Genomic DNA, 60,948 nt, shown 5'->3' with positions numbered 1-60,948 from the left:
CCAATCACTGCATCCTCTGCTTTCACTCAGCGACTGCTCTCAAGAAATCCTTCCACCAAAGTTGCTTTTGCCTCACTGAGTGACTTATTAAGTGCATCAGCAATCTCCTTGCAGCGCCTCGGGGAAAGCACAAGCAGCAATTCACTTCCTTGCACCTGGAAAGCCCTCCGGCGTCCAGCAGCCCCAGCGATTAGCAGGACTGGAGTGGCTGTTTTTTTGGGGGTGGGGGGGGGGGGGGGGCACTGCTGTGTGGTGGAAGCTTGTAGCTCTCTCTTTAATTGGAGGTGAATTTAATTTCAGTAATGAGCCTGGCGCATTCCTGCTCCTGATTAGATTTGCGCGGTGATTAACCCAGCAGATATTCATTCACTTGGCCAACCGCCCAGTTCTTTCCAGTTGCACTGGACCGAAACCATCCCTTACCTTATTCCCACACTGGGAAGCAAAGTCACCCAAGGGCATTGTGGCAGAGGGACTCCAGCACACGCTGCTTTGCTAATATTATGCTTGGATTTCCAGCTCCCCCCCCCCCCCCCATTCAGTCACCTTTCCCAACTGGACCCCATAGAATCAGGGCAGAGTGACAACGGCTGTGCTCACTAAGATTTTTTCCTCCCTTCGGGGACTGTCTGAAAGGGAAATAAGGCAGGATCAAGAGATTAACACGTGTGGATCACATCCACAATTTGACCCTGTTGGGATATTGTAATATGGCCCAGACGCTTGGGAAGGTGTTTAATGTAAGCCAGCGTGACTGACATCTCCCCATACGGGATCTGAAGGCTGTCAGATCTCAGGTTATTGAGTGTCCCACTTAGTGACAAATATATACACCAGCTAAGTAGGGCACAGAGCTCTGGTTCACCCTGTCTGAGCTCAGTCTGGAAGCACACAGCCATGGTTTTCCAGGTCCCTATGACCACCTGCATAGAGGCAGCAGTGATTTCCAAGAGCTGTTCCTACAGAAGGCCCCTGTTCCCTTGGAATCCAAGGGGATGACTGCTTCAGCAATTATTTCTAGGTTCAGTGTGATTTGCCTCATCTCCCATTCAAGAACCTTGTTCTGTATTTCACTACTAGGTTAACAGCTCACACTGCATACAGAACCTCAGCAGGAGTGCTTGTGGAGCCAGCCCCACCATCAGCACTGCACCGTGCTCCTGCATGGGGTGGGGGCTGCACCTCGAGGAGCTCTGGAATCAAAGCATGCTCTAAGTGGAAGGGAAGACTTAAGCAACATAGAACTGTAGAGTCATTAATGTTGGAAAAATCAATGGGACAGGTTGCCCAAGGAGGCTGTGGATGCCCCATCCCTGCAGGCATTCAAGGCTGGATGTGGCTCTGGGCAGCCTGGGCTGCTGGTTGGTGACCCTGCACATAGCAGGGGGTTGGAACAAGATGATCATTGAGGTCCTTTTCAACCCAGGCCATGCCATGATTCTATGAACTTTCTAGACCTCCTCCTCCAAAAAAGTACAATCAAAATGTAGACAGGAAAAGTGACCAAACTCAGCCATTAAGGTTGGAAAGGACCTCCAAGATCATGAAGTCCAGCCATTGACCCACCGTGCCCTCTCACAACATCACTGAATCCTTAAGGTTGGAGAAGACCTCAAAGATCTTCCATCCCCATCATGCCCACCGGGCTGTGACTTCACAACACTGGGCTTATGGGAAGCAGAGCAGCACCCCGTCCTTTGGATTCAGCTCAGGAAGAATTAACAGGGAACACTGTCTGGAGAATAAAGAACAGGTGTTAGTCCAGACTCAGGCTTTCATGCCAGGCAAGGATTATTTTATTATAATTAATATTCTTACTTCTTATAGTTAATTACTGGCTGAATCTCAGCGCTATAGGACTGCCTCCATCTGCGCTCCAGATGATCCTGCACACTTGGAAATGCATTGCCAGAGCCCAGCAGGTTCTGCAGATGACTGACTACGCAGCCACCAGAGGTGGGAGGGGATATTATGGCCTCACAGTGAAATCTCCTTGCAAGCTAATCCCCCGTCAACTGCTTTGGTTGTGTTTGCCACCTCTGTTGTTCGTTCCCTTGCAAATAAGCACCAGTGAAAAGCAAACAAGTCCTAATTACTCGTGCAAATATTCTCATCTGAATGTTTATGCAAATACACACAGCCACGTGTGTCAAACAGCCATGAATACGCATCTGCATGAGAAAACACATAAGGTGTAAAGGAAACCACATTCTGAGTGTCCCTCATTGGCTTGGTAAGGGAGCAGGAGGGTAAAGCAGAGCTCCTTGGGCTCATGGGGGTCAGGCTGACTACATTTAGTCAAATTACATACACTGTTCTGCATAAATATTAATTCATTGATAGGATTTGAGGGAAAGAAAAGTGATTGGTCCGCCTGGAGTAAAATCAGTGGGTCCATTTTTCTTGGGGAAGCAGGAAATGGTGATAGTTAATGAAAGCAAAAGCATCCAGAATCCATTCTTAGGACCTAAAATGATGCTCACAGAGAACCAATGGAGTGATTGTGACAACAGAGACATGATGTAAATGTAACTGTGTTTGTGATTCTGGTGGGTCAGACGGCACAAGATGCTCTCCCACAACATTCTATTTGCAAGCTGAGGATGGTCCATCCTTGTTTAGATCTTGGGAGCAGATGGAGGTCTCCATCCTTGGTGGCTTCTAAGACTTGGCTTAGCAAAGCCTTACAGCCATCCTGGTGTAATGCTGACGTTATCCTGCTCCAAAAGGCTGGTCGGACTGGAGACCTCCACACATCTTTGCTCAGCTCTGAGCTGGGGACCCAGGCAGGTCAGTGTCCCAACAGCTCCCACAAAACCCCATCCAACATACAGGATCTGTGCTGTAGTTCCAAGTGCAGTTGATCTTTCCCTGTGGTTTTAATGTGCTGAGGGTGCTTCTCTTTGGCTACAAGGTCACCCAGTGCATCCTGAACTGTCTATATGAACACAATTATTTGGCATGAACATTAAACAAAGCTACACTAAAAAGAGATCCAAAGGGACAATATCGCCCTGTTCTCCTGTGCTCAAGTCTCATTTGAAAACCCATTTGAGATCCTTTAATTTTTCATTTTGAGATTACAGATGTGTTTGTCTAAACATCTGTGATAGCTGGTTAACAGGATCAGGTCAGCATTAGACTAGGCCAGATAGAGATAATCTTTTCCAGCCCAATAATGTTAATGCATCAATTCTCTTCTCCAACTCCATTTATCACCCAGATACCCCCAAAACCAGGCAGCTGCACCGCCAGTCCTGCTGCTGCATAGAATGCCTTGGGTTGGAATGGATCCCCCTTGCACATGCAGGGCCACTGACCTCCAGATCTGGTACCAGACCAGGCTGCCCAGGGCTCCATCCAACCTGAACCAGAATACCTTCAAGAATGGGGCATCCACATCCCCCCCCAGTGATAATGCAGCCATGATCAGAGCTCCCAGCTGAAGGCACGTGGTGACTCTTTAATGACAAGCATCAATTTAATTTGATTGCTGGGAATAACTGAGTGTTGCGTTCCCTCCACTCATTTCAATGGATTTGGACACAATTAATTGGAAGGGATGTGTGTTTTTCCCTGAGTGCTGAGTTGCTGATTAATGCCCATCTGCAGTGCTGGAGCCAACTGCAGGGTGGATGGACACACAGACCTGTCTGGGTCTCCATATTCCTCTTGGGAGAGGCAGAAAATGCCTTGAGGTGGAGAGGATGCAGCATGGGGATGAAGGTGCTGACCATTGCAGACATGGAGATGTTCCCCAGCTCTTGAACCTCTCATGCATTGCACTGCTGTGTCTGCAGAGTGCTCACAGCCTTCCCTCCAGCCCTGCTTCATGTGGCCCTTTAAAGAGTGTGAAATTCATGTCTAAGAGAAACCTGCAGGATGTAGGGCATGTTCCACATGAACGATAGAGAAAGAAGCTCCCATCTGACGTTCAGCCGCTCAGAGAGGGATGATGGAGAAATATAGGGAAGAGAATCACCTTGTCTCTTAAATTCCACCACTCACAACACCATGCTATTCCTTAAGACTTCCTTGTGTACTTGTACTGAAATGGCTACAATTAGCCAGGATTGCATTGAGTGCATTGGCTGGAATCGCGTGTGGTTTCTACCACCTTGGGATGCGACCCACAACCCCAGAGTTAAAGAGGAGAATATGGAATAAACAGCAAGAAAGCTCCATCTGAAATAAAGGGGGGAGACGTGGATGTGAGTGCATGCAAACAGAGCAACAACTGCTTTTGGAGTAATGGGTAACGTGCAAAAAGGTCTAAGAAGGGCAGAGGCTGAGGGGGGACATCAAGCAAATGATTAAGATAGGAACAAAGGAGGAGCACCTCGTTCCTGCAGATCACTCTGCAGTAATTAGCTGCAGGATGGGGCCGTGGAGGGGAAGTGGAACAGGAGGAGAAGCTAACGAGGTCAGAAGACAGCAGGTGGCGTCCCTGCGAGGAGAGGGGAGAGGATTCACAACCTGCTGCAATCACAGCAGCACCTGCCTGGGATGGATCCCCCGGGCTGGGAGAGTGAAAGGAGGGAGAGGGTTTGTGCTGCACCATACGGCTGCGAGTCTTACTCCACTGTTTGTTTCAGACACTAATTAGGTCAGTGCTGCCCTTATAGGAAACCTGAGGCTGGCCCATTGCTCCGGCTTGCAGGATGGTGGCAGGCAGGGCAGTGATGGGGCTGGAAGCTTGTAGACGTGGTGCATTTCACCTCTGTGTTTGCCCTCAGTTCTGGAATGCTGAGCTGCTGCATAAAGCAGTGCTGAGAAATACAGCAAAACTGGGACAGGCCAGAACGGGGTCAGCACAGAGGAGAGATTGAAAAGATCCATCAGTGCTCAGCACCAGCAGCAGCACTCCCAGGGGATCTTCAGAAGGAAAAAAGACAAAATCAAGATACAGCTTATCCTGAACTTGACTCATAATTTTGTTTGACAGCATTATAAGAGCGTAAGTCTTAGTTCCTTGGGTACTGAGGTATGAAGCAGCTTGCAGAGGGAAGAAGAGAGGGCATTCCTTCCTGCAGGGTTTGTTACACCGCTCAGCACCATGAAACCCTTCCTGGCCTCTCTGGTTCACAGAACTGGTGAGCTGCTGGACACAGGTGTGACACAACCTCGTGGTTCCTATGCCCACAAGTGTGTTATTATTAAAGGACTGGGATGGCAGGGACTCCCAGATCCTACCATTGGATGGAGGAGCAATTCTAGTTCCTTGGTGGAAGAGCAGGGACAGGGCTGGCACCTCAGGGTGTTCTCCAGCAGCACCCAGCGAGTCCTCATGCAAGGAGCTGCCCTTCCCTTCTGCATCCCACTGCAAGAATCCCTCTGCACCTGAGGATGTGGATGACAGCATGTGGATCTGCAGCAGTTGCTCCTGCAGGGTCTGGCCTCGTGCTGCTTTCAGCTCACACCTCTGCAGATGCTGCTCCATTGTGCACTCTCCAACCCAGTCAAGGAGCACGGCTGAGCAATGGGTCTGCTGGGCACAGCCTCTCCCTTTCATGAGTCCTGGAAGCCCTGCAGGCACAGACTTGGGGCTCCAGTGCAGTTGCTTCAAACCTCATCCACTCACCCGTGCTGCTTTTCATCTGCCTCTGGTTTGTTCAGCCTGTCCCTAGCAAGTGACCCGTGAGGATTCCGGCAGTGTTTATGCTACTGCTGATTAGCAAACAGCCATGTGACCTGCTGAGAAAATCTAAGTCAAGTCCTTGTCTAGCTGCTGACCCATGTAAACAGCAGGAATTACTGCTCCAGCTGGAGCAATGCGGGTCTGAGGTCAGGGGATTAAGCTACAGGGATCGAGGGCTGCTTTGCTTCTCAGTGACAGCCTCTGCAAGGAGGCTGAGTGACTTCCATGCACAAGCACTAACTTCCTGGCTCTGGTAGATCAGCCGTCCTTAGAGACAAGCAGGGAGCATCCATCTGTTTGATCTGCTTGCTTTGTGGGTCTGGGAAACTGGCAAAGGGTGCAGGGTGAACAAAAGGAGCTTAGGGAAGAAGCAGAGTGAGAAACAATGGGAAGAGACATGGCAGGCAGCACTCATCCTGCTGCAGCAGGAGGCACCGGAGCAGCAATGAGTGCAGTGCAGTCACTGAGGGCAGCAGAGCATCATGAACACAGTGTGACAATGCTGCCTTTCCCATGCAGGCAAGGCCACAGGTACAGGGCTCAGTGTTCTGCTCAGGTCTCTTGTCCAAATCCAGAGCAAAACATAACAGTTTCTGCTTTGTCTCTCTCCCATCCGCTCTGTAAACTGATCTCCCACAGCAAGTGTCTCTTACATAGTAGAAACCCATCCTTCCCCTGCTCTGCTGCCATCTCTCATGCCTGCTGCCTTGTCTTGGTGTAGATCATTTCCTTGCTTCCACTCATCTGGGTCGCTCATCAATTTAAACATGAGTTAGAAGCTCTCGGCTGCGCTGCCTCGTCCCATCAGCACACACACACACACACACACACACAGGGTTTGCTTTCTGCTCCAGCTAAACAAGCAGTTTCTCCCCCTAAAAGTTCTTAGGGAAAGCCTTGCAACGCTCCCAGCTTCGACTGCTTTGTGCCTCAGTATCATATCCCTTCGTTAATTCACCTAAGCGCCCTGTAGTTAATTGCAGAGCTCACACTTTTCTCTCGGCTCTCTTGCTTCCTGCTGCTTCATGATTCATTACTTGCCAATGAGTCTGCACGGTTCCCCTGGCAAAGCTCATTCTGAGCTGTGCAGGAATCCTCCCCTCTGCCCTTTGGTTGGAGCTTTCACTGCTAAAGCTTGTGGCTGTAGTGCTAAATTGCTGCTGAGGTCCAAAAGGTTTCGTTGACCCAGCGAGGTCCTGCTGTCCAGCAAAGCAGCATGGAGAGCATCAGTAAAAAAGCCAAACTCACGGGCTGAGATGGTTCAATAGCAGAGGAAAGGAGTGGAAAATGATGCCCTTATCATCCACAACCAGGATGGTGTCAGCCAGGGGTTGAAGTAATGGCTGTACATATGGAGATCTGCACGCTCCAGGCTTGGTGCCTGTGGTTGTGCTGAACCTACCCCACATTAAGTGCTTTCTGATCCCTGATGGAGGTTCCCACCTGCACCAACAGGACGGCCATAACAGCAAGAAAGCACCCACTGCCATAGGGGGACAACAGAGCCTTGTGCGTGGGTGCCATGATGGGTGCCATGATAGCATCAGCAGTGACCATGTGCACCTCTAGGAGCTCCTGGCAAGAAAAGGAGGAGGAACGTGTGCTTCATCAGGCACTGCCACAAGGTGTGAGCAGCATCCATTGCCATTGCCCTTGGATTGCCTTGATCCATTCACTGCTATGGATCAGTGTGCAACCAGACTTGGGCAATCATATGGGGGAACACCATAGGAATCCATTGGTGAATAACATGGGAACAGACCGTTCACCAGCAGTGATGGTGGCTGAATCAATCCCTCCCTGCTCACAGCCGTGCCCCATCCCTTGCTGCACATGGACAAGCTGCTTTCCCTGGATGGGGGCTCAGGCTGCACGGTGAGAGCCTTCATCCTTCCCCTTTGTAGTTGGATAATGGCGATGATTTCGTTTTTGTTTCACTTTCTCCCTTGCCACCAGCATTTCTTTTGTCCCTTTCTTCCCTTCACAAACGTTAATTTCCGCCTTTGTCTCAGCTGTAGCTGTTTCAGTGCATTGTCTTCGCCGATTGAAATGAATTCCTCCTCGATTGGCAGATCTTAGATAAACAGCATCACACAGCAATCCGGAACAAGCACAGCTGAAGCAGCTGCCTGGCTGAAGAGAGAGACAGAGACAAGAACAAGTTGGTTTGAGAAGCACCTCCAACACAGAAGAGCTCTGCAAACTTCAAGCCATATATTCTTCATGCGTTCATCAGACAGGCATCACTTGGAAGTGGGAAGAAACAGACAGCTGGGCAGGGAAGGCAATGCAATTCAGGCTGGGCAGAGCTATACTGAGGTGCCTGAAAACTGGCCAGCACATTGAGCCCAGTGCTCACCAGCAGGGGACCCCTGGTGTTACCCCTGTGGGGTTTACATCATTCAACACATAGGAAAGTATCACCTTAGTAAGCCACGTTCATATTAAATATATTAGAAATAACAACAGCAGTTAGTGATAAATAGTAGTGATAAATAGTAGTGATAAATATTGAGGACCCAGCTCTTCTGTTCCATAGGTTGAGAGCTGCTCCTGCACCTTTAATACTCGTCCGGTCTGTAATGTGGTCTGACACCTGCAGCAGGCAGTGAGCATCGGGGCCAGCAATGCCTTTGGCAGCTCCATCCAACAGCCGTTCCCCGTCACTTGGCTTTAAGACCCTCCCGTCCTCTGCAGCTCTTGCAGACATTCCTGCCCTCCAGAGGCAGAATGCAGGCAGCGCCTCCCAGCTCAGCACGGAGCTCCTCTTGGGAAAGCATCATCCTGGTCTGGGTGATGTAAAGTTGGAAAGGATGTTTCTTTAATGCTATTAAAGCTCTCCTGGTGTCAGCTGATAGAAACCTTCATCTCAGACAGCTGGATTACCATGGCAGGGACCTGGTGAGTTCCAAGTGTTGGCTCCCACTTTCAGCTTCCTAGGAGTAGGAAGATAAGGCTCACTGATAGGAGACAGACCAGAAGGAGCCCCTTTGGCTCTCAGATAACCCCTTCAAGTTCTCACTTTCACATGTTATACCTTGGAAAGCCAAAATGAATCAAAGAGTCCTTAGCTTACAGCTGCATTATGTATTACAGCTGCATTATGTATTACAGCTGCATTATATTACAGCTGCAATTGGTGCAACGAAGCCAGAACAAAAGCTGAACATCTCCCTGTGATGCTACGACAAAGGCCAGAACGAGACCTAACAATGAGCACAATCAGCAGCAGCTGCACATGGAGAGAAAAAAAGGACTTTTTCCAGCAAATTCTGCTTCCAAAGTTAACGTTGTCCCTTTTTGGGCTGTGGGCAGCACAAAGCAGCCAAGCAAGGGGAGCACACAGAGCCCGGCCAGCACTGCAGCTTCCAGCAGCAGGATTGCAATGGAAGCTGATGGCATCTTGTTATTGAGCTTACAGGACTGTGCCCAAACACGCTGGGAAGCTCCAGCTCTGGGAAGCTGACCGATAACCTGATGGTAACCTGCAGAATGCCTTCATTAATTCCTCCATTAGATCCTCAATTAGCTTATCAGATGTAGGACAGACTGAGCTGGACGAGGCTGTTGATGCCTCAGCAGAATCCTTTGCTGTGCTGGAAGGAATTTGGGAATCACTGAGGATTAAAATTCCTCCGGCCCATCCGGTTTGTCCCGTTGCAAACACAGCAGGAGAGCGGCAGCCCCGAGTGCTGGCAGGGACAAAAGCTTCCCCTCTCATATGCTTTGGCAGCACATCTGCCTCTCACTATCGGACACTTAAGGCCACGCTCAGCCTTATGCTGGAGAGAACAGCCCGTGCTCCCCAGGCCGTGTTGCTTTCCCTGCTGGTAGGAAGCAGCGCTCCCTGAGCTCAGCTCTGCCCCTTCCTCCATCAGCTCCTTTTCCTGTTCAATGGCGCCACCTAGCGGCCACCCCTGGGTATGACACGGCACCCTCACGCTGCGCATCCCCTTACAAACAGCTCTTATACGTTCACTTCGTCCTTCCTGCCCTCTTTCCCGTGTTAATTAGGACAATCGACATTAACTCGGCGTTGCAGTATGTTCTACTCGCCGATGGCCGCGTCCCCTCTGCTGGCCTTATTGCCCACGGCATCCCCGCAGCGACTGAAAGCCCCGCCCCCTTATGCCCCACAAGCCCCGCCCCTTAAGCACCACAAGCCCCGCCCCCTTCTTCACCGCGCATGCACCCGAGGGGCGCCGCGCATGCGCACTGCTGCGCGCCGGCCTCATGCGCTTGTGCGCCCAGCCGGCACGGCGTGCGTGTGCGCTCCTCCCCGCAGGAACCCGCGCGCGGGAACAGGTGAGCGCCGGCCGAGCAGCGCGGGGGGCGACCGCGGGCGCGCCGGCGGGAAGGCGGGGCGCGCCGGCGGGAAGGCGTGGCGGGAGTTGCGTGGCCCATCCTGAAGCTCGCTGTCAGACCGGCAGGCAGATGAAGTACATCCTGGTGACGGGCGGGGTGATCTCGGGTATCGGCAAAGGGATCATCGCCAGCAGCATCGGCACCATCCTCAAATCCAGCGGGTTGCGAGTCACCTCCATCAAGATCGACCCCTACATCAACATCGACGCCGGAACCTTCTCACCATACGAGCACGGTGAGCGCTGGGCCGGGGGGAGCCAGAGAGCTGCAGAGGAACATCCAGTCCCACCCCACCCTGACCGCATCCCTCGGTGCCGCATCGCTGTGGTTCGGAAACAGCCGCTGGGCAGCAGCATTCCTGTTTCAGGATCTGCTGTTGCTGATAGCCAGGAGCAGAGGCTGATTCTTTCGGTGTCTGGTGCTAGATCAGACTCTTCAGCAGGGTCTGTTGTGATTGGATGGGGGGAAATGGTTCCAAACTGAAAGGGGAGATCTAGATTGGATATAAGGAAGAAGTTCTTTACAATGAAGGTGGTGAGGCACTGGGATGGGCTGCTCATTGGGGTGGTGATGCTCATCCCTGCAGACACCCAAGGTGAGGCTGGAGGGACTGTGAGCACTGATGGAGCTGTGGGTGTCTGTGCTCAATGCTGGGAGTTGGACCAGATGGCCTTTAAGGGTCCCATCCAACTCAAACAGGGAGCTGAAGGGAGCACTGCTGAGCCTCCTCCAGACCAAACCACCCCATTCCCCCCTCTGCTCCCCATAACACTTTTGCTGCAGACCCTCTGCCACACACAGCCTTCAACCAGCAGCCACATTGCTCTGAGCTGCGTGTGTGTGTTCCTCTGTGCTGCAGGAGAGGTGTTTGTGCTGGATGATGGTGGGGAGGTGGACCTGGACCTCGGTAACTACGAACGCTTCCTCGACATCCGCCTCACCAAAGACAACAATCTGACAACTGGGAAGATCTACCAGTATGTCATCAACAAGGAGAGGAAGGGAGACTACCTGGGCAAAACTGTCCAAGGTGATGTGAAGCTTTGTATCTGATGCTGAGGAACGTGTTCTGTATTCCTTGTCCTGCTTTTGGATTCCATCTCGGTTTGAGGCCTGTCCTGTCCCTGTGATGTGTATGAGCCCTGCTCAGAAGCACTTCAGGGCCTTGTTAGATGGGAAATGTAACACAAGGCAGCAGCGTGTGCTTGCAGCTTGGAAGGCCAGTGGTATCCTGGGCTCCATCAGCAGTGGGTTGGGGGGATTGTCCCCTCCTTTATGTCCTCATGAGGCCCCATCTGCAGTGCTGTGTCCAGGTTTGGGGCCCCCGGCACAGGAAAGATGTGGAGCTGTTGGAGAGGGTCCAGGGGAGACCATGAAGGTGATTAGAGGGCTGCAGCAGCTCCCCTAGAAAGACAAGGAGCTGGGCTTGTTCAGCTGTGGGGTGACCTCATTGCAGCCTTCCAGTGTTTAAAAGGGGATTATAAACAGGAAGGTGATCAACTTTTTACATGTATAGATACTGATTGGGCAGTGAGGTGCTGGCACTGCTGCCCAGAGCTGTGGATGCTCCATCCCTGGAGGTGTTTAAGGCTGGGTATGGTGGAACCGCCTCAAGACTTCCTCCACGAGGAAGGATAGAAGGGTAGTTGTCATAGGTGACTCCCTTCTGCGAGGAACAGAAGGCCCTATATGCCGGCCCGACCCTACACACAGAGAAGTGTGCTGCCTCCCTGGGGCGCGAGTCAGGGACATTGCTGGGAGACTTCCCAATCTGATCCGGCCTACTGACTACTATCCCCTGCTGATAATTCAGGCTGGCAGTGAGGAAGTCAGTAGGAAAAGCCTGAAGGTCATAAAAGATGACTTCAGGAGACTGGGGAGGGTAGTTGACAGTACAGGTGTACAAGTGGTTATTACATCTGTACCTTCAGTGACAGGGAGGGATACTGAGTTGGGCCTAAAAACCCACCTCTTAAACAAATGGATAAAGAGTTGGTGCCGACATAGGAGTTTTGGGTTTTTTGATCATGGGAGAATTTACTCGGCTCCTGGCATGATGGCTGCAGACAGAAGCGGCCTGTCTCCAAGGGGTAGGAGGGTTCTAGCCGAGGAACTGTCAGGACTAATTGACAGGTGTTTAAACTAGGTACGAAGGGGGAAGGGGACAAAATGAGGGCCGCTGGGTCTGAGGTGGCAGTTCAAGGCTTAAAGCAGAGCGTGTTGGGTGCTGACAAAGGGGTTCAAAGGCATGGAGAGAGGTGGGGAGATGCTCCTTCTCTCAAGTGCCTGTATACTAATGCGCGAAGCATGGGGAATAAACAGGAAGAATTGGAGTTTTGTGTGCGATCGCATGGCTATGATCTCATTGCGATCACAGAGACGTGGTGGGACAGCTCGCATGACTGGAATGTTGTCATGGAGGGCTATGTCCTTTTTAGGAAAGATCGGCTAGCAAGGCGGGGTGGTGGAGTTGCTCTTTATGTGAGAGAGCAGCTAGAATGTATTGAACTCCACCTGGGGGAGAGTGATGTAGCAGTGGAGAGCTTGTGGGTGAGAATCAAGGGCCAGGCTGGTAAGGGTGACACTGTAGTGGGTGTGTACTACAGGCCTCCTGATCAGGAAGAGGAGGTTGATGAGGCCTTCCGTAGCCAACTGGAAGTAGCATCACGCTCCCGGGCGTTGGTACTTTTGGGGGATTTCAATTATCCTGATATTTGCTGGACGACCAATATGGCCAAGCATGCGCGGTCCAGACAATTCTTGCAGTGTATTGAAGATAACTTTCTAATGCAGATGGTCGAGGTACCGACGCGGGGCGGGGTGCTGCTGGACCTTATTCTCACCAACAAGGAAGGACTCATTAAGGAAGTAAAAGTCGGGGGTAACTTGGGTTGTAGCGACCATGAGATGGTGGAGTTCGAGATCCTGAGCGGAGGAAGCAAAACAAAAAGTAGGATTGCTACCCTGGACTTCAGGAGAGCCAACTTTGATCTCCTCCGGGACTTACTTGGGGCCATCCCGTGGGCCAGGGTGCTAGAAGGCAAGGGGGCCTGTGAGAGCTGGCTAGCATTCAAACGGCTCCTCTTCCAGGCTCAGGATCGGTGCGTCCCTGTAACTAAGAAGTCAGGAAAAGGTGCCAGGAGACCTGCGTGGATGAGTAAGGAACTCATGTGCAAGCTCCGCAGAAAGAAGAAAGTACACGATATGTGGAAAAAGGGTCTGGCCACTTGGGAACAATATAAGAATGTAGTCAGGGACTGCCGAGATGCGACCAGGAAGGCTAAAGCCCACCTGGAGCTGAATCTAGCTAAGGAGATAAAGGATAATAAAAAAGGGTTTTTTAAGTACATTAACAGCAAAAGGAAGGCTAGGGAGAATGTGGGCCCCATACTAAGTGAGGGGGGTGTTCTGGTAACGGGGGATGCTGAGAAGGCGGAAATACTGAACGCCTTCTTTGCCTCTGTCTTTAGTGAAAGGGCTCTCCCCCAGGAATCCCAGTCCCCGGTGGTTGATGAGAGAATCTGGGGAATGGGAGATTTCCCTTTAGTCAGGGAAGAGGTGGTCCGTGAGTGCTTAGGAAACATTAATGTCCATAAATCCATGGGACCTGATGGGGTGCACCCGCGGGTGCTGAGAGAGCTGGCAGAGGTTATTGCTAAGCCGCTCTCTGTAATTTTTCAAAGGTCTTGGAGAACTGGGGAGGTGCCTGAAGACTGGAGGATGGCCAATGTCACCCCAGTCTTCAAAAAGGGCAAGAAGGATGACCCGGGTAATTATAGGCCAGTCAGCCTCACCTCTGTCCCAGGGAAGGTGATGGAACAGCTTGTGCTGGATGCCATCTCCAGACAACTGGGAGAAAAGGAGGTTATCAGGAGTACTCAGCATGGGTTCACCAAGGGGAGGTCGTGCTCGACCAACCTGGTGGCCTTTTATGAAGATGTCACTAGCTGGGTGGACGGGGGGAGAGCGGTAGATGTAGTCTACCTTGATTTCAGTAAGGCTTTTGATACGGTCCCCCATGACATCCTTATAACAAAGCTGAGGAAGTATGGGATAGATGAGTGGACGGTGAAGTGGATCGAGAATTGGCTGACTGGCAGAGTGCAGAGGGTTGTCGTTGGCGGTGCGGTGTCTGGCTGGAGGCCTGTGACTAGCGGCGTCCCCCAGGGGTCTGTGCTGGGTCCAGTCTTGTTCAACATCTTCATCAACGACCTTGATGAGGGGATAGTGGCCACCCTCAGCAAGTTTGCTGATGACACGAAGCTGGGAGGATTGGCTGACACGCCTGAAGGCTGTGCGGCCATTCAGAGAGACCTGGACAGGCTGGAGAGCTGGGCAGTAAGAAACCGGATGAGGTTTAACATAAGCAAGTGTAGAGTCTTGCATCTCGGTAGAAATAATTGCATGCACCAGTACAGGTTGGGGGAAGACCTGCTGGAGAGGAGCTCTGCTGAGAGGGACCTGGGCGTCCTGGTGGACGACAGGTTGGCCATGAGCCAGCAGTGTGCCCTTGTAGCCAAAAAGGCCAATGGCATTCTGGGGTGCATTAAAAAGAGCGTAGCCAGCAGGTCAAGGGAGGTGATCCTCCCCCTCTTCTCTGCCCTGGTGAGGCCTCATCTGGAATACTGTGTCCAGTTCTGGGCTCCCCAGTACAAAAAAGACAGGGATCTCTTGGAAAGAGTCCAGCGGAGGGCCACAAAGATGGTGAAGGGCCTGGACCATCTCCCCTACGAGGAGAGACTTAGGGAACTGGGTCTGTTTAGCCTTGAGAAAAGAAGGCTGAGAGGGGACTTGATCCAGGTTTATAAATACCTGAGGTGTGGGAGCTATAGTGGCGAGGCTGGTCTCTTTTCAGTAGTGCGTGGGGACAGGACTAGGGGCAATGGGCTGAAACTCCAGCATAGGAAGTTCCGCACGAATGTGCGCAAGAACTTCTTTACGGTGAGGGTGACGGAGCACTGGAACAGGCTGCCCAGGGAGGTGGTGGAGTCTCCTTCTCTGGAGATATTCAAGACCCGCCTGGACGCCTACCTGTGCGACGTGGTGTAGGGAGCCTGCTTTGGCAGGGGGGTTGGACTCGATGATCTCTAGAGGTCCCTTCCAACCCCTATAATTCTGTGATTCTGTGATTCTGTGAACCTTGGGTACCTAATGTAGCACTTGACCCAGAGGCTGGCAGCCCTGCCTGCAGCAGAGGGTTAGAACCCGATGATCCTTGGGGTCCCTTCCAACCCCAGCCCTTTTGTGACCCTATGGATGTGCTGCCTGACCTGTATCTGGGACTGACATGGATAATTTGCTAGCTGGTTAAGACAGTTAGTGCTGCTTAACTCATTTAAAGAACACTGTGGTGTCATTAGAGGACCAGAAGGATCTCTGAGGATCAGATCAGCCTCTATCCTTCTCAAGAACCCCCTCACAGCTGGTTTGGATAAAGATTTCTGTAAGGCAGTTTAAAACAAGCTGACTGAGCTCAGTGTGTGGAACTGTTTGTACTGGAAGCTTCCAGCTTCAAAGAAACATCGCTCACATCTGTTTAAATGGAAGCCGGGGCTGCATGTCCTGCCAAGGCACCTCTTGAAAATGGCAGCCAAAAAGAACCATTTCAAACATATCCAGCCTTGAGAAATGCACACGGGTGCTTTGGGAAGTGATCTGGGAAGCAGCAGCTGTTAGTTATTGAGCATTACATCTGCAACGAGTGAAGTTGGGGTCTAACTTCTTCTCCTGGCTTCTTTCTCAGTGGTCCCCCACATCACGGATGCCATACAGGAGTGGGTGATGAGGCAGGCACGCATCCCTGTGGATGAAGATGGCGTGGAACCCCAAGTCTGTGTGATTGAGGTGTGTGATTCAACTCAATTGTACGCATGTGTTGGTTGGGCCTTTGATGGATGCCATGATGCTAACTTGAATTCTAAACACCTTTGTCTTTCCCAGCTGGGTGGCACAGTGGGTGATATTGAGAGCATGCCCTTCATTGAGGCCTTTCGCCAGTTCCAGTTCAAAGCCAAGAGGGAGAACTTCTGTAACATTCATGTCAGCCTTGTTCCACAGGTATGGAGCTCCTCCATGTGGATGCTTCCCCTGAACCACCTGTTTAACTGCACTCTGAAACCCTTTCCCTGCATGTACTGCTGTATTTGGGATTCTGTATGTAGAAACTTGTAGAAGAAATCACCCCGAGGATGGTGATGCATTGGATCAAGTTGCCCAAGGAGGCTGTGGATGCCCCATCCCTGCAGGCATTCAAGGCCAGGCTGGATGTGGCTCTGGGCAGCCTGGGCTGCTGGTTGGTGACCCTGCACACAGCAGGGCTTGGTTCAGAAATGCAACCAAAAAGCTCTTAATGGAGCTCCTTTATGGTATGCAATGCCTGGCACAACCTCATCTTTGTTATCTGACCTGGCTTTGAAGGCAGTTTTTAATCTTACCCAGCCAAAAAGTCTGTTATTTTGAATGTAGGGTTCCTTCTGGTTGCTCTCAGCCATTGGGATTAACATACAGGGGAGTAATTGAAGCTGATGTGAATTGTCTAAAAGCCAGGTCAAACTTTAAGGAGGCGAATAAGGGTGGAGGGTGCCCAGTCATGCTGTGTAGCATCAGAACCTAATGCAGCCAATTCTGCTCTTTGACCAGCCGAGCTCCACAGGAGAACAGAAGACAAAACCCACCCAAAACAGCGTCCGGGAGCTCAGAGGTCTCGGTCTGTCCCCAGATCTGGTAAGCTCTGTTGTTTGGCTTTGGGTTTGGAAATGAATGGAGCAACTTGGGGTTGGAACTATGTGATCCATCAGGTCCCATCCAACCCAAAGCTGTTCTGTGGCTGTGTGACCTTATGCTGCAGGGGCAGCCTGGCCTCTTTAATGCTGAGGTTGGGAGCTCTTGCACTGATCCTACACCATGAAGCTGTTTTCTCTCCCAACTCAGAGTCTATGGAAGGATGGCTTTGTTCAGCTTTGTTAGTGGGTGCCTGAGTGCTTCTGTTTTGCTTCACAAGGGTGATGTTGCTGTTGTGTCAGATCGTTTGCAGGTGCTCCACTCCCCTGGATACCTCCGTGAAAGAAAAGATTTCCATGTTCTGTCACGTTGAACCAGAGCAGGTAAGGATTGCTGTCTGCAGGTACATGCAGTAAATGTTCTGCCTGTTTGTTGGGTGCTGCATCTGAGCACAGAGCTGATGTGTTCCAGCTTTGCCTTTCTGGGAGCTGCATAATTCATTTGCTTCTTTGTCTTACCTGTGTTCTTTACATCAGCAAACATTACAACAATGGTCCCTTTTATGTTGGCATTTTGTTATAAGTAAATACACTTAGGCTTGGAATTCAGTGCATCCAAGGTATTTTCTGTATAGCTTTTGACCTCTAATGATGTTATTCTTCCACTCAAGCCTATGTGAAGGGAATTACACAGGAGTTTAAGTGGGGCTCCCAGCTCTGGCTGCCTTACCTGCTGCTGGCCAGGAGCTGTGAGTAAGCTGGATCTTACCATGTACTTCCCAGCCCTAATGCTGTTGGTATTTGCTGCACAGGTCATCTGCGTTCACGATGTCTCTTCTATCTACCGAGTTCCTCTGTTGCTGGAGGAGCAGGGGGTTGTGGACTACTTCAGGCACAGGCTGGACCTCCCCATTGGCAGGCAGCCCCGCAGGATGCTCATGAAGTGGAAGGAGATGGCTGACAGGTGAGCTGTGGGGTTGGGAGCCTGGTGGAGTTCCTCTGCTTGTAGCTCATGGGTTTATGAGTGTAACCCTGTTTCCATTCAGTGTCATCTCCTGCCTTATTTTCTTCCTGGGGGTGAGGATGGAGGTGAAACAGCTGTTATTGCATAGCACTGCAGTCAGTGTGTGGGCATGTGTGGCAGTCATTGGCCATGTGGATGAAGAGCAATGCCTTTTGGGTGCTCATTCAAGGCAGTGAGGCAGCTGTTCTCTGTAACTCTGAGATGCTGAGACTCCACAGGGCTCTGTCCCCATGGAACACCAGGCTGAGGGTTTTCAGTCTGCACCTGAGCCCTGATGCATCTCTGCCCTGGGAAGGAGCAGAGCCGAGTGGTGCTTCCCTCCCATTGTAACACAGGGCACCGCTGCAAAGAGCATCTCATTTGGGCAGGTACAGCTCTCATTAAGCAGCGTGATGGAAGGTACCTAGCAACTCTGGCATAAATCTCCATCAGAATCCCTTAGCTGGGAGCTGGGAGTTCACCATGTCAAGTGCTGGGGGCACAAAGGAGGCAGCACAGCATAAGCCTTTTGTATCCTTGTATTCCTGGCTGTTGCATTGAGCTCTGTCAGCAGCGTGGGGATGCTGTACAGGAGAAACAGGCAGAGCTGTGCTTTGATCTCTCCTCATAAATTACTGCTGGCTTTTTGGATCCTCCCGGAAAGGCACTTTGGATCAATTCCTTACAGCTTTTCCTCTCACTTTGCTTTTTGTTTCTTATGTTCTTGCTTTGACATTTTTAGGTCACAGTTGCCATGGGAGGCCTGCTCTTCCACAGGAGGTTTCTCTTCCCATTGGCAGACATGCAGAAGCTGAGCTGTTCCTGTCACTCGAAAAGGACTGTCAGTGCTTTATACCCGCATTTTCTCTTAGTAACCCTCACGTTTTGCTTTACCTCCAGGTATGACCGTCTCCTCGAGACGTGCTCCATTGCACTTGTTGGCAAGTACACCAAGTTTTCAGACTCCTACGCCTCCGTCATTAAAGCACTGGAACATTCTGCACTGGCTATCAACCATAAGCTTGACATCAAGGTGTGTTATTTCCCCCTCCCAAATCTACCTGCAGTATCACCCCTCTTCACGTGGTTTCTCATAAACCGTGTGTGAGAGTAGATTATGCCACTGAGCTTTGAAGCTGTGTTGGGTTACAGCATCCAGACATCTGCAGTCAGGTATAGAACAGCAACATCTGCTGTATTTGATGGTTGGGAAGGGGTTCAAGGGGTTCTGGTGCCCATGCATGGAGGCCTTGCATCGCCTTATGGAACTGTATAGCTTGTGTTCCAGGCTTCAGAAAGAGAGGGGATGGTTGTTGCAACTGGAAAACCTCATTGTCTTTTCCTGGATGTTTTTTGCTCAGTACATCGACTCTGCTGACTTGGAGCCTGCCACCCTGCAGGAGGAACCTGTCCGATACCACGAGGCCTGGCAGAAACTGTGTGGTGCCCAGTAAGATCCTTATGTTTCTTTGGGCCGTGGTTGATAAGTTTGCTGCTGTTGATGCTCTGGGAATGAAGAGCTGCACTGTAAGCCTGTGTCTTAGGCACCGTGCACAGCTGTGCTGTCCCCAAAGTCCTGTTGATGGAATTTAGGAGAGAGGCAGAAGAGGTGATAAATGGGATGGAGGGGAACTATTAATAAAGGGGGGGGGGCATCCTCTGAAGGGCAGCAGGAGGGGAAATTGATGTGCACAGCAGAAAGGGAGTGGGGGAAGTGGTGGGCACTGCTCAGACCAAAGGGGGAGGGAGGGGAGGTGGAAGTGTGCCATGCAGTTCTGTAGGGAGAAGATGTGAGGAGGGGAAAAGTTGTTTTGCAGTGCATGGAAATGCTGGGAGTTAGCCCAGGAAATGAGCAGAAGGGCAGGTCCAAAATGTCGTGGAGGAGAAGCTGTGTGTGGTGAATGAAGCTGGTGAGCACTGTGTGAATGGAGTCTTTCATCCTGGTGCAGTGGCGTTTTGGTTCCTGGTGGATTTGGTGTTCGGGGCACAGAAGGCAAAATCCAAGCTATTTCCTGGGCAAGAAAACAGAAGAAACCCTTCTTAGGTGAGAAATGTTTTTCATCCATATGAAGAAGTAAAGCAAAGAAGACTGAGTAACAGTGTAATGGACTTCAGTATGAGCTTTGCTGACTTCCATCACTATCCAGACTTCAGAATGTCAAAGATAAGTGCTGAGGGCAGCAGTGCTCTGTGCTCAGCTGTGCCGCCACCTGGAGCAGAACATCATGTAGTTGGGGTTAGCTGGGATGGTGTTGACTGGAACAGGTTGCCCAAGGAGGCTGTGGATGCCCCATCCCTGCAGGCAGTCAAGGCCAGGCTGGATGTGGCTCTGGGCAGCCTGGTCTGCTGGTTGGTGACCTGCACACAGCAGGGGGTTGGAACTGGGTGAGCACTGTTGTCCTTTTCAACCCAGGCCATTCATTGATTCTGTGGGGTGTGATGGCAGATCCCTGTGCTGAGGTCTGAGTTGCAGGGCAGGCTGTGATGATCTCACTGTGTTTTCAGTGTTGGTGCGCGTGCTTCACTGCGTGGGCTCAGAGATGCCTCATCCCCACCTTATCTGTGTTCTGCCTCTTCTTCTGCAGGAGTCTGCTTGGGAATGCAGTTAGCAGTTGTGGAGTTTGCACGCAGCGTTCTTGGTTGGTCAGGTAATTGCACAGCACCATCCCCGGGTGATGGATGTCTCCTTTTGGCTGCTTGGGTAACGCCTGTAATGCTTTCAATTTTCCATCAGCACGTAGATTGCATTTCATTTTTCCTAGGCTTGTAGAAAATTCCCTTCCCCCCCCTTTGCCAGCTCAAAGGAAAAAGAATAACCTCATTCACATAGAAGGCAGTGGGGGTGTTCACTCAGCATTCAGTGTGACACGAGCAGAGCTGTGTTGCAGGACAGCCCGTGTGCCATCACTGCACAATTCAGAGCAGCAATTCATCTGGGCAGGCAGCAGTGCCTGCATTGCTGCCTTCAAGTGCTTTCTTTGCTCAAACAGAGCAGGTCCCTGCTGTCACAGCTTCCTCCAGAGCACCAAACTGAACTCAGTGCCTCAGGTTGATTGTGAACCTTCACGGGTAGTGAAGGTGAGAGGGAGGACTGTGTGTTTCTGAGCCTTCCTCCCTCCTCCATCCTCCACCTTATGCAGAATATCCCAAGCTGTGTCTGTGTTCTTCTATGAGAGGGACCTAAAGGTGTTTCTAACCCCTGGATGTAACATTGCAGATGCGAACTCAACAGAATTTGACCCCAACACCACTCATCCAGTGGTGAGTAATGCCAAGACTTGCTTGCTGTATCTTCACTGTGCTTGCGTTGGTTTCCATCACTTCCTAATCTGTATGGAAAGTGTTGTTTCCTGCTTGGCTGTATGGCAGCTGCTGCTTCTTGAGGGCTCTGTGGAAACCAAAGTGTTTTCTCAGAGGGGGAAAGACAAAGCTGCCCCTCTTAAATGGCACTTGGAAGGCTGTCTGATTTCATGGGGGGATGGACCATGTGTGGTGATAACCAGGTCCAGTGCTGTCAGTATCAGTTTAATGGTGACATCAGTAATTAACAGAAGCAATTGCTTGGAAGGTTTGTGGGTGGGTTTGTGAGCTGTGTTCACTGCTGTTTGTGGGGCTGTTTGTGTCCATCAGCCTCATCCTGCTCTGAATATTACCCCAGGTGATTGACATGCCGGAACACAACCCTGGGCAGATGGGTGGAACGATGAGGCTTGGCAAGAGAAGAACGCTCTTCCAAACGAAGAACTCGGTCATGAGTAAGGCATTTCCTACCTGCGTTGTTCTGAGGGCTCGTGGCATCGTGTGGAACCGGTTGGTGTTTGCTCACAGATGCTCACCTTGCTTTTGGTGCAGGGAAGCTGTACGGTGATCATGATTTCTTGGAGGAGAGGCACAGACACAGATTTGAGGTACGATCGCTGCTGTGGCTGCTGGGCTCCCCTGTACAACCCAAGGATAAAAAGGGGGATGGCTTCTCTTGCTTCTCGTCCTCCAGGTCAATCCAGAGCTGAAGAAATCCTTTGAAGAGCAAGGCTTGAAGTTTGTCGGCCAGGATGAGGAAGGAGAGCGGATGGAAATCATTGAGTTAGAAGGTGAGTGTGTCAGAGGGTGAGCTGCAGGTGTCAGCATCTGTAGGGAACCTGCTGAGGGACACTGTGCTCTCACATGGGGCCGCGCTCCCTCACAACCATTGCATGCATGGTGAACTGCACCAACATGAGTGCCACGGGCCTGCCCTTGTAGGACGTTCAGCCACAGGCCTGCAGACTTGTTGCTGATGCATCTTGCTTTTCTTTTCCTTGCAGAGCATCCATTCTTTGTGGGTGTTCAGTACCACCCTGAATTCCTCTCCAGACCCATCAAGCCATCCCCGCCGTACTTCGGGCTGCTGCTGGCATCTGCAGGAAGGCTCGCACATTACCTGCAGAAGGGCTGCAGGCTCTCACCCAGGTGGGTTGGAGAACAACCGCAGGCCTCTCGTGGGGCAGAACAGCTTCCCATGGGGTGAACTGGAGTGTCATGGAGCTGTGCTGGTGTGAGTAGATAACAAAATACACGTGGCCACGTCAGTGCAGCCTCTGTTCCTCACTGCTGTGCTGGCACAGCTCTTATCAGCAAGGCTCCTCTCTGCACACTGGTGTAGGGTGCAGCAGAGGGCACTTCAAAGGGATGTGAGTGCAGGGTTGGGCAGGGAGCACTGTAAGGAATCCAGAAGGGACAATGCAAAGAGCTGGGGGACCGTCCCAAAGCATCCCTGCAAGGTTTAGGACTGTGCATGCATCATGTGGAGGAGTTGACCCTGAAGGTCTTGGTGCTGGATATCCAGCAGCTGGAAGGAGGCTTTGCTCCAGAGAAATTCTTTTCCTCAATGGGGATTTTAGAGGGGCCTGACAGCATCCCAGCAGCGCTCAGGAACAGGTTTGTACACAACTGTGTGGGACGGGAGGATGAGGCAGAACGGACAGAGATATAAGTGAGGTCCGACCGCTGGCCCTGCTGTTTCCAGAGCGCTTCCCATGGGAGCCATTGATTCTGAAAGCTGTTTGATGGCTTAAAGGCTGTTGGCTGTCACCAGGAGGCTGAAAGGGAACGCGTGGTGCAGGTGGCTGACCAGTCTGTTTGCTGTTAGCTTTGTTGGTGTGGTCTTAAAATACCTATTCCAGAATTAACCTCAGGGTTTGCCAATTGAAACTCACGTGGCCCAGCCCAAGCTGGATGGCTCCAGGGAGCTCTGCATGCCTCACTTCTCATCCTCGGGCAGAAGGAGGCACTGCTCCCAATGCAGAGCTCTCATCCTACAGCATTGCTTCTGTCCTCTGCAGGGACACATACAGCGACAGGAGCGGCAGCAGCTCACCTGACTCGGAGATAACAGAGCTCAAGTTTCCATCCTTCAATCACGACTGATGCTCGGTAACTCCTGGTGCTCCCAACCCCTTCCCTTATGGAAGCTCCTCAGCTGCACTGCTCTGTGTGTGGATGTGCATCCGCTGCCATTCAGCATCACTGATTCCTTCTTTTCTTTGCCTCCAGCTGCATCGTGGCTGAAGAAGAGCCCCCGTTTTGGTTTTCTGGGCCCTCTCACAGCAATACGTGACAGCTCTCTGCTTCTGCCTTCCCTAAGTTATGGTTTATACACTTTTGTTACAGCATCCTGTCTGTTTCCTCAGCTCTTCTTTTGCTTTTCGCCGCTGATACTGAATTGTAATGGGAGGAGCCTCAGCGAGCTCCATCCTGGTGGTACAAGAGTGAGCTTTGGGTACGGGGGAGGGATGCCATTAGCACAGAGCATGCAAAGCACGGCTGCCAGGAGAGTGCACTGTGGCCAAGGGCTGGATGGGCAGCAGTGCATGGTGCCCTCAGCTCTGCTCTGCACTCCTGGGGCAGCAGCTGTGCTCTCTTTTCCTGCCTCTTGCTGCAGTGTGAGCACTGCACCCTATGCTCTGTGGCCACGGAAGAGAAAGGAAGTTCCCCACAGCAGCATCTCCTCTTCCCCTCACCTCCCCCTCCTCCCCAGCTCCCCTCCTGCCTGCACACACAGCAGCAGCGCTGCAAGCTCTGCGTTATTCTTTTATTTATAAACAAATAGAAGTAAAATAAGTGCAGAAGGAAAACACGGGCTGAGCCCATGTGGGGGCCTGGCTGCAGCGGGAGCGGCGCAGGTACGGGTGGGGGGTGCGGGACCCCCATCTGTGGGTCTCCCATCTGTGGGACCCCCATCTATGGGACCCCCCCCTGTGAGCAGGGAGCGCAGTGCTGGCAGTGCTGTATGACGAAAGCCTTTCTGTCACTTTGGGTTTGCAAGTTTTGCCTTCTTTTTTTCTTTGCAACATTCCCATTTGGGGTAAACCTGCCCCTCCCCTCCATCCCTCCTTCCCACTTCAGTGTGGGAATGTGGGGCAGCAATAGGGGGTACCCCAGGGATGGAGAAGTGCAGTGGAGCTCCCTGCTTGCTCTTGGGGCAGCATGGGGGCTCTGCTTGGTGCTCCTGCCTATTGCTGCATGGGGATGTGCAGGGATGGACCCTGCAGCCCCGGCCAGCAGCTCAGAGCCGAAGTGCCATCGCAAATAAATACATCAGACAGAGCCCCCTGCCCAGTGCTGGGATGGAGCTGCAGGGAGCGGGACGGCTGTGGGGAGATGGGCTCTGCACCTCCAGCTGTAAATCCCCAGGAGCTGTGAGTTCAACATACAAAAAAAAGTCATAGTTTCCAATGGACAACTCCTCATCATAAAAAAGGCGAAGGGAAGGGCTGATGAGTCCCATGGTGCCCAGCCCTCCTCCTTGCCCCTCAGCCTCTCTCCATCTCCTGGGCCTCCCCAGTCCCAAATAAATACAGAGGACCCCTGGGGGAGGGGGGGCAGCGCTCTGCCTCTCCATGCTGGCGTGGAAGACGGGCAGTGCTTGGGGATGGGCACCCACCCTGTTCCATGTGGCCAAACACCCAGGGGGGCAGGAGGGGCTGAGGGCACAGGGCCGGCTCTACATGGTGCGTCCCTGCAGCCGGGCTGCGGCGGTGGCGTGGGTGGGTGCGTGCGGACGGAGTGCTGAGGGTCCTCAGAACTTGCCTTGCTTCAGCTTGTCGATGTGGTAGGTGAGCTTCAGGGCCGGGCCCAACTTCAGCCCCATGTACTTCATCATCATGTCGCTGCGCAGCAGCAGCAGCGCCTTCCCGTCGATCTCCTGCCGGGATGAGAAAGCACAGCGCCATCAGAGCTGGGCAACCCAGCACCATCCCATCCCCTGACTGGCAGGACAGCCCTTCCACAGGAGCTTCAGGGCACTCTGAGCTGTGCTTGCAATGTGCTTCTTGCCAGAAGAAGTTTGCAATGAAGTGAATTTTAGGATTCCAAAGGGAAGAGATTGGTGTCGTTCAGCGCTGTGAGATGAGCTCTCCAAGCACACAGAGAGCATGAGAGCTCAGACTGGGCCATGCCCTACACAGCCATCCCTGCTCTGCCCCTTCCTGGCCTGACACGGACACACACTCACGTGCTTTCGGAAGAGATCAGCGTGGGGTCCCAGCTGTGGGTCTGCCTCCCGGATGAACTGCATCACCTCCTCCACCGTCCAGCACGAGGGGTCGCGGCTACTGAGCCGTGTTCCATCGCGGTACCGCTCGGAGCCTGGGGCACAGCACATGGCAGAGTGAAGTATGTGCATGCAGCAGCATTACCCACATGCATGCAGCAGCATTACCCCACATGCATGCAGCAGCATTACCCCACATGCATGCAGCAGCATTACCCACATGCATGCAGCAGCATTACCCCACGTGCATGCAGCAGCATCTGCAGCCACACATCCCCATTCCCCCCAGCCCTGCCTGAAGCAACGGCTCAGATGGACGAAGCACACACTGCAGCCCCCTGATGGATCCCAGTTCTGGCACTGCCCGGTGCTCTCCTGTAGTGCTCCCTCCCCCAGCCCACGCCCATCAGTGCCCCCAAATGCTCCTACCTGTGGAGCCGAGCCTGCCCAGCGTGGAGGTGCTGCCCTGGCTGAGGCTGCAGGGCTGGTGCAGGTGCCGGTATCCCTGCAGGTGGAACTCCCTGGAGCTTCGGCTGTGACCGGAGGCGTTGACGGCGTTCAGGGCAGAGTCCATGGGGTCCATGCGAGGCTCAAGGGGCCCGGGGGGGCCGTCTCCCAGCACGAAGGTTTCACCTGGAACACAGCATGCTGCAGTCAGTGCATGCGGCCGTCCCGTCCCACCTTAAGGGCAGTGAGCAGCTTGGCCAGCTCTGGGTCCAGTGCCCACAGCCAGATCCACCCCATAACCAGACCCACGCAGTGGCTGCTTTGCTGACCACACTGCCTGCAGCCCATCATCCTGCCACTGCTTCCATGGAGGACACTGCACTGCAGCCCTGCACAACTGGGGGCAGCAGTGCAGGCTGTGGAGCTGCAGGGCAGCACATGGCACGAGCCTACAGGGCAGCAGGCAGTGCTGCTCACCCCTTGGCACAAAGGAGGCCATGAGGAGCACAGCTGTGCATTTACTATAGCACACACGACCCAACCACAGAACAGGCAGACCCAGTGCTGCATGAGCCGCCCTCTGAGATTCAGCTTCTGTGTCACAGAACACCCAGCAAGTCCAGCAGCACACAGTGCCCCATATCACAGGCAGCAGTGCCCACAAACCAACTGCACGTGGTGCTTTCTGTGTGCTGGGTGCCCCTCTGCCTGCACTGCTGCTGCCCGTGGTTGCACCCCATTGGCTGCACAGCACTGTGTCATACCACAAACGATGCCACAAGCAAAGGTGAGGTTGTTCCTTCTGTCACCCAAGCACCCATCCAGGCTCTGTGAGGCTGCTGTGCTGCAGCCAAGCCCTGCACCCCCATGCAGGAACAGTGGCCATGCAAGGCTGCGTCGGTGCAGCACTATGGGTGCAAAGCTCACCCTCAGAATGCCTGCAGTCCAACAGTGAACACAGAGTCACTGTGTTGACATGGCCACACTCCCACACATTACAGCTGTGTGCTCAAGGAGCAGTGTGAGGCTGTATGGACCCCCAGCCCAGCATGACGACCCAAACTCACTTCTCCCAGCACCAACAATTGCAGCCGCTTTGGGAGGTGCAACAAGGAGGGACAGCACACAGCTCAGCGTGACTGTAAGGAACATGAAGGGAAGGGCAGCTCCCAGCTGTGAGGCTGCAATGCACAACCAGCCTATGCACAACCAGCCTGTGCAGAACCAGCCCGTGCACAACGCCGCAGCAAACCTCAGAGGCAGACAGACTGAAACAACAGGGCTGCATTAGGAGCAGTGACACAGCAACGACACCCAGATGTGGGTAACTGCCCCACTGTAGTGCTCCCAGCTGCCAGCTCTCAAGGTGGGAAGGACCCCCACTGCATTCTGCTCACCCTGTATTGCTGTGGGGATTCCATGTCCTGAGTACCACTCTGTCCCTCTCTGTGCAGCTCCCATGCTAGCAGCACCCCTCCTACACCCCTCCTGTTCCCAGCTCTGTGCCCGCAGTGCTGGGAAGAGATGCTGTGCTCACCTTCCAGCGGGTGACGGTCATTCTTTGGTAACTTGGGGGAGAGAGGAGCACTGTATGGAGGGGAATCTTGGCAATAACGCTTTGTACCCCGGCCTGGTCCCTGCAGAGTGCCGTCTAACGAACTGCTTCTGTCTAAGGAAAGAGAACAAGCTCTGTTCAGAGCAGCTGGGAAGCAAGGCAGGTCGTGCCACAGCCACCCATGTGCCCCACCACCCCCCCAAGGCGCAACCAGCCCACACAGCACTCTGCATGTTGCTCTGTGAGTTCTAGAGATGGGGGCCGAAGCTCACCGGGAGCCACAGTGCTTTTTGCTATCTTCACCCCAAGTGCCACCTTTGCTCAGCTCAGCCCCGTCCCATCTCCCTCTCTCAGAGCCCCAGAGCACCTGGCAGCACCGTGCAGGTTCTGGTCCCATGGTTCCCATGTTGAGAACCATCAAGTCCATCCCCAGTGCTGTGGCCAGCAGCATAGGGCTGGCATCACATGGTGGCACAGAGGTGGCACAAAGGACAGGTGCTCACCCAGCAGGAGATGTATTACAGCCAACAGAGGAGGGATGGGGGTGGGAAGGGGATGGGCAGAGAAAAACACGACGGAAGGAAAATGCCCTCAGTGCAAGGATGCCCTGACCCTATGAAGGTGCTCCAACAGTGTGGAACCCCAGGTACGACGGACACACAAACACGCTGGGCAGGCACCAAACAGCAGCAGGTGGCTCTTGGGGGGCTCAGCCCAGCTCCCACCTCATGGCAGCTCAGCACACATGGGGCAGAATGGGAGCGCTGCACTGCTCCACTGACAGAGCAGTGCCAGAGCACGGAGCAGTGCTGTGCAGCACCCACCAACAAACCTGCACACCACTGCAGAGCAGCACCACTTGGTGTCTCTGCTAGTAACCATGGCACACACTTACAGAGACCTGCTGCTGCCTTCCCAGGCTGGGCCAGGCAGGACAGAACCTGCTCAGAGAGAAATGAGAAGGAGCTGAGGACCGGAGTCAATGCAGACGCTGAAGGCGCAAGGCGCACTGCTGGGGCTGCGGACACAGCAATGGCTGGAGCTGTGCAGGAACACAGAGCAGCCCTGAGTGCTGCTTGAGATGAGGAGACGTGGTTACCAAGCTGCCAAGAAGAGATGCAGGCCAGAAACCAGCCCTGGCTGCCGTGCAGCAGAGCTCCCAGGTAACACTGGTACCCACACATGGTGGTTCCAGCATTCCTCCTGCCTGTGCTTTCACACTGACCCATGCATGGCACTGCACACCAGCCCTGCTCCTACCAGCAGCCATCAGCTCTGTCTGCTGGCAGCTCCACTGCTCCCTGACCCTCTCCTGCTTGGCCCCACGGCGGCACACGGGGTGGGAGGTGACACAGCGACAGCTCTCGCTCTCAGCACGTCCTCATCCTCCCACAACCTCTACAAAGGACGGAACGCCCCTCACCAGAACCCACTGCATTTGGGCGCCTCAGAAAGGCACTGGAGCACCTGCTCCCTGCAGAGCTCAGTGCTGAGCTGTGCTTGCTGCTCACCCGTGTACCCCCAAGTCCAGCACGGCACTCTGAGCTGCAGGCAGCAGCACGGCATCGCTGCAGAACGCACTGCTGCCTCCCGAGCGATGGGGAAAGCTGGGTACGGGACCTGGGGTCCCCCCTGTGCCACCCCCGCCCCAGCTCCTACCTGGTAGATACCTTTCGTGGTCGTACTCGTGTGAGCGCGGCGCGTGGCTGTGTTGGGAGAAAGGCTGGTTCCCAAAGAGGTTGTCACTGCGGAGGTTGTGGCACAGCTTCTCCAGGAAGCGGAGGACGTAGGTGATACTGTTTACTGCAGGCAGGTTCAGAGTGTGCTGTTCCCGATCAAACACAGCTGGAGACAGAAACAAACAGAGCCCAACACGTAAGGCCCTGGCAAGGGCAGGGGGCCGCATCACCAGCTGCTGCATCTCCACATCGACACTCTGCACCAGAGCTACCAGCACAGCCCAGATGGGCTATGGGAGTGGGGCTGTGGGATGGGGGGCGGAATGGCCATCTGAGGGGGTTGTGCTCCCACGGCCAGCTCAGCAGGGGCTCGGGGAGCATTAAAAACCGGGGCTTGGGGAAGAGAGACTTCGTGGCACGGATCTTGCTTCCACCAGGAGCTGCGGAGCGCCCACCCATGCTGTGCCATCCTCTCCTGGAGCCCAGCAGCGCTGGGATGGAGGTGATGCCTGCTCCCCAAGGACATGCCCCTGCCCTGCACCAGCTGATCAGCAAGGAAGAGAAGACAGAAATCTTCTGTCTGCTCCCGGCCCGGGGCTGTGCCAAACTTCATCTTCCAGAGAGAAGATTCTTGCCACGACATCTCTGAAGGCAAAGTGCTGCAGGCCAGTTCTCACCTGAGATGACCTCTCCCCCATGGCCTTGTTTTAAGAAGGAGAAGACTGTTTTCTGATGGTAAGCACAATCGATGCAGGCCTGCACTGCTTGCTGCAGCACAACAGAGGCTCGAGCAGGTCCAAAGTGGTCCGGCAGCCGCTGAATTTTCTTCTTGTCTAGGTGGGGCCCAGCGCTGCCGTTCTTGTTCAAGTAAATGCAAACTGCCAAGATGAGAAACGTGTTTGCTGTTAACCCGCTCAAGAATGCACGGTAAAGATGCCTAACATCCAACCTGAGGGATGCCCAGGTTTCAAAGACTGTCAAAATGCTCCCAAAACACGAATGAGTCCAGCACAGCCGCTGCCCAAGAGCTGGCAGCTGTCTTGCTTTGGGGAACCACCCTGGAGTGTTCCTGCAGGCACTTCTGCTGCTGCTCCTGCTTCCCAGCTTTCAGTCCCCAAGGGTCTGCTCCAGCCAGGGAGAGCAGCTGCACCATACACAGTGAGCAACTGGGGGAGCGGGCTGCTTTTGCTCTGGGGAAACAAAGGGTCCTACCCACATCCATTGCTCAAATGTACAAAGGACCGGCGCTGTGCTCCTACCCAGCTGCACAGAGCTGCCACTGCTCTGCTCCCTTGTGTCCCTGTGTGCCCCAACACCCTGCCCTGAGCAGCACAGCCTCGCTGCTCAGCAGGAATGGTTCTGCAGCACACAGCCTTGGAGCTGCGTGGGCACTGCAGGGCTCTGTGGTCACTGCCACACAGGGGGCAGCTCAGAGACAGGGATCCTCATGTCCATCAGATGGACCCACAGCCACTGCACATCTCCAATACAAACAGGGGCAGAGGAAAAGCTGAGCTGAGCTCATCTGTCCTCCCTATGCAGAGCTGGGCCACCTCTGCTCCTGCTGCTGGCTCACGTGCTCACAAAGAAGTAGGAGTGCCCTGCTGTGCCCTGATGGCTGCAGTCCCATGTGTGCAATCTTTCCAGGGGTGCGGCCCGAGAGCCTTACCTGTGGGAGCCTGCATGGCAGAGCTGGGGACTGTAGCAGCGTCCTGGGGCACAGTGCTTGTGTCGGGTTCAGGGGTACTGGTGGTTGGAGAGGTGGGTGCTGGGCTCAGCAATGTCCTAGGTTTCCTCTGCAGAAAAAGAGGATATTTCTCCTTTTACCCCCACTCTCCTCCACCACCCACGATCGCTACATGCTGCTGTGCATCCAACATACAAGACACCATAGGCCACGGCGCGGTGATGACGGGGAGCCTCAAGAACCGACGCACTCAACACCTGTCTGTCCCACACATGAGCAGCACGAGGACGAGCCCCAGCCCTGCCAGCCCTGCAGCCCATGCTGTGCTACCCCATGGCTAACACAGCTCTGAAGGCACAGCTTCTCCATGGGAAGGCCCTGCAGGGCACAGCTGCTCCGAGGTGCTCCCAGCCCCACATTCCCCTCTGCTCTCCTAGCGCTGCACAGACACACGCATGCAGCATCCCACAGCAGCACTGCCTCGCACCCGCCTGAATCAGCACCAGCTTTTACCTTACTGCCAGGCTTGGGGCCTCTCTTTCTGGGGAATTTCAAAGGCTCCACTGATTTGGAGGGCGCAGGCATGGGGTGATGGATTAGCGCTTTGGTCGTTCGACCACGCTTCTTCCCTGCTTTGCGACGCCCTTGCCCTTGTTGATGCCCCAAAACAGTCTTTGTGCTACTGTGCATGCTAGGCTTCTCCGAGTTTACTTCGGAGGCAGGTAAAGGGCTCTTTGGAATCACAACTGAAATAAAAAGAGAGAAAGCAAATGTAATTAAATCAGGCGAGGATGAAAACAAGAGCAGCCCTCCATCTTTAAACAGCATCATTTGGGAAAATCCTGGAGTGGCCACAGCCCCTGGGACCGCTCAGCTCTTCCCTGAGCCCCTCTGGGGCTGGGGCTGCAGCACAGACCTTCTGTTCCAACTGCTGCAACAAGGAGACCACAGCAACCCTTGCTGCACTGCGAGACACACACGGATACCTCTGGCACAGCACAAAGCTGGGAGCCTGTTTATGTGCTGAACACGTGTGTGCACAGGAGGAGGTGCCAGAGTGAGGGGAACCCTGACACAGCCTTTAAACACCAAAGGGATGAGTAAGAGGAGGACAGCGTGTGCCGACAGAGCCACTCTACAACTGAGGGCTCTGCAGAGCAGCTGCAAAACTTTCACACAGAGTGAGAGCCATGGGACAAGGGGAGGGCTGCCTCGTGGTAAGCAGGGTGTCAAAGAGATGGGGACAAACAGCCATCCTCACAGAGTGAGGCATGGAAGGAATGACTGCAGCCCTGGGCAGCTCTAGGTGTAGCAGGGCACCCAGAGGCCCCAGTGCTGGTGGACACAAAGCAGGGAGTGGAGCAAAGTGTTCCCCCCACCAACAGAGAGCACAGCCCTGCAGCACCTGCTGTCCGCACAGCAGGAGAAGGTTGGAGGGCATCAGTGCAGCTGGATGTGATGGCAGAGGCACCCACAGAGCACTCCTTGTTAACAGACTGCAAAGCCCAGCAGAGCACAGCTCTGTGGGTGCTCCTTTGGCCACTGGCACAGGAAGAAGCCCTTTGCTCAGCGCTGATGTTTGAAGGCTCCCATTGCACCACGCTGGCTGTCCTGTCAAACACACGGCAAAAGGGACCTTCCATGTGTCACAGAACAGCAGAACCAACGGCATGGGGTGAAGTGCCACGAGAGTGGCTCAACATGCAGGACAGCCACCCAGCAGAGCAGCACTATTCACCCCAGCACGGCGACAAGCTAGGTGAGATGAGAGACCAGCTGGGCACCACAGAGAACTATGCAGAGTGGGGATGTCCAAATGCTTGTTACCAGTGCAGGCATTGTGCCGATCATGCAGATCTGCTTAGCTCCAAGATCCATCTCTCCATTTCTTCTGGGTACAGGAGAGATATCAAGTGCTTTGGGCAGCAGTGTAACATCACAGAACCACAGCTCGGTTAGGTTGGAAGGGACCCCACAGCCCAGGGGACAGCACTCACCACTGCTTCCAAGTGTGCACAGAACCCCTCCAGGTATGACCACCCACCCAACTCCTTGCCATCCACCACCTTCCATGCCATAGGAAATCAAAGGGTGAGCTGAGCCACGTGTCCCTTTTGTCATAACACAAAGTGTTTGGGGACGGGATAAGGCAGTGCCAAGTGGGCATCCCCCAGAGCTGCCCGTCAGCCCCCCCTCCCCCAGCACACCTGCAGCCAACATGAACGCCTCCTGCTGACAGCAGCACCTGCTTTTGCATCCCCTGCTTTTGCATCCCCTTCTCCTGCCAGCTCCACTCCTGCTCCCAGCAAACTCAACATGTTTTTTTTGCTGTTATTTGCTCTGCAGACAGCATCCTTCTCAGCGTGGGAGCAGCATTGGTTTGCAGCAGCCTGCTGCTGGCTGTGCCTGTAGCCCTGCAAGGAGCTCTCAGTGCTGGCAGCCCCAGCTTGTGCTCCTTGTGCTCACGGCGCCCAGGCCCAGCAGCAGCCAGCAGCCCAGTTCCAACCCAATTCAGGAGCACTGAGCCCACTGGGGCACATGGTTCCAATGCAAGGGATAAGAAAGCACTGCACCTGTCTGCAGTTACCTTCACAGCAAGTCTCCCCCACGCTGCACCCCATGCCCTCTCACCCCAAGCACACTGCAGTGCAATCCCCAGTCACTCTGACCCCCCAGATCAAACCAAAACACTCCCGTGGTGCTCAGGAGTTCATTCTGCTCTTGTCTGAAGTGCATTTTGAGCCTTGGCTTCCTGGTTAAACATTAGCTGGGCACCTCTGATGTCTCAGAGCACAAAAGGAGCCAGCAGACCGGTGGGTGGGCGCGCTTTGTTCCATCTTTTCTTCTTTTTAAAGCCATTCAGGAGTTATAAAAATAAAAGGATCAAGAAGAGCACTGTGACACGCTGCTCTGTGCAGTGAGCGGGGCTGGGTGCTCAGCACCAAACACCAACAAGGACACATGATGTGGCAGCACTTCCCCAAGTGCCAGAGCTGGGCTTGGGAAGCTGCCTGGGCTCCAAAGCACTTTCCTCCCTCCTCCAAAACACGAGGTGCAAGCAGAACACACAGCATTGGATGCTCTGCGGATGAGCAAAGGCAGGACGGCCTCCAAAGCACCTGGGAGCACTGCAGCCAGCACTGCATGCTTGGGCTGCAAGCCTCACTTCTTCAGCAGCATCAGTGAACTGCAGGAGAGAATCAAGCAGCACAGGACTCTGCCTTCTACACCACAGTATAAGGGAGGGAGCAGCACTCCCAGCCCAGACAGCACTGCAAATCCACAGGTTATGGCAAAACTTCAGGGTAGACCATAGAAGAAAAGTGCAGATGTGATGCTGGTGCAACACCAGCTCCCAAACAAAAGTTATTCTGTGCACAACTGAGCCATGGACCTGCAGCAATGTGGGGCCACTTGTGCTGCAGCACCCACAGCAGGACACTGCTCCCAGCACTGAGCGCAGTGCTTTCCTGCACTCCCAGCCATCACCTCTGCAGGAAGGAGAGAAACCAAGCAGCAGCAACCAGAAAGAGAAGTGCTGCAACACGTTAAGTGGTGGCCTGGTGCCTAAGCATCAGCTCCACCTGCAGACACTGAGCACTTAAACACATCCCAGGGCAGCGAGGGTGCTGAGAGATGGAGGCTGTCCTGAGCTACACCACTGCCTGCCATCAGAGTGCTGCAGCCAAGGGGGCACACTGCAGGGAAGGCTGCAGAACCTCCCTGCCCTTCAGCAGCAATGTGCTGCTCCATGTGCACAAGCAGAGCTAGGGATGCCACTCCAGCAGCAGACATCTGCAAGGCCGTGCTCTGGTAATGGGGGGTGTCCTCCCCACCCACCCCTTCCAGGGCACTGCCCAGAACTGACAGCTATTAACCCACCGTCATCTCTTCCTTCTTATCACAGCCACTATTTCCCTCTCCAGTTTGCTGTCCCCTGAGCCATACATCACTCTCCATCCTCACCCTCCCCAGATGTGACTTTTAAGTAAGTGAGCCATGACCCTTCTTCTTTAGGTTGACCCTGAGAATCGATTTTCTGTTCTGTTCATAATGGAGAGGGGCTCTTTGGATTCTCGCTCCACTGCTGCCCATGACCCCGGAGCAGCTCGCTTCTCCACCCCAGTTACGAGCAGTGAAAGCTGGAGCTGCTCAGACTCCCTAAGGAAAGACAAGTTCAGCAATAGCAGAGCACACACGAAGGCCTTTTCAGGAGCATCACACAGCATTCACGTTTTGCTCCTGCCCATGCCTGTGCATTTCCATGTTCACAGAGGAGACACAAAAGTCACACCAGGATAACCACCAGGAGTGCAAACAGGAGCAGCCCCACGGCGTAAAATCAGTAATGTTCGTGGTTCCCTTATTGTATCCTCAAGTGTAAGAGTGCTGGGCAATGAGGTGGCCTTACCTTTTGTTCCAGGGGGCTGCAGATTATCTCCAGTCAGCGAGCACCAGCCTACGGGAAAGATGTCCCGGGAATCATATCGGCACCAGTAATCGAAGGCACCTCTCCAGCCATCAAATGTTATGAGGACCTCAGAACCTCTCACCTCCCCAATGGTGGCCGGGCAGATGAAGTGAGGGTTCTTCCTGTCCACCGCCTCCAGCTTCATACCTGTCTTGAAGAAGTTTTGGGATGGAGATGGTGGTTCCTATGAGAAAAGGAAAACGAGCTCAGAGAGCGGCGGTGCCCACCTGGAGCGGGGCTGCCCCTCCATTGCCACTCACCTCCATGAGCAGATGGGGTGGGTGTGTGCCCTGTGAGCTGCCTAGCTTGCATCCCCGTGCTGCTGAGCACAGCCCATACAGCACTCTGTAAGCACTGAGCCCTACCCTGAACCAGCAGTAGCTGCATGGAGCTGCCAGGGAGAGCAGCACGTGGCAATGGCGGTAGTGTGCTCATCTCCCATGCAGGATGGGGATGTACCAGAAGGATACACTCACTCCCAAACAGCCAAATACCTTGTGAAAAATCCTGATGGGAGCCATCTCTGCTCCATTCAGAGTCTTCAGGAGGAACATGGGCCAGGAGGAGGCGTTCAGACGGAAGCCTGCAGGGAGAGAGCAGAGATGGGCACTGTCAGACTGAGATCCTGGGCTGCAGCCACAAACAGCTGCTCTGACAGAGCAGGGAGAAATCAGTGAGCAGGAAAATGCAAATCCCTGAGATCTGAGTGCATGATCTGAGTGCACAGCAGCTGCACCTCTGCACTGCTCCTCCTGCACCCCTCACTGCTGGAGCACCCCAGCAGTGCTACAAGGAGTGCAGGAATGCCATGCTATGAGCTGCAGGTTCACACACCCTGCAGGCAGGCAGAACAGTGCTCTGCTGAGTGCTCCCTGTGCTTTTGCTGGGCACAAGAGCATCACTCCTGTTGGGACCAGTGAGGGGCACAGCACAGAGCTGGGCACAGCACACTGACCTCCTAAGGTAAGAAATGACTTCAGCTCTGCAGCTCGATTCCTCTTATTGCCATCTGCTGGCAAAACTCAAAGCAGGCAGAGCTGAGAACACAGCTCTCCTCTGAGGCACACAGGACTCAGAGCTGTGGGCATGCCTGAAAACAGCCCAGCGAGCTGCAGGGGATGACAGCACTGCGATAGCGATGGGCACTGCAGAGGCTTTGTCCCAGAAACATGAGAAAACCAATCCTGCTCATCCCCATGGATGATGTGGGCGCTCACTGAAGCTCAGCTCACCCAGAGGAGGCTGCAGCATCCCTCCATTCTTCTCACAGTTCCCGATGGGTTGGATCTCAGCTGAGTCCACCAGCCGCCAGAAGTCGTTCTTGTTGTCGCTGCCGTCGAGGCGCAGGCGGAGGCGGGCGCCTGTCAGCCCCACCACTGTGGCAATGCACGTGGATGTGGTGTTCCGCGGATCCTGGGCTTCCAGTTTCATGTTGATCTTGAACTCGTTGGCAGGAGGAGTGTAGGACTGCCGAGGGAAAGAGGGGACTGTTAGAGCCAGCACATACAGCACTGCGAGCACCGCAGCCTTATGAGCACCCCACGGCTCTCTGCCATCCGGCCCTTCAGAGCTATGCTTGCATTTGCAGCACCTAAACCTGTGTGTTCACCTTTGCTTCAGCACATGCTGATTTCTGGTAAGCCTCAGATACCCTCAAGCATTCCCCATGCCAAAAAGGGGCCCACCCCCAGCACAGCACTTCTGGGCTGCAGACTGTCTCCCTCAAGTTTCCCATTCACCCTCAGCCCCTCTCACCTGCTTGAAGCAATGGGCAGGTGCTGGGACAGCACATGTCTCCTTCAGGTATTTCTCCCAGGTAAAGTGACCTAAGGGGAGAAAAAAGAGAGTTCAAACAGGAGCCAGGATGAGGGAAGGCCAAGCACTGGTGCTGGGAGTTCTGCACTCCTGGCACATGAGCTGCTCGCAGGCAGTGCCCTCTCATTGCAGCCCTCTGGTGTTTATGGCCACACAAAACGTACTGCTGCAGCAATGGGGAGAACAGAGCCCAGCACTGCCCAGCAGCCTTTGGAACAGCTGCCCTGGTCCAGCACAGATGGGATCACACGGAGCCCTCCCAACAGGCTGTCCCTTAAGAGCTGTTTGTCAGGCACTGCCTGTAAATGGAGTTTCTCCTGCTTTGGGCTCCATTGGTACATTTCAGTCCCCAAGGGGATATCAACCCCCTGAAATGATGCTCTAAGGAATAAAAGGAAGGGAAAGGAAGGGATGTGTGCTCTTACCTTGGTACTGGGAGGGGGAATCTGGCGGGCGGCTGTACTTGTGCTTCTTACCATCCTTCCAGTCTATGGCTACGACAAGAAACAAAGCACTTGTGTCAGTGAGGGGCACAGCCTCCCACACACAGTGACGAGCCTGGTAAGAGCTGCACTGCAGTGGGGGTAAAGCTTGCTACAGAAAAAGCACTGTTGCTGTTGGCAAATCCGCCTTCGTGTGTCTAAAAGATGACTATCTTTAAAAAGGAGAACGAATTACTGCTGCCCTCACCCTGCAGCCAGCCCCATCCTGCTCTCCTGCAGCTCATGCTTCATTAAAGGACAAGCAGTGCTGGGAAGAGGATAACACTGCTGTAAGAGAAGCCAAGGGGATGCTTAAGAAAAATAAAGGAAGGAGAAAAACTGGGAGTAGCAATCTCCTGCCACGAGCCCCATGTGCATGCACAGATGTGAACAAAGGGCCGTGGAGGATGCGCCCTGCTCTGCTGCTCCCTTCCCCCATGTTTAAAGTGCTGAGATGAGCTCCCCGCTGGCCATGCACATGGATGGAGCACCACTGAAGGAAATCAATGGGGTCTGCAGAGCCCAAGGTCAGCGTGCTCAGCTGCAGGCAGCCTGCAAGGCACAGCCCTGCAACCTGTCCCTGCAGCAGGGCCAGCAGCAGCCAGCACTGTAGGGCTGCAGCCACACAGGGTAGGCAGCTCCACGGCTTCATGCCTTGTCAGTGGAGTATGCCTGTGTTGGAGAAGCAGCAGCGTGTGCATGCACAAGCAGACTGTGTGAGCACAGCCCTGCTGCTGCTGCACACAGCTATGGCAAAGCACGCTTACTGCTGCACACAGCCATGGCATGGTATGCATGCTGCTACACATAGCTACAGTACTGCAGGGCTTGCTGAGTGCGAAGGAGAGATTGTGCACCATCCTGGGGACTCAGCACCAGCCAGGACACCTTAGAAGTGGCCATGCCCATCACGGCCATGTCATGCACACTCTTGCTCCACTGTGCTCTGCTCCTAGTGGGGTACTGGCAACACGCTCCCTGTGCCCCCGTGGCCCCCCAGCTGTGGCCCTGCTCAGCCCTGTGCAGCACAGCACAGCACAGCTCACCTTTCTGGGGCCCTGGTTTCCGCATTCTATCACCGCTGCCGTCCTTATCGTGGGAGCGACTCGCCTTTAAGTAACTGAAGACACCTAGGAGAAAAGAAAGAGCCATGAGAAAATCCCCCAGCTGTGGAGCATGTGAACATCTGCAGAGCTACCTGATGGCACCACTGGGAGAACAGCGATGCTTTCACTCCCATGTTGCACAAATGCCTCCTGATGAATACAGACCCATCGCTTCATCCCCCAAACCAGCAGCCCTTCTCCCCAAGGGGACAGCAGGCACAGGAGCAGTGGGACACCATGCTCAGCACTCTGCTCTGAGGGGTACAGCTCTAGTGTGGCCCTGGGATGCAACTGGAGAGGAAGGCAGAGTCCCACTTCCCACTGCAGTGCAGCCAAAGGGCCACCAATGAGCGCTGCCTGGGTGTTGAGAAGGATTTAAATGACTGAGTCTGATTAGGAATAAAAAGGAGAGAGCTCAGGAGAGCCATAAAAATAAGGGGTAGCACGAAGGGAGTGCAGCCCGGCACAGCACAGCCGCCTCTCCTCACTGCCCCTCTGGGGCCCATATGGATCACACCAGGATCTGCCAAGGAAGTGCCGTCACAGCCAAAGGCAGCTCTCCATCTGGGGCAGCAATCCCAAAGCAAGAAGCAAAGAGCAGCCCCGTCCAATGGACAGCCTGAGGAGGCTGGGAGAAGTGCCCTGCCCATACTGCTATGTCCTCATCCCTGGGAGCTCCAGGAGAATGGGAGCTCTGTGCTGTGGGATGCTGACGTTGCTGGAGTGCAGCCTGAAGCACAGCCCTCACTGCTCTGCATCATCAGCTCACTGCTGGAGCATCTCCTGGTTATGGGATGGGAGATACAGGAAGAAAGTATCGGGTGGAGAAGTTGCACCAGAAGTTTGTAGCCAGTAATTAATGAAACAAGTATACCTGAACTTCAGGGAGAGCCTTCTCCCGTCCCACTGCACAGCCCTGCTCCCATCCCACTGCACAGCCCTGCTCCCGTCCCACTGCACAGCCCTGCTCCCGTCCCACTCCCAGACTCCTTGTTTTCCTTCCTACCCGTGCGGGGAGAGATTAATTCATCTCTTCCTTCGGAGAAGGAAAGGAAATTGCAGCAGTGCAACATGTCAGGAGAGAGCAGCAGAGCTGGGCTCGCCGAGGACGTGCATTAATTACCGCCTGCTATTTTTATCCTGTGCACAACTCCAGGCTTGGCTGTGACTGAAGGAGCTCAAATCCCCCGAGATGCAACGCACCCTGAGCTGCAAACAGAGCAATCCAGCAAGTGCTCAGCAGAACTTCTGTGCACTCTTAAAGCAGAAGGGAAGGAGCGATGTGGCACAGCACTGCAACGTCACCTCCAGAGGTGCATGCACAGTGCAGTGAGACAGACTGCTGCAGACACCAATGCAAACAGAACTCAAGGCCACGAGCAACCAGCAGGCTGTCCTGCAGCAATGGAGGTGCATTCAGAGCCTGCCAAGCGGCTCATTGAGACACGGTGCTCTCATCGAGCCTGTCTGCAAGCTATTAAACTCCATGCTGGGCACCCACGTGGCTTGTGATGCCAGCAGAGCTCAGCAGCACTCACAAACTCCCAGCTGAAAGCAGTATGAAATGACACGGCAGCACATGGGCTGCATTGAACACACATGGCCATGTGTTGCCAAAGCTGTGCCAGCAGCACAGTGGGCAGGGAGAACCCAGAGTGCAAGAACACAGCCTGAACCACAAAGCCATCACTGTAACCCCCAGCAATGGGGCAGGAATGGAGCACAGCAGCAACTGCAGCCTCCCCCCCTGAAAGCACAGGATCTCCAAGGCTGGAAATGACCTCCAAGTCTGACTGTGCCCTACTGCCAATGCTGCCCATCGAGTGCATGCCTCAAACTCTCTCCTCCAGCCCAGCACTGAAGCAAACAAACACCAGAGCTGCACTCCTTTGCCCCATAGCAGCACTCAGACCTACTGAGAATGGGGTCACCGAGCCCCATGCAGTGCAGTGCTGCTGTGCCCAGCCTGACCACAGCACAGAGAAGGGCAGGTAGAAACCCCCGCAGGGTAGAAAGCCGGTATGAAATGGGGACAGCAACACAGCTTATGTGAGAATAAAGCCTTTGAAGAGGTTAAATTCAGCGTGCGGCAGAAAGGAACAGCATCAGAAAGGAACAGCACCAGAAAGGAACAGCATCAGAAAGGAACAGCATCAGAAAGGAACAGCATCAGAAAGGAACAGCATCAGAAAGGAACAGCATCAGAAAGGAACAGCACCAGAAAGGAACAGCATCAGAAAGGAACAGCATCAGAAAGGAACAGCATCAGAAAGGAACAGCATCGCGGCCGTGGAGCGGTGGGGGGAGCGGCTTCCCTCTGCTGCTGCTGAGGAGGAGCTGCCACATGGCTGCTCGCAGCCACTCAGCGCCCGCTGCTCGCTATAAACAACAACAGTCAACAGAAAGGGAGGCAAAAATCAAAGCCGGGCCCTTAAAAGCTGGCTCCTCTCTGCTTTACCCTTTGGGAGCGCTGATGCTGGCGGCTGCCTGCAGGCCCTGCCGTGGCCACGGCCGATGCTACGCGGCACATCCGAGCACCGCCCGGCTCCTGTAATCGAGGCCGCGGCTTTAAACGAGCAGCAGCGATTAAACGTGCTTCTTTTTAAACGTCGTGCCGTGGATAAAAAGCTCCAACCCTGCCCGGATCCCGACCCGGATCCCGACCCTCAGCACAAACCCTGCCCGGCCCTCCACGCGAACTCTGCCTGACCCCCGACCCGACCCCCGACCCGCAGCTCTCCCCTCCAGCAGCGGATCCCGAGGGGCTGCGGAGGAGGCCCGGCGTATCCCGGGGCAGCAGTGCGGGCTGTCCCGCAGTGAGGGCCGTCCCCCCCCGGCGGGGTCACGGAGCGGGGCCGTGTCGGATCGATGCCGGCTCCGTGCCGCGCTGTCACCCCGCAGGGCCGGGCAATCCCGCACCGGCCGAACACAGCACGGCCAACGCGGGCGGCCGTGCGGGCTGCCAAGGCTGGCGGGTGGGCGCGGAGGGAGGGAGGGCCGCGGGCGGGCAGAGCCGGGCAGAGCCGGGCAGAGCGGGCCGCCGTGACAGCCGAGCTCCGGGCTCGCCCCGCCCCGCAGAACGGCCGCGCTGCCCCCTCCCCAGCCCCGGCCCCGCCGCCCCTCACCTGCGCGGCCCCGAGCGCTGCGGGCTCCGTCTCAGCGCCGCGCCGCCGCCGCCGCCATGTTGGCGCTGCGCAGTGAGGCGGGGGGCGGCGCGGGGGGAGCGCGGCGGCCGCCGGGACAGCGCGGCGCTCAGCCGCCCCCTGCCGGGCCCCGCCGGCACACGGAGCCCCCCAGCACCGCCAGCGGCCGCCCCCGGCCCGGCCCTGTCTGCAGCCATTCGGCCCCTACACACACAGCACGTGGTCGTGCCCCTCTCTGCTTGTTGGCTTGCCCGAGGGTCCCGCTGTCACCTTCAGAGCTGCTCGTGTCATGGATATAAAAGATGGGCAATAGGGACTGTGAACAGCAGGGAGAGATATGGGAACGGCACTTTGGAGTCACTGGTGGAGTGGGATGGGATGGATTGTGTAATGGGATTGGATGTGATAGGATGAGATGGGATAAGATGGGATGGAGTGGCATAGAATGGGATGGGATGGGGTAGAGATGGGGATAGGGTAGGGTGGCATCAGATGGTTTGGGATGGGATGGGTTGAGGTGGGATGGGATGGGATGGAGGTGGGGATAGGAATGGGGGTGGGATGGGAGTGGGAATGGGGATGGGATGAGATAGGGTGTGATAAGATGGAATGGGATGAGATGGGATGGGATGGGATACGATGAGATGGGGTGGGGTGGGATAGAGATGGGTACAGGGATGAGAATGGGAATGGAGATGGGTACAGGGATGGGATTGAATGGGGATGGGATAGGATGGGATGGGATGAGATTGGATGTGATAGGATGAAATGGGATGGGACCCTTGCAAGAAGCTCTGAGATATCTCAGCTTATTTGTTAAGCTTCTCTCTTTTCCTTTAGGGTTGTTAATGCCCACTTCTGCATGGCAGGAACGGATGGCTGACCTCCATCTGCTGGTGGCAGGGTGCAGCAGCACAGCAGCAGAGCTAGTGCTGTCCTGGTTGCAGTGCCACACTTGGTGCAGCCTCTGCAATATTTAGGGCCCTGCTCAGGGCCAAGCAGTCTCTGTCTGGCCTGCAGCCAACCTGTAGGACCCAGCCAGCAGGTCACAGTGCATGGAATGCCCCAAGGAAAAACCAACAGGATCAGTTCTCAGAGCAAAACACAACCTGCATTTGCCTCTCCCCCCACAACAGACTGTAAACAAAGGCAGTGATCAAACAAGGCAGGACTTCAGGGGGCTGGCACATCAGCCTGGGGGGAGCTGCTCCCACAGCAGGCTGCACAGCTCAGCATGCAGGTGGGTCCTGAATATTCCCATTGAGGGAGACCCCACATGTCCCTGGGCAGCCCATCCCAGTGCTTTGTCACCTTCACCATAAAGAAGTGTGTGGAGCTTCCTATGCTCCAGTTTGTGGCCATTTCCCCTTGTCCTGTCCCCGCAGACCACTGAGGTTGGTCATGTCCCTTTCTCTCCCACACTGAATATATTTATAAGCACTGATCGGATTCTTTCTCAGTCTTCCCCCAGGCTGAGCAACTCCAGGTCGTGCAGCCTTTGCTCACAAAGAGATGCTCCAGGCCTTCTTAGCTCTGTTATCAGGATGCCATGGGAGTCAACACCAAAAGCCTTGCTGACGTTGAGACAGACGACATCCACTGCTCCCCCTGCACCTGCCCAGCCATCATTGAAGGCTACGAGGTTGGTCAAGCACGATTTCCCCATGCTGAGTGCTCCTGATGAGCTCCTCTTTCAATTGCTCTGTATGCACTGTGTACCACCTATGCCGTGCACCGCCTGCAGTGCCATGCATGGCCCGCACGCTGCGCTGCCTGCAATTGCTTGCACCGCCCAGGGGAGATTGCAGAGGGAAGAGCACAGAGCGCTGCTCATTGTGTCCCGGTCCCCGCTGTCGGCATGCAGCCGCACTGGAACTGAGCTGCTCTGGAAGAACCAAAGGGCAGTTCCCCCCTCACAATGCAGCGTGCACAATGCGGAGTGCAACATGCGCGATGCAGGATGCGGGGGGGGGGGGGAGCTGAGTGCCATCTCTGATGGGGACGGCCCCGTTTCCGTGGCAACCGAGAGGCTTCGGCTGCGTGGCCCCGGCAGAGGGCACTGCGCGTCCGTGGATGCGGCGAGACCGTGCGGGGAGGGACGGGGAGGGAAGAGAGGGACTGGGGGCACAGGGGGGCATTGGAGGCAATGGAGGCACAGGGGGGCATTGGAGGCAATGGGGGCACTGGGAGCAGTGAGGGCAACGGAGACACTGGGAGCACTGGGGGCAGTGGGGGCATTGGGAACATTGGAAGCAATGGGGCTCTGGGGTCACTGGAAGTACTGAAGACACTGGGAGCACTGGGGGCACTGGGGGGCATTGAAGGCAATGGGGGCACTGGGAACACTGAGAGCAACAGAGACACTAGGAGCATTGGGGGCGGTGGGGGCAATGGGAGCAATGGGGCTGTGGGAGCAGTGGGGGCATTGGGAGCACTGGTAGCAATGGGGAACTGGGAGCAGTGAGGGCACTGGAAGCACTGGGGGGGCAACGGGGACACTGGGAGGAATGGGGCTGTGGGAGCAGTGGGGGCACTGGGAGCACTGGGAGTACTGGGAGCAATGGGGCTCTGGGGGCAATGGGGTCAATGGGGGTACTGGGGGTACTGGTCTGTGGGACTGTGGGGTTGTCAGTGCAACACAACACAACGTAACACAACAGAACACAATGCAACACAAGACAGTGCAATGGAGCACAACACAACAGAACTCAGAGCAACACAACACAGCTCAGTGCAACACAACACAACCCGACACAACGCAATGGAACACAACGTGATGTGACACAACACAACGCAATGCCACACAGTGCAGTGTGACACAACAAGATGGCTCAGCACTGGTCGGGCGGTGCCCCCAGCTGTGCCCTCACCCCACACTTGGAAGCATTGCATTGGGGTCAGGGATGTGTGGTACCACCCACCCCACAGTGCTGGGTGTGTAGGCAATTAGCCAGCCACGCCTGCCCTAATTACCAGGGCAAAGCATGCCATGCTCCCTTCTGACCCATCTGCTGTGGGGCAGCAGTCCCATGGCCAGGGGGCATCAGTGTGACCCAGCACAGAGCGGGCAGAGGTTTGTGTGTCCCATTATCCCATATACAGTGGTGCTGCTCCCCCCAGCTCCTGCATGGCCCACACTCACTCCTCTGGTTTCCATTTCCCACCACACATCTGGGGTTGGGAATGGACTTGGGGATGGCACTGCTTGGGGCTGTGATTGCTGTTGGTTTGGCATTGGGGTTGGGGCTGGGAATGGGGCTGGGGTTGAGGTTTGTGTTGGGGTTGGAGGTGAGGGCAGGTCTGGGAATGGGGCTGGGGTTGGGATTGGTGATGAGGCTGACATTGGGGTTGGGGCTGCAAGTGGTGTTGGGGGTTGGGCTGGGAGTGGGAATGGTGTTGAGCTGGGGTTGGGCTGAGGCTCTCAACACAGTCCTATCCCATCAGGTTGTGCAGTGGAGGAGCCCAGCCCCATGCTGGGCAGCACTCCATGTTCCCGGCCTGCCGCAGTGCTGGGAGTGCTGGCACAGGGCTCTGCTGGAGTTACTCATCCCTCCCATCAGCAGCCCGCACCCAGCGCCCATCTGCGACTGCAGGACAGCGCCTTTCAGCAGCGGCGTGAGTCGGAGCCTGAGTGCATGCAATGGGACCTGAGCTCTGTGCCCATCACTGCATCCCTCACTGTGCTGCAGGATGGGGTTGCACACGAGCGTGCAAAGTGCTGGGTGCGTGGAAATGGCTGGAAAAGTGCTCCCTACTCCTGCTTCAATCAGAGGAACGGAGCAGCTGTTGGAGTGAATGGGCCCTGCACTAAAGCAGACGTCTTAATATCTTTTGCAGAGGAGGTGCATTGTGATTCACTCTGTGCATCTCTATTACTCAGCGTTTGATAGGGGCTTACTTGTCTCAAGTGCTTTTCATTATTGCCCTAATGCTATCTATTAACATATGGGATGGAGGCTCTTTTCTCATCTGGAGCGTGCATCACTCCGCTTTTAAGGATGATGGGGCTTGCAAGTACATAACACTTTGCTGCCTCCATGATGGAGCTCACCAGGAGGAGGGAGGGGTGAGTGGGGGTGAATGGCCACGGGTGTGAGGACACAGCGGTGTGAGCAGAGCCACAGCCATGCACTGCTCCACTGCCACAGTCCTGCATGGCAGCTGGGTCAGTTAGCTGCTTTAACTGCTCGAGGGGGGGGGGGGGTTGCAGGCACAGGCTCTGTGGGCAGACTTTGCGGGGGAAGATTACAGGTGTGGTTTATGGGATGGTCCCATGTGCTGCTCTTAGTTTGCACATGGCTGCAACTCAGAGCTGAACCATCTGCTGGACAGGAGACGACCGGAGCTGCAGCCTGGTGAGAGATCACATCTCTTCCCTCAGCTCAGGTTGAATTCTGCCTTGCATTTTGTTGAGCTAAGGCAAGAAACGGGACCTGCATGTCCCAGCAGCCAGGTTGGGACGTGGGACTCACAGCACCTGGAAACCCCAACGTGGCACAGTCATGCAGCAGCCGCCTCCGAGCAGCTTGATGGATGGCGGGCCGGTCCCACCCGCAGCCAGATGACAGCTCCTCGCATCAGCCACTGTGATAAATAGCAATTACCAACCGGAGCTCTGCCACTCACATTTGCCTAAGTGAGGAGCAGAATCATACATCTCTGCTGATTACATATCAATGATGCGCTGGAGGCCTTCACAACTTTAAGATCCGCTTAAGATATGCCGCCCTGATTTAGATGGCGATTTGCATACAATTTACCCATAAAGCCTTACTTTGAAAAGCATAATTACTTTCCTTTTTTTTTTTTCTTCTTCTTCTTTTTAATATTCTTCCTTCTGATTTGAATGTTAGCAAGGCCATACCATGAATTACTGCGCTAATGAAGACAAACACACGCGGGGTGTGCAATGGGAGCACTGCTCCGTAACCTCCCCGCACGCAATGTTGTTTGTGGTGGTGGTTTGGTGCCAACACTGTTCCTCCCATGGATGCTCGTGCTATAGGGCTGGAAGTGCTGTGGGGTGCAGGTCTGGGGCTGTGGGGTGAAGCTGTGCCCAGAACTGTGGGGATGTGGTACTGATGGCACAGCAGGGTGGGCTGGGGTTGGATCTGAGTGGTTCCATGGTGACTTAATGATCCTGTCTTGTTCAACATCTTCATCAGTGAACTTGATGAGGGGATAGCATCCATCCTCTGCAGGTTTGCTGATGATATGAAGCTGGGAGGAATGGCTGACACTGGAAGGCTGTGATGCTATTCAGAGAGACCTGGATAGGCTGGAGAGTTGGGCAGAGAGGAACCAGATGAGGTTTAACAAGAGCAAGAGTCTTGCACCTGGGAAGGAATAACCACCAGTATCAGTACGGGTTGGTGGATGACCTGCTGGAGAGGAGCTCTGCAGAGAGGGACCTGGGGGTCCTGGTGGGCAATGGGTTGTCCGTGAACCAGCAGTGTGCCCTCGTGGCCAAGAAGGCCAATGGCATTATGGGCTGCATTAAAAGGAGGGTGGCCAGAAGGTCAAGATCCTCTCTGACTATTCTGCTCTGGTCAGGGCTCACCTGAAGCATTGCTTCCAGCTCTGGGCTCCCTGGTACAAAAAAGACGGGGATCTTCTGGAGAGAGTCCAACAGGGGGCTGCAAAGATGACAAAGGGCCTGGAGCATCTGTCTTATGAGGAAAGGCTGAATTACCTGGGTCTGTTCAGACTGGGGAAAAGAATACTCAGAGGGGATCTGATCAGTGTCTGTAAGTATCTGAGGTGCGGGAGGCAAAGGGACGAGGCCAGATTCTTTTCAGTGGTACAAGGTGATAAGTCAAGGGGAAATGGCCACAGACTGAAGCATAGGAAGTTCTGCACAAATATGCATGAGGACTTCTTCACTGTGAGGGTGACAGAGCACTGGAACAGGCTGCCCAGGGGGGTTGTGGAGTCTCCTTCTCTGGAGATGTTCAAGAGCTGCCTGGATGCCCACCTGGGCAACCTGGTCTAGGGGGCCTGCTTTGCTGCAGGGGTTGGACTCAATGATCTCTAGAGGTCCCTTGCAACCCCTACAATTCTGTGATGCTGTGATTCTGTGACCCGCCAGGCCTTGGGCAGGCAGCAGCTGGGCACAGCAGTTTTGGGGCATCAGGAGTTTGGAACAGGGGCCATGAGATTGTCAGCACTTCACCCAACCTAACCCAACCCATTCCAACCCATTCCAATTCAATCCAACCCAACCCAACCTAACCCAACCCATTCCAACCCATTCCAATTCAATCCAACCCAACCCAACCTAATCTAAACCATTCCAACCCATTCCAATTCATTCCAACCCAACCCAACCTAACCCATTCCAACCTAACCCAACCCATTCCAACCCAACCCAATCCATTCCAACCCATTCCAACCCAACCCAACCCAAACCTCTCTGCTTTGCGTTGCTGAATGTTTAACATCTCTCCAGGAAAATCATGTCCAGGGCCCCACATGGGATGTGGGTCAGAGAGTGAGGGAAGGCAGTGGCAGCAGGCAGAGCGGTGCGGCTAATTGTGGGGAGGTTCGGAGGCAGCTCCATCACATCTATCAGTACTGACGGAGGGAGGAGAGCTCTGATAATGGAGGGCTTTTTAATCTAGGAGATAAAAAATGTAATGAGATTCAATGGCTGTGAGCTGGAGCTCGAAAAACCGAAATTGGAAGGAAGATGCATCTTTTAAACAGGGAGTGTAATTAACCATCGGAGCAATTTGCCAAGGGATGTGGCGGGTTCTCCATCATTTGTGGTCTTTAAATCAAGTCCTTCTGAAAGAGTTGTTCTCCTTCCACCAGAAGTCATGGAGCTGGCCAATGCCCTTCTCAGCCCAGCAAACCTGCACCCTTCGGGGCTGTGTGCTGCAGGGCAGCTGGGGGCCATGGGTTTCCCAGAGCTCTGTGTGCCCCATGGGATCCCCACAGTGTTGCATGCCCTATGGGACCCCAGCACCACTGGATACCCCATTGGATCCCAACACTGCTGTGTGCCCATGCGATCCCCACAGCACTGGGTTCCCATGAGATTCCCACACTACTACATGCCCCATGGGATCACAGCTCTGGGTACCCCAATGAATCTTAACACCACTGGATGCTCTATGGGATCCCAACACCACTGGGTACTCCATTGGGATCCCCACACCTTCAGATGCCCCGTGTGGACCCCAAACCACTGGGTACCCCATTGGATCCCCACACCTCCAGATGCCTTATGGGGACCCGACATCACTGGGTGCCCCATTGGATCCCAGCCCTCCAGTACTGCCAGGTCTGGGAGCCCGGTGGTGGTGCCCACTCTTGTTGCTTTTAATTCCCTGCTTCTCCTTCTTCTTTCCCCCCCCCCCCTTAGTTTCATTCTTGATATTTTTTCCTTTCTGCCCTAATTTTTATTTTTTTTTTTTTCACCTATAATTTTCTCCATTGACTTTAATTAAGCTCTCCCCAGGCTCGCTCTGTAGGCAGGCTTCCCTGGGTCTAATTAGACTCTCATCATAAGTAATCTACATGGAAAGCAAACATGTGTGTGTGAGAGAGAGCCAGTGAGATTTATAGAGAGCATGCAGGGAGCAGATGGGTGCATAAAACACTACAAATAATTCTGGTGCAGATGCAGAAAAGGCCGTTGCTGCGATGGGGATGGGAGCCTTCCCCACGCGCTCCCATAAGTCAAACCTCTGTCTCTCCTTCTCTCAAGGTATCACCGCATTTCCCACAATAAAATCAATAGCGCAGATCAGAGTAAATCATCTTTGACTGGGAAAGCAGGACTCGTTGATAGCAGTGATTCCCAGATGAGCTTAAGGAGATGTCTTGTGCTGATCTGCTTCTCACCGTGTGCTTAAGGCATGAGGTGCGTGCTGCCTTGGAGCTGCCTGCCCAGGGATGGGGAATGGGTCTCTGGATGCCCTTCTTGGCCTCAGTGTTCCAACAGCCAACCTTCTGGCTGTGGTCAGCAGTGATTACACCATGAAACTCGCTGCCACGTTGGGTCATAAAAACCAAAGATGTCAGTGCCCAGAGAGGCAGGTTGGACAAATCTCTGCACAACAGGGCAATGATGATTGCCACAGCACTGCTGGACTGACCCAAATGCAGCAGGCAGTGCCTGAGTCTCTGAATCACTGAAGACAGAAAAGCACCACAGGGAAGGATGGCTCAGTGCTGGCTTTGCATCTCTGAACAGCTGTTGCTGACCTGGTTGGAAATGGTCCAGGGTCTGGGATGGAGCTTGGGTCTGGCACAGTCCAACCACAATGTGTATGGAATGACTTCCAGTGGTCAAACACCAACTTCTCCTATGCAAGCGTCTCTTGGGCTGCTCAGCCCAGGCTCCTCAGCAGACACTGGAGACAAAGGGACATTTCCAGGACATGAATTACCTTCTTAGACAATGATATGATCCTCTCCTCTCCTCTCCTCTCCTCTCCTCTCCTCTCCTCTCCTCTCCTCTCCTCTCCTCTCCTCTCCTCTCCTCTCCTCTCCTCTCCTCTCCTCTCCTCTCCTCTCCTCTCCTCTCCTCTCCTCTCCTCTCCTCTCCTCTCCTCTCCTCTCCTCTCCTCTCCTCTCCTCTCCTCTCCTCTCTCTTCTCCTCTCCCTCTCTTCTTTCTCCTCTCCTCCCCCCCTCCCCTTCCTTTTCCCACTCCTCCTCCTCTTCCCCTTCCCCTTTCCCTTCCCCTTCCCCTTCCCCTTCCCCTCCCCCTCCCCCTTCCCCTTTCCCTTTCCCTTCTCCTTTCTCTTTTTCTTCCCCTTCCCCTTCCTGTTTCCCTTCCCCTCCCACCCTACCCTATTCCCTGCTCCACACCTACAGGTGTGGGAGAGCAGAGCCCCAAGGAAGCATGGATTTCTGCATGCAACCATGTTCCAGCTGAGTCTGCCTGTGCCAATACAGAGCCTGAGCCCTGAGCCCATCCAACATGAGGTGCCTCATCTCTCTGGTCACGAAGTCATCTAGCATCATTGCTGAGGGATGCAGAAACTATCAACCAGCTCTTTTTAGACTCTTGACATGTGAAATTAGACCAACGATTGAGATTACTATTATTTTTAGGGTGATTTAGAAATGTTTGCCCCATGTAGATGTGTTGTTTGACATTCTCCTTGGATACAAAGAGGCTGAAGTGCACTTCACTGTCCTCGTGTGTCACAAATGCCTCCTTCCAAACACACAGAACAGAAATACTCACTGATCGTGTCTCCACCTCTTCTCTCTTGCCATGAGCAATTTCGAGGTCCCCATTTTGCAATGCCCTTTGCCACCACTAGGCTTTATTTTATCCCTAATATACTTCTAAAATCTCTTCACCTTGCCAGCCCTAGGGATTGCTGTGCCTGCTCCAAGCACAAATTTACCCTAGGGGGAGTTCAGGCCAGACATTAGGAACAACATCCTTACCATGAGGGTGGTCAAACACTGGGACAGGCTTCCCGGAGAGCACGATGCCCTGTGCCCATCAATGCACGTGAGGTTTTGGACAGTGCCCTCACTAATATGCTTTAACTTTTGGTTAGCAGCCAGGCAGCTGGACAGGATTATCTTTGCAGGTCCCTCCCAACTGCACCATCCTATCCTATCCTATCCTATCCTATCCTATCCTATCCTATCCTATCCTATCCTATCCTATCCTATCCTATCCTATCCTATCCTATCCTATCCTATCCTATCCTATCCTATCCTATCCTATCCTATCCTATCCTATCCTATATCCTATCCTATCCTATCCTATCCTATCCTATCCTATCCTATCCTATCCTATCCTATCCTATCCTATCCTATCCTATATCCTATCCTATCCTATCCTATCCCGCCCTGCCCTGCCCTGCCCTGTCCCATCCCCATTTCCATCCCATCCCATCTGATCCCCATTTCCACATCTCATCCTAACCCATCCCATCCCTCTTTATCCCATCTCATCCCCCCTTTCCATTCCATCCCATCCTCATTCCATCCTGTCCTGTCTTACCCCATCCCATCCCCATCCTGTCCCCATTCCATCTTCATCTCATCCCATCCCGCCCCATCCTCATCCTATCTATCACATCCAATCTCTTCCCAACCTATCCCCATCCGCACCTCCACCTCATCCCATACGCATCCCATCCCATTCTATCACATCTAATCTCATTCCCATCCCATCTCATGCCAAGCACTTTGGGAACACAGGCACAAAGAGCCGGTAGAAGCAGAACAGATTCTTGCCCCTGGGGTGGGACATTACCCAGGCAAATCTGAGGGTCCGAGCCAGAACTCTAACACTGCTGGCCCTGATCGATTCTCACCACCATTATAAGGGGAGAGCTTTGGGATTTGGCTGCACCTTGGCAAGGAGTTTCACCTGAGAGCAATGTGGGGCCTGGTGAGGAGAGTGTCCTATTGCCACCTTCCATCTGCAGAAGGCAGTTTTTCCTTCTAAAAATGACCACGTTCCAGGGGTGCAGCTCTTGTTATCTGCCTCATCCCAGTGCTGGACAGATCCTGCCCAGCACCATGATGGTAGGGAATCCACCCACCCAAAGCCATGTGCAGCCCCAGCTGTGCTGTGCAGCCCTCAGCGCCGCTCCGATGAACCACACATGGAGAATTTCTTTCAGATATTTAAATACATCTCAGGGTTCAGATCGCAGCTTCTCAACAGCAGTTAAATAAGTAACACATTCATATTTTGTAAACTGTTTCTCACAGCTTGTTTATTTAGGGTTATAACTCGATTTGGGCTCCTTATGGAAGTGTGACTCATTGTTTAATGTGTCAGCTCATTAGCAAGACTTGTTTTTGCCTTATATTTCTGTGCTACCACTAATTGCTGAGCCCACTGTGAGCTTCAGCTTCCAATGACACTGTGCAAAACGCAAGGAGGTGGATCAGTGCGGAGATAAAAGGCAACGGAAACCAATGGAGGAAGCATTTGGAGTTGTACTCCAAGGAGTGACCTCTCTCCCTTGGGCAATGCCTCCAGCTCCTTGGGGCTCAGCAGGAGTTGGGCTCAAGCATATAGAGGAGACAGATGGGAGCACAGCCAGCCTGGGTAGGGATGCCCCGTGTGGTCCCTGCAGTTGTATGTGTTGGCTATGGGATCACTGGAGCATGCCTTGAACGTCCCGATGCGCACTGACAGGCAAAGTGGGTGTTCTGGGCACTTGGAGCTCGACCTTCCCTGCTGGCTGGTTTCCCTTCTCCATTCCTTCCTTCTCTCTGCGTCGCTCAAGCCAGATTTACTCAGCTTGGCTGGCACTGGCTTCCTTCTAAGCACACTGCTGCTCGTTTCCTATGTAGCTTTACGAGTTTTCACAAAGCCTTTAAAGGAATAACAACCATGTTTTAGCGGGGAGGCCGGGAGAATATTAAAAAAGCCAACCCAAAAGCAAAGTTGGAGGGGACAACGATGATGTCAAAGGAGGGGAAAGGAGCCAAAGTAGCTGATCCATCTGCTGAGCACCTTCTTCTCTGCAGAGTTGCTCAGGAGGGGTCCTGGGAGGGGGCTGCGGGGTGGTGGGACAGCCCTACAACCAGCGGGTGGAGAGATGGGGAAGGGTGGGGAAAGTCGTGCTTTGCAAAGAAAAGGAAGCAGAATTGGGGCAGAACTGTGCTTTCCACCTCCAAGGAGGGCTTTGCAAACAATAGAGATTAAAAAATAAATAAAAGCCATAAAAAGTACTCGACAACGTCCTTTTAAATTACATTTTTTCCCCCCCCTGAAAATATGCAATAAATCCCTTGCAAGAGTCATAAAAGCACCTGAAATGCTCTTGGAAAGATTTATGGGCATCTCACCACTCTTCTCAGTAAAGTGAACGTGTGGTTTCTGACTCCATTCCTCACCTCCCATGCTCTGGGTCCCTGAGCCCCTTTCCATCAGCCCACCCTGCGATGTCGGGTGCTTGGAATTACACCTTCCATAGAGCAAAGTGTTATGCCTGCTCGCTATGTGCTCTGCTTGCTGGGGCTCTCCTCCCCATCCACGTCTCTGGATCCGGTGCTCTTGGCTTAGATGCACGCTAAGGATCTGTCCTCGGAACTTTTCCATGCTGTTTCATCATCTAACAGTAATCCCGCTAAGCGCTTTGGAAGCTCTGCTGATATGGAGAATGATGGGTTTCTCAGCAGGGAAAAAACATTTCAATTCCTGGATCGAAATGGTCATGACCTGGGAGATGCTGGAGCTGCTTTCCCCCTTCCTAGTGGGGCAGGACTTTGGTGGCTGGACATGGGGTAGGGTGGGGACACTGTGGACACCCTGCTTTGCTCACCGTGCTGATCTGTGCTGCCTGCTGGTGTTCTGTGGGGAAACCTGCACCCACTCAGACTGGGAATGTCTATGTATATTAATCATAATATAAAAGAAATAGAGAGGCTCTCATTTTATGTCCTCGCTTTTTGAGCGGTGTTTTGCAAGTGGCAGCAGAAAAGCTGGAAACGAGGCAGAGCTGAGTGAGGAAACTGGGGTCACTCGGGGCTGTGTGCTCCACCTGGGCAGGGACTGAAGCACAAGTAGTGTGGGATCACCTCCTCCCACATCTCCTCCTCGCTCCAAGCCATCCAGGAAATCCACACCAGCCAGGATCCTCTGCATTGGTTCATCCCAAAGCATTAAGAAATGTAGCCTCCAACTTGGGAACGCTCGCTGAGGGTCAGCTGAGCATTTTAGTGGTGGGATTTGGCTGCTTGCTTTGTGCATAGTCAAAGTCTTTGCTGCACACTTGATTATTCACCTCTAGGAAAAGCATTTGTGAGAGTCCCAGACCCAGCACTGGCAGAGCCCAACTGGGCACAGTGATTGAGCTGTTCCTAATGGGAGCACTGGGGGAGGATGGGTGGACAGGTGGGTTAGAGGGGTGGGCAGAGGGATGGAGGGATGGGTGGATGGAAGGAGGAATGGAAGGATGGAGGGAGGGAGGGATGGAGGGAGAGATGGGTGGATGGGTGAGTGGTTGGATCAAGGGATGGATGGCTGGATGGGTGAAGGGATGAATGGGTGGATAGATGGAGGGATGGAAGGATGGATGGGTGGATGGAGGCGTGGATGGATGGAGAGTGACTTTTTAACATGGTCTAACAGTGATAAGATGAGGGGGAATAGTTTTAGACTAAGAGATGCTGGAGCTGTCCTGCAGCAGGAGGTGCCAGGCTGATTCTTGAAGAATGTGAGGCCAGAAATAAGAAAGGGAGTTGCAAGCACTGGGGAAAAGCCAGCACGGAGATGAGAGGAAGGACAGAAACGTACAGCCTCTGAAAACTGAGAGTTCAAATACTCCCAGCAATTAATTGGTTGTGTGATGGGAAGCATGAGCTGACTACAAAAACGTTCCTGTGCTGGATCATGCGTCTGGAAGCACAGACATGCACGGGTATTTGCAGGGCAGTGCTGATGTGATGCTTTCATGTGATTTCTTCATGCCGTGGTCCTTTCTCTGCAACATGAATCCGCCTTAAGCTGGTCCCATTTCACCTCATCCATCAGCACCTCCACCCCTACTGCCACCAGAGCAGCAGGGATGGCACCCACTGTGGGGGGGGCTGCTTGTGGGTCAGAAGGAGCAGACAAAGCTGGGTGGGTGGTGAGGGCTGAGCACAGCACTGGGGCTGATTGCTACCTCCTCCCCACCTCCTGGAGGGGAACACGACTGCTGCCAGCGCCAGGGCAGCGGGGATGCGAGCACTGCGGAGAGACATCGGTGTCCGCCACAGCCCCTCTGGGGTTCATCTCTCTAAGAATAAGTGTCTGTGTCTCCACAGCCTCCGGAAAGCCAATCAACAGCACTTGTTAGCTGCCATTTGGGCTCCCAGTGTCTCCAGCCCATAATTCAGTGGCTTGCATGCATTAATTGTCAGGCTTGGAGCGCTGCAGAGATACCCAGCCTGGCTTTCTTGTGGTTTGCACTGGCGCCTGTCAGCACAGCTCGCTGCCCTGCAGCTCTGCTGCTTGGAGTGGCCGTTGTGTCCCAGACTCTGCTTCCTGGTCACAGCCTCAGCCATCCCAGAAGACCCATGTCCGTGATCTGAGGGGAGGAACAGCCCTGAAATAGCCCTGGAGCACAGCACAGCCTTTCTCTGCTGGGCTCCTCAGGAGCAGGGAGCTGCCCCACCACCCACAGCCTGTCTTCTGCTGTCCCTTCAGGACTGGGGATGCAGTTGTGCTGTGCAGACAGGAGCTTTCCCTTTTGCCTTTTTCCAGCAGCAGCTTCTGGACCTCCTATGACTGTGCCTGGAGCAACCTTGGTCACAAACCTGTCCTCCTCTGCACTCCTGCAGTGATGGAGGTGGAGGTCACATCGGAGCCAAGCCAGCAGGCAGAGGGAAGTTCAGGTTCCCCAGCTGACATCATTATGGTTTCTTAGTGTGTAACTCTGGGCACTCATAGAGGTGAAGCAGGTCAGCAGGGTGCTCAGGGATCAGAGCACAGGGGAGGTGATGCTCACCTGGGGGACCCAGGCTTGAAGGGTGGAAAAGACTGCTCAGATAGCTCAGTCCAGCCCCAGCCCACCCCATCATTCCGACTGACCCCATCCCTCAGTGCCACATCCTCACAGTTTGGGACTGGTCCCTCAGATCTCCCATGTTGGTTCCCCCTGGTTCTGGTTCTGGTTCTGGTTCTGGTTCTCCCATTGATGCTTCTTATGGATGTGTCAGTGTGAGATGACCCACAGACCCCATCCGCACAAGTGGAGCTCTCCCTGCGAGCAACACATTGGGTAATTCATCCGCATGACCTTTCCATTGCAGTTTCTCTTCCCACTCCTCACCTCTTGGCCCAGCAGGCTTTTTTTGGCAGATCCTTTGCTTCTGATGTATCCCAAAAGCTTTTATGGCTGGCTCTTACACCATCAGCAAGGACACGTGGCTTTGGGCAACTCCATGCCAGCTGGGAAAGAAGGAGGGCTGAGCCTGGGGCAGGGGGTGGCACAGCTCCCCACTGTGATGGGAGAACAATTAATGGGAAATAAAAGACCAGCGAGCCTTGAGAGTCACCTGGAAGATCATAAAGAGAAAGCGAATCTATCCCTCCTTCTTTGAGAGCTCCTCTCAGCTCAGCAGATTTATTGCTGCCTTTTGAGGTTTTAACAACTCGCGAGGCCATCGCGCCGCCATCCGCTGCAGTCAAACTTCTGCTTTTTATTCCCTAACATGAAGTCGAAGGGGAAAGAATATTGCTGAGTGGGGGGAGGCTCACAGTGGTGGGCGCTGTGCCCCGGCTGTCCACTGAGACCTCAGACCTGAGCGGGGCCATGTGGGTGCAGTGCTCACCAAGGAAGCTCTGCCTGCTCAGCTCTGAGCTGGGCTGGAGGAGCACTTTAGGGGCAGACCTTCCTCCTCTACCAATGGAAGGAGTTCAGCTCATCTGGAGCTGTGTGCCTGCTGGCTGCAATGCTCAGCACCTGGTGCCATGTGCTGGGGCGGCTTGGGATGGAGATCCCATAAGGATGGAGAGAGAAGCAAGATGGCACATGCAGGGCTTGTGCAACCCTGTGGTGTGACTCAGGGCCAGAACCTGTTTTCAGAAGGAACTTGCTTTGCTAAGGAGCTGGGAATCTGGGGCAGGAACTTCCCACATGGGGAGGGGTGCACACAGCACGGCTGGGCTCCAGGAGCTGGGCCTGCGGCTGCTGTGCTCCCACGGCATGTGCTGGCCCTGAGCTCAGCACCGAAACTCAACTCTGGTGTGGGGGTGTGTGGGGTGGCAGTCCCTCCAGGCCCTGCTCCTCCTAATGCTGCACAGAGCATCAGAGCCACCCCATCTAAGAGCAAGGCAGTGATATATACAGACTGGAAGGAGCAGTCCTTGAGAGCAACACTGCAGAGGAGGACCTGGGGGTCCTGGTGGATGAAACCTGAGCATGAGCCAGCAGTGTGCTCCTGCAGATCGGAAAGCAAATGGCATCCTGGGCTCCATCAGAAGAAGGGTGGCCAGCAGAGACAGGGAGGTGATTGTCCCTCTCTGCTCTGCCCTTGGGAGGCACCATCTGCAGTACTGCATCCAAGTGTGGGGCCCCCAATCCAAGAAAGACAGGGAGCTGTTGGAGAGGGTCTAGAGGAGGCCACAAAGATGCTCAGAGGGCTGCAGCACCTCCCCTGCAAAAACAGGCTGAGGGAGCTGGACTTGTTCACCCTGGAGAAGAGAAGGCTGCGGGGTGACCTCATTACAGCCTTCCAGGACCTGAAGGGAGCCTATAAACAGGAGGGGAGTCAGTTCTGTGAAAGGGGATAACAGCAGGACAAGGGGAAATGGTTTTAAGTTGAAATAGTGAAGATTCAGGTTGGATGTTAGGGAGAAGTTCTTTACTATGAGAGAGGTGAGGTGCTGGAACAGCTGCCCAGAGAGGCTGTGGATGCTCCATCCCTGGAGGTGTTCAAGGCCAGGTTGGATGGGGCTCTGTGCAGCCTGGGCTGGTATTAAATGTGGAGGTTGGTGGCCCTGCCTGCGGTGGGAGGGTTGGAGCTTTGTGATCCTTGAGGTCCCTTCCAACCTAAGCCATTCAGTGATTCTATGATTCACAAATCACTGTGCAGAAAGCTGCTGCCACTCAGCCTCAGTCTGTCAGAGCCCAGCACTCGAAGCAGAAGGACAACTTACTTATTCTTTAAAACGAATCCAGCCTGGAGCAGGATTACGTGGATTAGCAGCTGAGCATTCCCCTGCTGCAGAATGCAGGCAGCCAGCAGGCCCTGCTGTTGGGAAGCCTGCCCTCTAAACATGGCACAGTGTGACATGGCCTCTTGCCTGCAAGGATCCGGCGTGTCTGCTATGCCAAGCCAGTGCACAGGGCAGGCTGCTGCACTGCAGGAGGTGCTGCATGCACAGAGTGTTTGTTGCATGCAGGAGGTGATGCGTGCAGGAGGTGATGCATGCAGGAGGTGATGCGTGCAGGAGGTGATGCATGCAGGAGGTGATGCGTGCAGCTGGCCTGATGATCCCCGAAAGAAATCTGGGCTAAGTGGGAGGTGTTGACACACAAAAGCAGCAGTGCTGGAAAAGCACCTCTGAAAGCACCCTGCGTGGGAGCAGAACAAGGATGAGGCGTCTATGCATGGTGATGGGATGGGTCAGAGAATCCCCCCACCCGCAGCAGCACAACGGGATAGGAAAGTCCTTAGGAAGGGGCACGGCTCCACTCGGCCCTCTGCTCCGGGAGCACCCGGTTTGGAGATGTGCATTGGAAGACCGCAGGGTGGGACTGTGCTGACCCGGCTGTTGGAGGGCAGCCGTGGGGCGGAGGGGCCGGGAGCAGCGCCTGCAGGGAGAGGGCAGAGCTGCTCGTCCGCGTTCCTGAGGCTCTCGGAAAGGAGTTTCCCCTCCCTGCGGGGCGGGGGCCGGGAACTGGCCGTCCTCCTGTGCTCGGGGTCAGCGGGAGCGCGTCAGAGCATCCTCGGAGCATCACCTGCCTGTCCCTTCCCAGCACGACGTGGGGGAAAGCACCACTAAGCCCTTGGAAAAGAAAAGGACGTGCAGTTTTCTGCAGGCTCCGGGCACATCTCTGTCCTTCCTGCCCCTCTGTCGGCCCCCTCCCCCCCGCCTCGGGGCTGCAGCCATAGGGAGCAGTGAGCATCACCTTCGTGCACGCATGGGGTGCTCACCTGGCACAGCACCACTGTTCTGGGACACGGCAGGGGAAGGGCTTGGATGGATTCCCATGGGGGTGCAGCAGCACCAGACCCACCTTGGGGACATCCCTGCAGTGCATATGCAGCAACAGTGCATGCACATGCATGAGTGTGTGCACAGGTGTCACAAGTGCAAGCGTGTGCACTCATGAGGTTGCACACATGGGTGTTTCAACAAGCATGTGCCTTCACATGTGTGCAAACATCACTGTGCCCATGCCTCTGCCTCTGCAGCAGGTTGCTGCCCAGCGCCTTGCATGCAGCCCTGCTGCCCTGCAGCCCCACGTGTTTCCATGCACACAGAGGGGGGTGCACTCCTGGTGCACTCCTGGGAGGTGTCCCATTGAGGATCAGCCCTTCCCCAGAACTCACCAATCTCGCTGCTGTTTTCCCCAGCAAAGAAGCGCAGAGGAACCACTTTGACTCTCTTGTTTCGGCGGTGTCAAAATGTTTATCCTGATGGTGTCAAAACACCAAACTCAGCGCAGGAGAGTGAAAAATGGTTCATTCTGACTTGGTTATTTCATTCCTTTAACTTCCTGTTTACGTTCCTTGGAAGTACTTTCTCATACGTGCAGCCCGAGATCCTCCTGCACTGCAGACACTGCAGGGATCCATCCCTGCCTGCTCCCAGCTCAAACAAGTGCAGCACTGGCCCATGTTCTCCCCATCCCCCCCCCCCAAGTTCCCTTTCCCTTCCTCACCTCCTTCCTTCCCCCCTTGGCAGTGTGGACATCCATCATCACTATAGAATCATTGTCATCTCCACCATCATCATCACCATCATCACCACTGTCACTATGGAACCATCATCACCACCATCATTGTTACTATAGGAACGTCACCATCATTGTCACCATCATCACCATCATCACCATCACCCTCATCACCATCATCACCATTGTTTCTTACAGAATCATTGCCATCATCAACCATTATCACTGTCACCATCATTGTCACCATCATAACCATCATCATTGTCACTATAGAATCACCGCCATCACTGTCACCATCATTATCATCACCATAATCATCATCATCATCACTGTCACCTTCATTGTCCCTACAGCAGCAGCACCACCACTGTCATTATCACCATCACCATCATCACCATCATCACCATCATCACCATCATCACCATCACCATCATTGCCATTGTCACAATAGAATCATCATTGTCATCACTGCTGCTATGGAATCATCATCATAATCACCATCATCACCATTAACACTGTAAAATCATCACCATCATCACCACCATCATCATCATCACTATAGAATCACCACCATCGTTGTCACCATCGATATAATCAATACCATCATCATTAACATCCTCATTACGGCTTATGGAATCATCACCACCATCATTGCCATCACCACCATCGCCATCATTATGGCGATTAAGGGGCAGTTTGGAGCACTAAGGGGACACCGGGACATGGACGCGGTCCCATCCCACACCCCCATCCCGGCACACACCCGGCCGCACTTTCCCACCGGGGCCGCCCCGCAACGCCCCCCCCCACGCACCGGATCTCGCACGTGGGCGGTGCCCGGAGGGGGCGTGGCTTTCTCTCGCTGGGGGCGTGGCTTCACGCTGGGGGCGTGGCTACAAGCGGGGCCTACCGGCGGGGTCTCCCCTTCCCGGCCGAGGGGGCGTGGCCTCGCTGGAGGAGGGGGCGTGTCCCGTAGTAAG

At 54.2% G+C, this 60,948-nt stretch overlaps 2 protein-coding genes across 4 annotated transcripts; one reads left to right on the top strand and one right to left on the bottom strand.

Annotated features, from left to right (window-relative positions):
* Positions 1-9,828: 9,828 nt before the first annotated feature.
* CTPS1 (CTP synthase 1) lies at positions 9,829-23,376 on the top strand. 2 transcript variants are annotated; one of them, XM_072355278.1, is made up of 19 exons: positions 9,829-9,943; positions 10,069-10,238; positions 10,863-11,033; positions 15,747-15,847; positions 15,944-16,060; positions 16,643-16,726; positions 17,026-17,106; positions 17,535-17,686; positions 18,626-18,758; positions 19,087-19,175; positions 19,675-19,769; positions 20,311-20,373; positions 20,943-20,986; positions 21,384-21,480; positions 21,578-21,633; positions 21,720-21,816; positions 22,030-22,174; positions 23,047-23,137; positions 23,258-23,376. In XM_072355278.1, exons 2-18 carry the CDS (start codon positions 10,073-10,075, stop codon positions 23,129-23,131), a joined length of 1,776 nt encoding a protein of 591 aa, XP_072211379.1. In that variant the 5' UTR covers positions 9,829-9,943; positions 10,069-10,072; the 3' UTR covers positions 23,132-23,137; positions 23,258-23,376. The 2 variants fall into 2 exon arrangements, with proteins under 2 accessions (XP_072211379.1, XP_072211380.1); XM_072355279.1 differs by having other exon boundaries at positions 9,837-9,943; positions 10,061-10,238.
* Positions 23,377-23,775: 399 nt separating this feature from the next.
* SCMH1 (Scm polycomb group protein homolog 1) lies at positions 23,776-41,706 on the bottom strand. 2 transcript variants are annotated; one of them, XM_072355276.1, is made up of 15 exons: positions 41,624-41,706; positions 38,439-38,522; positions 37,336-37,404; positions 36,851-36,921; positions 36,328-36,562; positions 35,590-35,678; positions 35,036-35,279; positions 31,138-31,370; positions 30,607-30,733; positions 29,615-29,815; positions 28,918-29,103; positions 27,241-27,372; positions 25,686-25,889; positions 25,218-25,351; positions 23,776-24,908 (listed from the first exon to the last, which is right to left on the bottom strand). In XM_072355276.1, exons 2-15 carry the CDS (start codon positions 38,461-38,463, stop codon positions 24,783-24,785), a joined length of 2,076 nt encoding a protein of 691 aa, XP_072211377.1. In that variant the 5' UTR covers positions 38,464-38,522; positions 41,624-41,706; the 3' UTR covers positions 23,776-24,782. The 2 variants fall into 2 exon arrangements, with proteins under 2 accessions (XP_072211377.1, XP_072211378.1); XM_072355277.1 differs by lacking the exon at positions 27,241-27,372 and having other exon boundaries at positions 41,624-41,705.
* Between the last annotated feature and the right edge of the window lie 19,242 nt (positions 41,707-60,948).

Source organism: Excalfactoria chinensis, chromosome 22, assembly GCF_039878825.1.
Source record: "Excalfactoria chinensis isolate bCotChi1 chromosome 22, bCotChi1.hap2, whole genome shotgun sequence".
NCBI classification, from domain to species: Eukaryota; Metazoa; Chordata; class Aves; order Galliformes; family Phasianidae; genus Excalfactoria; species Excalfactoria chinensis.
This window is presented reverse-complemented; position numbering and strand designations above follow the sequence as displayed.

Coding starts and splice junctions, on each gene's coding strand:
- CTPS1 (XM_072355279.1), top strand. CDS start 9,872: ATGCGCTTGTGCGCCCAGCCGGCACGGCGTGCGTGTGCGCTCCTCCCC. Junction 17,687..18,625: donor TGGAAGGAGATGGCTGACAG/GTGAGCTGTGGG, acceptor CTTTACCTCCAG/GTATGACCGTCTCCTCGAGA. Junction 21,634..21,719: donor GGCACAGACACAGATTTGAG/GTACGATCGCTG, acceptor CTCGTCCTCCAG/GTCAATCCAGAGCTGAAGAA.
- SCMH1 (XM_072355276.1), bottom strand. CDS start 38,463: ATGCGGAAACCAGGGCCCCAGAAAG. Junction 36,922..37,335: donor TTCCCCCTCCCAGTACCAAG/GTAAGAGCACAC, acceptor TTCTCCCCTTAG/GTCACTTTACCTGGGAGAAA. Junction 35,679..36,327: donor GATGCTGCAGCCTCCTCTGG/GTGAGCTGAGCT, acceptor CTCTCCCTGCAG/GCTTCCGTCTGAACGCCTCC.